At 39.8% G+C, this 62,601-nt stretch overlaps 1 protein-coding gene across 4 annotated transcripts; it reads left to right on the top strand.

The window, feature by feature from the left end:
• The first annotated feature begins 6,196 nt into the window (after positions 1-6,196).
• On the top strand, positions 6,197-28,694 carry LOC141788011 (tetraspanin-18B-like). 4 transcript variants are annotated; one of them, XM_074666791.1, is made up of 9 exons: positions 6,197-6,402; positions 15,096-15,182; positions 22,595-22,690; positions 23,438-23,632; positions 23,988-24,062; positions 24,371-24,469; positions 25,324-25,482; positions 25,646-25,729; positions 26,238-28,694. In XM_074666791.1, exons 2-9 carry the CDS (start codon positions 15,180-15,182, stop codon positions 26,283-26,285), a joined length of 759 nt encoding a protein of 252 aa, XP_074522892.1. In that variant the 5' UTR covers positions 6,197-6,402; positions 15,096-15,179; the 3' UTR covers positions 26,286-28,694. The 4 variants fall into 4 exon arrangements, with proteins under 4 accessions (XP_074522892.1, XP_074522894.1, XP_074522891.1 ...); XM_074666793.1 differs by having other exon boundaries at positions 15,096-15,173; XM_074666790.1 differs by having other exon boundaries at positions 6,197-6,389.
• The last annotated feature ends 33,907 nt before the right edge of the window (positions 28,695-62,601 follow it).

Here is a 62,601-nt window from a genome sequence, read left to right on the forward strand (position 1 = left end):
CTTCATCTTTTGTTCAGAATCAGCTCCTTTCACAGGTAACTGGCTCCACCTCCTTCTCATTCATCCCCACAGCGTCTCAGCGCTTTTAAACAGTCGGACGCTCAGCATCTCCTGACTTCAGCTGGGAAGCGTAGAGTGGTTTGTTCCACTGTGGAAACTGGACGATCATTGGATAAACGCCGGGCTTTGTCCCGCCCTCGGACGCTTGGTGTCTCTGGGGGTCTATGAGGCAGTGGGCTGGCCTGGACACTGGGCTTCTGCATGATGATTGGATGATCTGTCTGAGGCCGAATCCCTTTTTGATTGATAGTGAAATGAGCCAGTCAGCGATCTTGAAGTATAACCCTCCACCGGAGCATCTTCTGAGTTTTACATTTACTTGTTCTGGACTGATCAGGAGGCTTTATCGATCCCCAGCGAGTTTACCTTTCTTAAAAACGACGAGCGTTGTGTTTAAAGATTATCTCTCTTTTCACCAATAAGCAGCTACAGCTACAGCTGCGGAGCTTCTCCCTCTGTCACTCAGACTTATGCCCTGTCGTAGTCTCACTTAGCAGCTCTAGCTGCTAGCAAGCCGGCACGGAGGGTAGAATTTACGTTTAAATAAATAAACAAATTTATGATGTAGGCTGGAAAAAAAATTAGCTTCCCCTCCTTGACTGACCAGCAGCCACCACAGGATTGATGGTATCTGTGTTGTCCCTTCTGAACTCTGTCTCAACCTGTTTTTATTGGAGCAGGAATAAAAAAGAGATATCTATGAAGAAAGACAGAGAGGAGGAGAAGTTTCTAAGACAGGTAGCAAGCTGTGGCTGTGAGACATGATGCTGATGCTGAAATGCAAAAAACTGCAGTTCTTTGAGTGTCCACTAGAGGCTGTCTGCAGAAACAGCAGGAATCAAACACACACCTATTCAAAAAGCCAATCTTTACAGCAGAAACAATCACGTTTACAGCTTGATTCAAGATGTGATTTTACTCTGAATAGATAGTTTCTCTGTTAGAACACACTGAACAGGAGAGGAGTTATTATGACTCAGTAGTTTTTTTGAGAAATTATGATCACAGGCTCGCCCAATCAGAGGCTGAGCTCAGCTGACTGACAGGAAGGTGCCATATAGCTGTCTGGAAAATGTTTACTATGGGAAAAAATCAGCTGAGGAGGAGAAGGAGGAACATTTTCTCACAGATGTACAACCACAGAAATCGTCCCCTGCACCGTACCAATAAAAGGTCGTGGCCACGTTCACAGAGCTGTAGATAAAGTGTAAACTGTTGGATGATTTGTTTATAAGGACATCATGATATATTAAAATCAGGTTCACTGTCCTGCAGCATGAAGCTGTGTGCAAAGGAGGAGGAGGAGGAGGTGGAGGTGGAGGAGGCCTCCTGGGTCTCACACTCTTCATACAGAATACCAAACACACACACCGCCTGCCAGAGCAAGAAACACCTGAAAGGCTCTGAGGCTGTTTACAACTCCAGATGAGCTCCTCCACGCTCTGCTCCTCATCTTTCCTCGTCTTCACGCAGGAGAGACGAGGAGCAGCGAGCGTCCAGCTGAAAGCTCAGAGGAGCAGGAAATAAATCAGTCATAAGCTCATCAGAAAACAGGTCCATCGAACGTGAAAACAAAGAACAGCTGATCAGAGACAGACACACAGCTTCACACTAAAACAGAAAGGGGAGAGAGCCTCTATGTTTGATCTGACAGATTATAATCCTGATGATTGAAAGGACCACACACACACGCACACACACACACACACACACACACACACTGATAAACACATCACTAATGACTTCCTGTCTGAACGTTAACGCTCCTCATTGTGAGCAGAAATTACATTAACTTTAACATGATGACCTCACTGCTCTGGACTGTGTGTGTGTGTGTGTGTGTGTGTGTGTGTGTGTGTGTGTGTGTGTGTGTGTGTGTGTGTGTGTGTGTGTGTGTGTGTGTGTGTGTGTTTAGCCTGTTTCCTGTCAGCTGTTGTTTCTTGTCTCTGATGAAAAACGTTTGATATGATCTTCTCGTCTAACTTCATCTCCTGATCATTTTTAGCTTAGCTTCTGTTAGCGTTGAACTGGTAAACTGTGGCTTAGACATTAACATCTATAAGGATCACAATGGGGGAAATGTAGCTTAAACTTAAGTTTCTCTTAGTGACATATTGGTGAACAATGTGGCTTAAACATTTTCTTATATAAGTATTATTTGTTAAATAAGGTTTCTTAAACATTAGCTTCTGTTAGCATCGCAATGGCAAACCAATGTGCCAAAAACAAAAGTCTCTGTTAGCATCATATTGGTGGCAGTGAATCCTAAATGTTGGTTTTTGTTAGCATCATATTTTCAAACCAGTCTGCTGAAATGTTAGCTTCTGTTGTCATAAAAATGGTCAATAACGTGGCTTAAACATTGGCTTATATTAGTATTATAATAGTAAACAATGTTAGCTTCTGTAGAATCATATTGCTAGACAATTCTGCTAAAACATTAGGTTCTGTAAGCATTATAATGGTAAACCAGTGTGTCCAAAAAATTAGCATCGGTTAATATCATATTTGTAATCAACATTAGCTTAAGTTTGCATCAAATTGATGAACAATGTGGGTTAAACATTTGCTTCTATTAGTATTATATTAGTTAACAATGTTAGCCTCTGTAGCTTTGTATTGGTAAACAATTTTGCAAAAACATAAGCTTCTTTTAGCATTATATTGGTAAACCAGTGTTTCCAAAAGATTAGCATTGGTTAACATCATACTGGTAATCAACATTAGCTTAAGTTTGCATCAAATTGGTAAACAATGTGGCTTAAATTTTAGCTTCTATTAGTATTATATCAGTAAACAATGTTAGCATTTGTAGCAACAAATGGGTTAACAATTTTGCAAAAACATTAGCTTCTGTTAGCATGATATTGGTAAACCAGTGGGTCCAAAACTTAAGCTCTTGATTGCATTGTAATGGTGGCCAAATGTTACTTCTATGTTAGCATGATCTTTTCAAATAATTTGGCTAAAATGTTAGCTCCTGATAGCATTATATTGGTTAATAATGTGGCTTAAACATTAGCTTCTATTAGCATCACAGGGGTAAACGATGTTGGCTCCTGCTGGCATCATGCTGGTTAATAATGTGGCTTTAACTTCTGTTTACTCATCTTTGAATCTGCTTTTTAATCAATCAGGAACAAACAGAAATTTGTCACACAGTGTGAGATGAACCCTGCTGTGTCCTCTAGTTAAATCAGCAAAAACAAAACAGAAAGTTTCCACATTTCTCCTCAAGAGCAGAGTTTCCATCTTTAATCAAAGCCACTCCAAGACTCAAATCTACCTCCTGCTGTAGTGTTTCTGTGTGACTCCTGAAGATGTCACAGTCATCAGACAATCAGACACCTGCAGCACCAACACACAGCTGGCACAGGTGACAGGAAACATGATGAGGTAATTCACAGGGACGGAGCATGCTCAGTCTCAGGTCACAACAACTTAGAGGAGACGTTTCACATGGGGCTCTATGGGGACTGACTCACTGCTGGAGACAGACTCTGGTGGTCACTCAGGGAGCTGCAGCTGTTTGGATTTGCACCTTGTAAAAACATTTTTTACATATGATTAAAAAAATAACCATCACTATTTCTATCAGCAAAGACTGAAAACACCTGGTGATGATTGTTAAAAACTATTTGATCTAAATTCAGAGTTTTCCTCTGCAGCCTTTGTATTCTCAGAGCAACGCCCGATCTTTAAAGCGGAGATAAACCCTAGTGATGTGTTGAGGTTTCCCTGCTGTGCCTGTCTTTCTCTCTCCCTCTGTGAGACCATAAGAGCCTGCTGCAATATTTAAAACCCTTCCTCCCCTCCTCTGATCGCTGCAGCTTTCCTCTCAGAGCAGGAAGTCAAACTGTAAATCTCTGACTGGAGGTGAAAACCTGAGAAATGTGGACCACCCAGGGAGGAGGTGGAGGTGTCCCTGGTGTTCCTGATGGGGCAGAAAAGAGGGAAGGTCTCTGGTGTCCTGGAGGTTTGGAGCCAGATGGTTCTCCTCTGTCAGAGGGAACAGAGGTGTTCTGTTCTCGCAGAGCTGTGTGGGATGATCCTCAACCCCTACACACAGAAACACGGAGCTGCAGGCTTTTATCAACGCCTCTGTTTCATGCACGAAGAGAAGAAAAATCATGATGAATCCTGCATGTACAGATGAGAAATCAGACTGAAGCACTCTGGATGATCTGGGTTTTTTGTAGTTTTTGTGTTGAATGGGTGCAAAAGTGACTCAGGCCCATTTCTGCTATCAAACCACATGAAAAGCAAAGCAATTCACATTGATCTTTTGTTTGAACTTTCTCTCATTTGTGCTGATTTGGTCACTTTTGTTGCTGTCTTTAAACTAAACTGTGTATGTGAGCTTTATAAAAGCTTTTAATGATGGAGCAGGAGGTCACCTTGCCCAGAGGCATCACGGCTGCTGTGCTCACATCATCTGTAACATCAATGAGAGCAAACACAGATTCAGAGGAGCGAGGACAGCGTGTAATGTCTTTTATCCCTGCCTTATTTTATATTCTTCAGCTGTTTCAGCGTCAGAGCGAGTGAATGCTTCAGAGAGCTGCTGCAGAGTTCTCTGAGTGCAGAGCAAACAAAGAGAGGAGACGTTAATATCCTTCAGGGCTCGTAGCGTGGTGTTTGTGCTGCTGGTTTAAAGTCCCTGCAGACCCAGTTGATCTTTTGTTAACTAAGTGTGGTTATCAGATAAACCTCACTAACACTGTGCTCATGTGGAAAATCAACCAAACTTTTTCCTTTTACTATCTATATTTTGAACAAAAGATCCACTCTTCATACTTCTTGGCTTTTGTTATTAGGTTCATTTCTTCAGATTTAATGCATCTGAGGAAAATGATTGCCTACGAGCATATTCTTAAGATCAGGATTGATTACATCCAACTGGATAATCAGTAACTCAAAGAAACAATGAGATTCTTCTTTTTTTTAAATGTTGAAAACCAATTTTTTTCCTAATCTTTGTTTATGTAAACAACAGAGTCTAGTAGCTCCATTCTATTGATGCTCAAACTGAAAAGGGCTTTTACACAGGCTTCACAATACAAGCTTATTATTCAAACAGCTTCTGTCCGATCATTTATATAAACAAACTTATACAGATTTTGACATATGTATATGTGAGCACGTGTTGATAAAGTTAATAAAATGTGTAGATATTGTTGATGAATAACTATTTTTTTATCAATAGAAATGCAAAAGTAAAGTATAACGTGATACGTTAGAGCAGATGCAAAAAGTATATAAAGATAATCATATTAATAATGCTAAAAAAAATTATCTTTAATGTAGACTAACTAATACTAGAATGAAAAATTAGGTTTATTAATTTATGTATTTATTTATGTGTTCATTAGTTAATAAATTATTATTATTATTTTAATATAAGAAAAAAATATAAGAAAATATTTTTATTGCACACCCATGGGGGATTTTTTCTGTTATAGCAGCAGCACAATAAACAAAGTGCAGCATGCAATAACAAAATAGAATAATAGCTTTAACAAAAATAAAAATAAAAAAATAGATTTTTGGAAAATACCACACTTTGTACACTAGAATTAATAGAAATATGTTTATTTATTTATTTATAATTTTAATTTTCTGCTTTTGAACCATACACTGTATGACACAAGGCCAAGGTCTCCGCAACGTCACCTGTCTGTTCCTGATACTGTGAAATGGAGCCAATCCACAGACAGAGCCACATCTTTTTTTTTTTTTTTTTTTTTTTTTTTAATATATATTTTTTTATAAACAGCCACACTGGTCATGAACTTCCTTTTAAACAGTAACAGGGCGCCTCACAGTTATGTGAACCTGAGCTGTGTCTCTGATTGAAAAATCAAACAATCCTAATAACTTCCAAACAGTGTGTGCCAATAGCCAAGTCGGCATTTTAAACCCAAGCCACTTTTTTAACCAGCCTGTAAAAATCCTTTTGATGCCATTAAAGTCTGTTTATTTATTTATTTATTTATTTATTGCTGCATAGGCTTCATTTTTCTGAACCGGATATTGCCGCTTGCACAGGAGTCAAATTTTGATTCTAACTTCGTAACATACTTTTATTCTGAAAATCCTGACCGGAAGCTGCGCCTGTATTAGCCTGTTAGCTTCACGTCTGTGTTTGGAAGAGAGAGACCGAGAGCTCTAACGGCTGACTGAGCTCAGACAGGGGAGAGGGGAGAAGCTGCTGGAAGCTCTCCTGTTCACTGAGAGCGGATTGTTGGATTAATTCATCATCAGGAGACTTTCTGCTCCACTTTAACGCCAAATAAAGACAGATTCAGGAGGAAGGAAATCAACTATCGGTGAGTGACAGAGGTTTGTTTGCAGCTGCTGCACAGACCTCTTTGAAGCAGAGTTAAGGTAAACACGTGACGTTTAAACAATCCAAAAAAACTACTAAAATTAAAATTATGAGTTCATCTTTTTAATTTTCGAACATTTCTGTAGGAGTAAAACGATGACTTTAGGCTGAAATGTTTAAACTAAAATCCTGTTGTAAACAAAAACGTAGATTCTCAAAAACGTCACGACTTGTAAATTTTGTTAAAAAAAAGTCAATAAGATTAAATTTCTAACGGTACAAGATGCATGACAGATGAAATTAATATCAACGATTTTTTTTTTCGTTAAAAGTGCAAAATTGTCTGAATTTAACAATGATTTTCACAGTTTCGTGGATATTTTTGTCTATTTAAAGTTCAGTTAATATAAAGTTGAATTTCTGTAAAATAAAAAAATAAATAATGATAAAAAAAAATAATAATAACTTTTGGACCTGTGCTATCTTTAAAATGGCATTAGCCAACTTTGATGCTTTGTTTGTGCTACATATAAAAAGACCGGAAGTGAGTTTATCTCATCACTATTGTTATCAGGCTCTCATCATAATGCACTAACAATACCAGAACCTGATTTACAGATGAGACATTAGAGCAAGAACAACAAAAGACAGAAGTTGTAAAATTCAAAAAATAAAAAAAATGAGCTTCTACATTATCATTTTTATCCTGTAAGGTCTAATTTCTCTATAATCTTGGCAAAATTCATGCACCGAGTACCAATTTTCCCACTCAGAGCAGTAACTCAAAACGTTCAAGTATTTGTTGTGTATGAAAAAAGACAGTTGTGAAAAGTGCTGTTGAAAGCAGGATGTTTCCTGTTTAAACTTAAATCATTTCTTCACTTTGTTCTTGCTATCTTTTCTCTTCAATATCACAAAATTCTTTCTTTTGCTTTTCAAATTAAGTGTTTGCAGTGTTAGATTTGTCGGTATTGGCGTCAAAACCAGGTTAATACAGGGTCAACACCATACTTTAATACAATACAAAAAGATTCAGAGCTGTTAATCAGATTTTAACATTTATCCTCATATTAGAAAGTCTGACTGCTGAGTCTCAGCTGTATTTCAAGGGAAGGTGTAATCTCACCTGGCTCAGAGTCCAAACAGACATTTGGCTGCTGCTCATTTCTTCTTTCACACCTCATGAGTCTGAGCATTGCTCACATCGTCCCTCACATGAATTATTTCTGCTCCTCAGAGCTGCAGAGCTGCTGTCCAGAGACTGAGGGAGAAGTTTCTTTGTGAACGTTTGTTTTATTTCATCACTTTGACACATTTTCAGCTTCTAAGGTTCAGACTGAACACCTGAAACACTGAGATCAAACCAGCCGAGGCAGAAAGAGCCATCTGTGTCCTGGCTCCTCTCCTTACTTTGATCCTCGTCAGCATGAAAGAATCTGAAATATATCAACTCCTGCGTGTTTGTTGGTTATTGGGTTAAAGTCAGTGCTTCAGGATGTTAGAGAGTTGTCCTAAGTTTATCAGGGCAGAGTAATGAACAGCTTTCTTGCAGTTTCCCACACTGTTGCAGAAGATAAACTCAGTCATGTGGACATGATGGTGTTGAATGAGCTTCAGTGTTTGCTCCTCCTCCTCCTCTTCGTCCTTCCCTGCCTTGATGTAGAGTCTCAGAGGACACATCCACAGGTCCATCTGTCCCCTCTCTTCATGTCTCTTCATGTCCACGTGAGCCTCTTTGGTCTATTTATGGACCTCGGTGTGTCTCTGGGGGACAAAGGGACCAGCAGAGACTTTACGTCTCATCCTGAGAGTCACTGAGGGGGGTGGGGGGGCGTCAAACAGAGACCTGCAGGAGTGAAGCTGCAGACATCTGCTGACAGCTGCAGCCTGTTTCTAACAGCAGAGGGCGCTTTCTGCCTCTGATTCTCTGTATCTCTTCTCTCGTCCTCAATCTGTAGCTAAAGTGCACAGACGATTTTACTGCTGGGGGTTTGAACACAGTTAAACTAGGTTCAACATAAACATGCAGTTATTACATCCTGAGTTTATGTTAAAGGTCAAAAACTCAACTCGATGAAAAATGCCTAAAATTTATTGAAAACTGGCTCTATCATGTCTTAGCCCAGTATAATCCATGAACCTCTGAAACGGATAAGAAACGCAAAGAACAGACTCTTTGAGGTTCAGCAATTTAAAAAAAATAAATGAATTCTGACTCTTTTTAAAGGATTCTAACATTATTGGAATTCTAAGAATCATGCTAAAAACTTTCATTGTGGAATTCAATTTTTTTCTCCGAGTTCTAATATTCTAAGATCCAAGTCAGGGCTCAAGAATTCTTAGATCAGAAATCTGGACCCTTGAATTCTTGGACCGAAGTCTGGACCTAAAAATTCTTGGATCGGACTCTGAACTGTAAAATTCTCATATCTAATTGTAATTTTTTAGATGTCTAAGATCAAAGTGAGAACTCTAGAACTCTGGGAACAAAGTCTTGATTCTGGAATTTTAAGATCAAAGTCAGAACTCAAAAATTCTGAGATCAAAAATCTGGACCCTGGAATTCTTGGACCTAAGTCTAGAATCTAGAATTCTTGGATCGCATTCTGAACTGTAGAATTCTCATAACTACTTATAGTTCTTTAGATGTCTAGGAAGTGAGGACTGTAGAACTCAGAGAACTAAGTCAGGATTCTGGAATTTTAAGATCAAAGTCAGGACTGAAGAATTCTGAGATCAGAAATCTGGACCGTGGAATTCTTGACCAAAGTCTGGACTCTAGAATTCTTGGATCTGACTCTGAACTGTAGAATTCTCATAACTAATTATAGTTCTTTAGATGTTGAGGAAGTGAGAACGCTAGAACTCTGAGAACAAAGTCTGAACTCCAGGATTCTAAGATCAAAAATCTTGACCATGGAATTCTAGAAATGCACAATTAAAGTGTAGACTTGAAGATTTTAAGATAAAATTCTAAGATCAAAGTCAAGACTTCATGAATCCCAGATCACACTCAGAACTCCAGAACTCCAGAATTTTGAGTTCAAAGTCACAACTCTAGAATTCTAAGACCAGAAATCTGGAGCTGTAAATTCTTGGCCCAAATTCAGGACTCTAGAATTTTACAGTGGAGGTCTGGATTTAAAAATTCTTGGATCAGACTCTGAACTCTAGAATTTTCATATATAATTGTAATTGTTTAGATGTTTTAGATCAAATTCAGGACTCTTGAATTCTGGAATCAAAGTCAGCTCTCCAGAATTCTGAGATTATAGTGCATCCTTTTGATATTTTAGACCAAATTCAGAATTCTAGAATTCTAGATTTCTGAGATCAAAGTCAGGACTCTAGAATTCTTGGATCAGACTGAACTGTAGAATTTTCATATCAGTGTTTGGACCCCTGAAATTTAAACTCAGGACTCTAGCGTTCTGCTATTGAGTCAGGACTCTAGAATTAAAGGTAGGGGTCTAGAATTCACTATTAGAGTCAGAGTTTTAGAGTCCTGAGATCAACACCAGGATTCTGACTCTGTGGTCAGATTTTAAAAAGTAAGAGACAGATTAGTGGAAACAGTGGCCTCGATCCTTTACTGTAACAATCTTTTCTTTAAGTCCAAACCGGTATCTTGGGTTTCTTAAAAAGGAGCCACATGAGGTGTCTCCTGGCTGTTGGCCTCGATGTGGACAGAGCTGTGGTTAGTCTAAAGAGAAAGATTTTCAGTGTCCTGTGGCGTAGATGAAAAGAAAACCCAAAGCTGGATGTAGGTGAGGTGATGTTTATTTTCCTGTTGAGTCTTCCTTCACCCGTCCGACAGCTTTAACACTAACGACATATTTGTGTTAATGAGCAAATCAGACAAAGAGGAAGAAGGAAGAGGGCTGTTTCTCTGATTGGTTGATTCAATTATGGTCTTTCACACGACGTCTTCTCCTCAAACACGACCCGGACACATCACGCCAACATCCTGCTGCTCTGTCAGAGGTTCCTGTTAACCAGATTAAATTCAGTCAAAGTGAATCAAAGAGCAGATGGTCTGAGAGAGAGGGACCCCGGACTTGACCCCTGTGACTGAACAGGAGGTGGAGGAGGAGGTGTGGCCTTTTGTCTCCATGTGTTAGTCAGACGTGTTAAACTCTCTGTGAACACTTTGGCTAAAGCTGTGAGAGAAGTCTTTAAGGAGATGAAATCGTTTCAGATCTGATCTTAAATTAGAATCAGAGTGTATAAATAAATGTGAATCCAGAGAACAACTTTAGATCAAGACAAGAGTTTAAATCAGAAGACTACAAACACCAGCATCAGTCTCAGGGTTTGGTTTTATTATCCTGCAGAGGTCTGCAGAACCACACCTGACCGTTAAAGGTTGAGTTGAGATCCAGGCTGGATCTCTGCACCTGCTCCAAATCCAGATCCAGATGTTTCCTGGATTTTCTCAGCTGTGATGATGTTTCTCTAACTCACAGAGAGAGGACTCTGCCTCCTGTGAGGGCCTCGTGTAGACTAGTAGTGGTTCAATCTGTGGGTTGTGTTAGCAGGAGGACAGTTCTTTTGGTTCTGACTGATAAAATAAACTGACTGATTTTTTTTTTGTAGTTTTTTTTTTCTGTGCCTTGTATGTTCTTGTGTTTTGTGTTTTTCTGAGATTTTTTTTTGTTTTTGTGTTTTGTTTTTGTGTATTTTCTGTTGTGTGTTTTTTTTTATTTTTATTTGTTTGTTTATTGTGGTTTTTGATTTTTTGTTTATTTGTTTTTGTATGTAATTGTATTGTGAGTTGTTTTTGTGGGTTTTGTGTTGTTTCTTTTTAGTGTATTTGTGTTTATTGTTTTGTTGTGTGTGTGTATTTTGTTTTCTCTCAGATTGCAGCTGATGATTGGCTGAGTGGGTGAAGGTTGGTGTCTGTGTGGGCCGAGCTGCTGTCCACACATTTTGAAGGTCGACACGTGTTGAGTCACGTCCTTCTGTTTGACGGTTAGACGCCATCAGCAGCAGCCTGTGACTGTGCACAAGGTGACGGCGTGATCAGACTTGCAGAAAACATTATTCTGAGTGTTTACAGTCTCAGGATCTGGCTCTGATGCTCTGCTGTACATTAATGTTTGTTGTCAGATGTTGAAGATTTTCTTTGTAAATATGTTGAAGTGTAGAAGCCTGTCATTTACAGGCCTCTGTCCTCGTCCTGGTTTCATCTTCAGTTTTGCTCGGCTGCCTAAGTTTCCTCGGACATCAATGAAGTCTCTGATTTACTGAAAGCAAATGACATCAGCTGAGGCAGTGAGCTGATCTGAGGATTGTTTAGAGTTTTCAGCTCATTGGACTTCTTTTTCTAGAGTTCTGACTTTTTCTCCATACAATACAGTTTTTCTATCACATTTACTTCACTTTTTTCTCAATATTCCATTTTTTTTAAATTGTATTCCTTGAAGTTCCACAGTTTATTTTAAAACTTTGAGAGCCCCCTCCTGAAAAAAACATCAATTTTTCCAGAATTGTGACTTTTCTCATAACTCTGACCTTTTTTCCTATAAAAAAAAAAGAAAAGAATATTTTTACAGAATTTTGAGTTTTTCCTTAAAATTCAGACTTTTTAAAAAAGGAAATCTAACCTAATTTTCCTCTAAAACTCATACTCTTTTTTTTCTATTTTCAAATTCTTATTCTTAAATTTCTTACTGTTTTTTGTCAAAACCCAAATGTATTTTTTTTTCTTTTCTCTAAATCTCTGACTTTTTTCTGCAAAAGCAGCCTTTTCTGTCTGTTTTTCTTTTTTCTTTCTTTCTTTCTTTCTTTCTTTCTTTCTTTCTTTCTTTCTTTCTTTCTTTCTTTCTTTCTTTCTTTCCATTTTTATTTATTTATTTATTGTTTTTCTTACTTTCTTTCCTTTTTTACTTATTTTTCTTTCCTATTTTATTTATGTATTTATTGTTTTTTCTCACTCACTTTCTTTCTTTCTTTCTTTCTTTCTTTCTTTCTTTCTTTCTTTCTTTCCTTTTTTATTTATGTATCTTTCCTTTTTATTTATTTATTAATTGTTTTTCTTTCTTTCTTATTTTCTTTCTTTCTGCCTTTCTGTCTTTTTGCTTTCTTTTTTGTTTCTTCCTTTCTTTTAATTATTTGTATTTATGTATTTATTATGTAAAGTTGACACTTTCAAAAGAACTCTAGCTGTATTTCAGTTAGGATTGTTTTTTTCTCAGAATTCTCAACATTTTCTTAAATTGTGACCCATTTTTGTCAAATCTCGGGCTTACAAACGTTTGCTGTTCTGAGTTCCTGATTGGCTGTTTTTGTGTGGCACTGTGAACGTCACTTTGTAATTGTCCATGAATATGAACTCTTTTTGAGTTCTGAGGTTATTGAGCAGTTTTTTGTATTATGCTTTTTAATGCAGCGCCTGGGTAACGTAGCATCTACAGTGAAACTGAGACTTGCTGCTGATGAAAGGGTGAAGAGAGGGTGAGACTCAGGGAGATGTAATGAACAAAGAAACTGAGGCGTTGGCATCAGTTCTTGGAAACATACAGCCTCTGTGTGACTTTCTGCACTGTCTGACCTAACAGGTCTCATTTCAGCGTCAACAGAATAAAAATTTTAGTTTCTGCGGTTGGAGTTGTCAAACTGGGAGCAGGTTTGCTCTTCAGCGGCTCTTTGTCTCTTTATTTCTTCATCGCTTGGTCTCTTGGTCTCATATTCTCTTCGCAGTTTAAGTCAGAACATTAAAAACAGCATGAATCATGAAACGGAGCACAGAAACTCACGCAGCGTTATCCTGACAGTACGATGAATCACTCTCATTACACAATCGATCCCTCCTCTCTGTTCTGCTTCCCTCTGTTTCATGTTCTTTAACTCAGCTCTGACAAACACAAATCGTCCATCACGGCTTTAAAGCTGCAGGCTGTAGGCTGCTATGGCAACAAGTGGACATCAGGTGGACATCAGGTGGACCGCAGGGTCAGGTATCTTTGCTTTTAATCAGGAGAGACCAGAGCAGAGAGAGACCTGAGTTATCGCACAACACCAGAGACAGATATCGGTAAAAAAAAATATCTGTGGCTGATGGAGAAGACGGAGGAAAATAAGATCATGAAATTTGGAGTGATGGTCAGGATAGAAATGATAAGACTGGCATCTTTTTGAAAATCCGACTTTTTTTCTCAGAATTAATTACTTTTTTCCCAATAGCCATGACTCTTTTTTGTCAGACCTTCAATGTTTGACTTTCATTTCTTTCTTCAAACTATAACCTCTGTTTCTCAAAATTATTACTTTTCATGATTTTTTTTGTCCTGACATTCTGTTTTTTCCCCCCAAGCCTGTTCTTTTGTCCTCAGAATTTAATCTTTACAGAAAAAAACTTGTCTTTGCATCTGAGGTTTGACCATTTTCCCTGAAATGTCACTCAAAATTAAAACTATTGGTTTTACCTGCACAAAAAGTCAACATAAGAAAGTCAGACTTCCTTATCTTTATGGCCTTTTTTCAAAGCAAATCAAGCTTTACAGGATTAAAGAAAGTGCGCAGAGACACAGTTTAATGAGTTTGTAAACTTAAAGGGTTTAGTTAGAGGTGTGCATGTTTAGCCTTTTACATCATGCCCAGGGGCGTAGCTACAATTAGGCAAACACAGGCAGTTGCCTGGGGCCCCAAGATTCCCAGGGGCCCCCAAAGCATCTCTTAAAAACTGATTTATGAAGTTCTCTTCAATTAAAGGCATTTCTTTTTTCTAAATCTTACTTCACATGCTTCAAAATACATCAAAAATCTTAATCTTTAATGATGGTTTTGGATACTCCCCCTCCCTTCGTATTCAATGGGCTAATCCATGTTACAACACATCTGAAAATATGATTCAGGAAGAAAGTGGTAAAAAACACTTTTGTTGTCCCATTTTTTTCTTATTATCAACCAAGTCGGAAATAAAAACAATGTTGCTCTTAGTTCTGAGATAAACTTATAAGACTTTTAGGATTTTAAGGACTTTATCTAGCCCAGGAAACAGGATAATTTTCTCAAAATCAAACATTTTGAGTTGGTGAGAAACATTATTGTACAAAATCTCTTTTCTGGATACATAACTCACTGGACAGGGGGTCATATAAAATACATTAACTTTAAAATATCAGTACCAAAAATTATGGTAACTGTAAATATCACCTCTTTCAGTAGATTTCTTTTTCCAGTTTTATGTTGTGCTTGATATTTACATATTTTCTCTTCACTAAATTATTTTTTTCAATATTTACTTATTGTAATGTTTTTCACTTTATACTTTCTTGTTTGTTACTGTTACTCTGTAAATTCCCCACTGTGGGACAAATAAGCTGTGAACTGACCATAAAAGATTTCAAATCCAGGACAAAGTGGACTAAATTATGTATTCACTTTTTTCAAAATCAAACTAAAGTACAGAACTTGAGGAAATGCATTTAGTTGCGATAAGTTACCATGTACAAGATTAGCACTGTCTCACGCCTTGATTCTTAGAAAGAGACAGTGGACCCAGGGAAGGCCAGTCTAGCTCTGAGTAAGATGAGTTACAAGGACATCGAGGGCCCCATTGACTGGGTTTGCCTTGGGCCCCCAAACGACTTAATACGCCCCTGATCATGCCTGCAGGAAAGAATGAATCCCTGCTTTAAACCTTCCTCTCAGCTGTCCGTTTGCTGCCCTCTGACTCTGTTTTCTTCTGTTTTCTCCTCCTCAGCCGATGTAAAGCGGAGCCGAGTCGGAGGATACAGACGTCCGTCTCCATCTTCACCTGAACCTCAGAGTTTTCAAACAGGTACTTATGGTACGATGCTTTATGACCGTTTCATATTTAAAGGCTGCTCAACAACAGGGTTCACATGTCAGGTGGTACTTTCTACAGCAGGAACTTTCCCCAGGAACTTTTTGATGGGTTTGACCCATTAAAGTTTATTGTTTTGCTTTGTGCGCCAGCTGTTCAAGTTTGAATCTCAGCCTGTGATTGGTCATTAGATTGTGGATTTATCATCACATAACCTTCGAGGTCACTGAGAAACTTTTGTTAACAATATTTATACTCGTACCTGAACTGAGAGTGTGTTTCTTAATGAAGCAATTAAGCCAAGCCCTGTGCAGCTGATCAGACGGTTGAAGTCTGCTGACTCAGGATGACGATAAAATCCAGATTAATTAAAGATTCATTAACCCTGAATCAGCTCCCAGTTTAAATAAAAAGCAGATGAAGGTGACCTCCTCCTCCTCCTCCTCCTCCTCCTTTCTAAGAGCTCCTAACTAACCGTCTGGAAAACCTGGTGCTCTGACTCAACCATGACGTGTTCCCTGACAATGCGTCCTGTTGGACTTTGTCTTTAATATTTCACTCTCTGAAGTTAAAATCTATTTTTGGGCCATGACTTCGACTCCCAGTGTGCACAGTCAGCACTCGCCATGACGCCACTCCATCCTCCAGTCACCTCTCAGAGAGACACGTCATCTCACCTCACGGCCCGCAGACCTGCGTGACTCAGCCACAAACGTCCTGATACTTTAGAGACGACCAGATATTTAACATGGACTCCTTTTAGGTTTTCATGAGCTGCAGGGAGGATTACTTCCCTCTGTACTTTTAGTTTCTCAACAACTTTCCATCCAGCTCACAGAAAACTTGATGGTTGTTGAGGTAAAGACCTGAGGAGAGGGAGAGTAAACTTTATTTGTAAATCAGCCAGATGGTGGCAGTATGACAAGGACTAATACACATTTCACACAGTCAGGGTGAGCTTAGAGAAAGATTAAACAAAAAAACAACTGAGTCCAGTTTGATTAGTGTCACATAGGCTCACATCGGTGCCAACATTTTTCTGAGAGGAGCTCCTTTCAGCTCTTAAGTCATCCCTAAAGGTTACCCTAAGATCAGATCTAGAGTCTGCTTGAAAGTTGGCCCCAAAATTGGATCTATAGCCGGCTCAAAAGTTGACTCTAGAACCATTTCCAGAGTCAGCTCTAAAACCGGCTCTAGATTCAGCTCTTAAGGCGGGTATGAAGTTGGCTCTAGAGATGGCTGTAGTCTGCACTTAAGTCAGCTCTAAAATAAGCTCTAAAGTTGGCTCTGATATCAGCTCTAAAGACAACCTTGGAGGCTCTGAAGTTGTCTCAAGAGTTGTCTCTAAAGTTGTCTGTAGAGTTGGCTCCAGTGTCTGCTCTAAAATCAGTTCTAAAGTCCGCTTTGATATCAGCTCTAGTCAACTCTGGATTTGGCTCCAGAGTCTGCTCTCAAGTCAGCTTTAAAATCAGCTATAAAGAAAATGATCCCGTCCCTCTAGAGTCAGCTCTAGAGTTGCCTCCAGAGTTGTTTCAAGAGTAGGCTCAGGAGTTGACTCAGAGATTGGCTCTAGAGCTGGCTCCTAAGTCAGATCTAAAATCTAGATCTAAAGGTGGCTCTGAAATGGGCTCTAGAGTCAGCTCTGAAGTTAGCTTTTAAGTCAGCTTTAAAGTTGGCTCTTGTGTCTGCTCTAAAATCGTCTCCAAAGTGGGCAGTAGAGTTGGCTTTGAGATTAACTGAAGCCAGCTAAGATAGGCTCTACAGTTGACTCTAGAGTCAGCCCCTCAGATAGCTGAAGTCGGCTCTAGGGTTGGCTCTAGAGTCAGCTCTAGAGTCTGCCCTTTAGTCATCTTTAGAGTCAGCTTTAGAGTCGGCTCTAGAGTCAGCTCCTCATATGGCTGCAGAGTCAGCTCTGGAGTCTGTGATAGCTCTGGACCCAAAGATCTAGAGTTTGCTCTACAGTCAGATCTAGAGTTGGCTCTTGATGCCCTGTGCTTGTTACTCAATGACACCAACTGCATAAACACACAAAGGCACTGATAACTGGTACCGATGAGTACCGATACCAATTACCAGGTACCAGGCATTGGCACCGTATCGTCTCAACTGTCAAAGGTTCCCATCCCTACCCAGAAGTTAGCTTCAGAGTTGGCCCCTTAGGTCTGCTCTAGAGTCAGCGCTGGACTAAAGAAGCCACTAAATGTGAGATTTTGTGTCAAAATTTGAAGGAAACACTTGTAGATATCTGTTTTGATGTTTTAAATTGTTTATGTTTGATTGTGTTGTGTTGCAAAATGTGGAGAGTTTGTACATTTCGCTAGTTGCCAACAGGGGTTGAGTGCATCTGAACATGATATGTACATGATATCCATTCTTAGTGAATCCCAGCCTGTAATTTATAATCCATGTTTTTGTCACTTTGAGTAAAACCAGTTTGACACATAGTCTGTTTCATTCTCAGCATGGACTCAGAAAATAACTTTTCGCTGCCTTCGTTCCTGGACTTCATGGATTTACATGCCTGCTGCTCCCCCTCTCTCTGTTTCATGTTGGCATCATGCATGAACAGTTTTAGGTCAGATTAAAACCTTCTCTGAAACACGCTGCAGATTTAACTCTGGAAGTTAAGCTCACATGTACCCAGCCTTTCTCTGTCTCATCGATCACACAGACATCAATAGTTTCCCTGGAGAGAGGAATTAAAACAGGTCACTCGGTTCTTGGTGCTGGAATCAGGTCAGAATTTAACAGGCTGGGTATCAAACACACACATGCTCAATCAGTCCCTGGTTTTACGCTACAGCCTCTCTCTAAAGACTAAATAAAGACCTGTTTTTGTTCTTTATCTGTAGTAATCGTATCAGCGTCAACAGATATTCCTCAGCTCAGGCCTGTTAAGGAACTGCTGAGAGAAACGAGCTCAGCTTCAGTTTTCTGCAGCTGTATGTGGGTTTCTGGCTGATTTTGGTTCCTTGAGGTGTTTTTACTCCAGGCAGGAAGTTGTCACACCTAAACCAGCAGGTAACTCTGGATCTCTGCTGCTCCCCTGAAGTTTCTCGGCTTTTGGAAAAACTCAATCCATCCTGGCTGTCTTTAAAAAAAGGAGCAGAAGTTGATTTATGGGCTTGGTTCCTTCTTCAGGTCCTTGTTCCTGAGTGATTGTAATGACTAAATCTGCTCCAACAGCCTCGGCTCTGCAGCCACTGAGCAGAAAGTAAACCAACTCAAACACTTCAGAGAGACTCATCCAGGTGTTGGATTAAGATAATCAAAGTGGAATTACATCTGACCTCAGAGACCTTCATTTCTTCCTTGTCTTCTGATTCACATTCAGAGCAGGACTGTCTATTGTTAAGAGCACACTCCCCCCTGAAAAACACCTTCACTTTCCTGTATCTGCTCCTAAAACACCTGAAAGAGTCCACTCTTGAAACACCTGAATCACCCAAAGCTCCTTAAATTCCTGTAGCTCTTGAAGCTCTTGTCCTTGATCTCAGAATTATGGAAATTGATTAATTTGGATTCATTAATTCAATCTATAATGATCCCATAGTTCTAGCCTAGATCTCACAGTTGTAGACCTCCTGCAGACCTGACCCTCCAACAAACATCTTCTGTAGACCTCAGTCCAACAAACATCTTCTAAGTAGTTTTCTCTTCCTCTTAATAATATTAATAATAATAATAACTTAAATTCATAAAGCGCCTTTGGAACGCAAGGTCGTTTTCCACAGTAGAGGGGACAAACTAATGAGATTTGAACAGGGAAGGCCAGGGAGAACGGGTGAGTTTTGAGAAGTGATTTGAAACAGTCCGGAGTGGGAGAGTTGCGGATTTCTACGGGGGAAGAGCTCCAGAGGGAGGGGGCAGCCACACTAAAGGCTCTGTCGCCAAATGTTTTAAGTTTGGTCTGCGGGATGGAGAGGAGACCGGCGTCAGATGACCGTAGGCGCCTGGATGTGGTCTGTGGGTGGAGGAGATCAGCCAGGTACTGGGGGGCAAGTGCATGAAGGGACTTGTAGGTGAGTAAGAGGAGCTTTTAGTGAATGCGGGACTTGACCGGGAGCCAGTGGAGGTGAATGAGAGTGGGGGTGATGTGGTGCCAGGGTTTAGTGCGAGTAAGAACCCTGGCATCTGAGTTTTGCACATATTGGAGCCTGTCCAGGGTCTTGCTAGGAACCCCGAACAGGACTCCATTGCAATAGTTCAGCCGGGATGTAATGAAAGAATGGATGAGAGTTTTTGAGATGGTGGAAGGCTGATTTAGTGACAGACTTAATATGTGACAGGAATGAAAGGGAGGGGTCAAAAATGATGCTCAGGTTGCGGACCTCAGAGGCTGGGCAGATGGAACAGCCATCGACACTGATGAGGAGATCCCCAACCTTCCAGAGCAGTGGCTTGGGGGCCACAACCATGAGCTCTGTCTTTCTGCTGTTCAGCTTGAGGAGGTTGCTTGTCATCCAGGTTTTAATGTCCTGGAGACAGTTGACCAGGGACTGTGGGGGGAGCTGAGAGGAAGGTGAGGTGCTAAGGTAGAGTTGTGTGTCGTCGGCGTAACAGACGACGTCTTGAGCAAGAAAACTGCAATCTTGTCAAGTTTTTTGTCTTCTTTTCAGTAGAAAATGTTTTTTTTTTTACTTATTATGAGCCACATTCACCTGACTAGTTCAGAAAAATGTCTCATTTTAAGTTAATGAGGTCTGAATTGCTTGTAACAAGTTAAAAAAAAGTGTGCCAATGGAACAAGAAAAAAGTTACTTATATTGAGACAAAAATCTAGTTTCAAGTAAATTTTCTTGAAAATTTCTCTTGTTCCATTGGCAGATTTTTTCCACGTGTTTCAATCAACACAGACCATATTTTTGAACAACTTGAAACAAGACATTTTTCTGGACTGATAAGTTGAATGTGGCTCATATCAAGTGTAATAAGACCAATTTGACTCAAAATAAGACAAAAACACGTGATAAGATTTCAGTTTTGGCAATGAGGACAAACCAGAAAAAGGCTGACTTTTAACATTTGACTCATCTGCATGGCGACTTCCATTTTATTTTTTACTCCTGAAACTTTCAGAAATATTTGATCATGAGCCTTGTTTAATGATCTAAGTTGCAGTTGCATATCCTGCAGGATTTACAACAGTAAGGCTCTGAAGTAGAAGAGTCCAGGTGATACTGCTTGACTTAAAAGCCCAGATTCTGGTCTCTTGAATGGTGGATGTTAATAACGGTAATATTCAAACAGGTTTTATTCCAAAGTTGTGTGGTTGTGACGGTCGTCTCCGCCTCGTCGCCCCCTGCTGTTTTCATCCTGACGCCTGTGATTACGGCTGTAGATGTGACTGTAACCACGTTCAGAGTGACAGCCACACAAAGCCTGATGATGCGCTCGTCGCATTGTCGTGTTTGGTTCTTTGACAGCTCTTTGTCTGCTCCTCATTCATCAGCACGCTGTGAGCTGACAGGGACAGGGCTGACTGATAGAGACATACACTCACACACACACACCCTCACTCTTATTATATTAACCCTGACCTCTCCAATAAAAGCAGCAATTACCCAGAGTGCACTGCTGTCACAAACCTGTGGTTAATTGCAGGGGGAGTGGAGGGCTTGCTGCTTTAGTTCACTAGAGTAAGAGCTCAGTGGAAAGCGCAGGAATCAGACGTAAACACACGTTAACAGAAAGACAGAAAGAGGAAGAGATGGTGAAACGCGGTGTTAAAGGGATATTTTAGGTTTTCCTTCTGTGCGTCGCAGAGATGACAGTTTAAGGAGTTTTATTCAGACTGAATCAGTGAAATGTCTCAGCAGAGCGTCCGCTGATGAAATGTTCATCTCTCGAAGCGTCTCCTCTGGGTGACAGGTGGCTGAATGTTCCTTTAACTGGTAAACACCAGCAGGACCACGAGAGCACAGTTGGTACTCTTCACACCCCTGCTGATACCACACACACACTCACGCACACTCACACACACACTCACACATGCTCGGCATCATGTGGTGGTCAGCTGATCCTCAGAGACAGACTGTCAGAGTCGTGTCCTCTCAGGGACTCAAACAGTCTGTGAGGACGAGTCAGCGAGCAGGTTTCATAGTCTGATGGTCTGAACTGACAGGCTGCTGCTGAATGTTCGACCCCTTCATGATGAAGATAATAAATCTTAGTTGGCCTTGAACTTTTCAAACTGTAATGAAAAAGAAAGAGAGGTAATAGTATTTGGACCACTGTTCACTTTTAAAACTCATCTTCACACAGTTATATTCTTTAGCTTTCAACCCCAGCAAGACTTAAACCCTGTTTCCGCCAAGTGGTTCAGTTTGGCTCATCTCAGTACAGCACCCATTTCCTTTGACTAAATCCCAAATTATCAGCCTGTACTATCCTAACTTGAGGGTACCAACACACCGATCCAACCCCCAGAAAGTAGCGCTAGAAACTCTGCAGTCCATTGATTGGTCGAAAGAATCGTAACTATCCATGCAACAGCGTGTTTTCTTCTTTGTTGGATTTATTAGCTGGGTTCACTGTGTCATGCTATTGCATACCTGATGCAGCTATCAGCATCCAGCTTACATGTTGCCCACCAATAAGGATCAGGCTTTACTCTTTTGACCTGTACCAAACTGTACTGATCCACTCAAAAGCCGCCCAAATAACCAAGACGAGCCGTCCCACGTTTTGGGACCCTTTCGTATGGGTGCCAGACTGAACCAATCCGCTCTCGGAAGGTGGAGCTACAACATTGCAGACCGTTGATTGGTTGGTAGAATTGTCACTTACCCCGACAGTGGCTGCATTTCTCCTGGCGGCACACAGACTTCTCTGAAACAAAGCTTGATTGCACTTTATCAAAGGGCTACATGCCAATCACAGAGAGGACGAAATGCTGCATGTCTTCATCTGTGCTCTTTGTTTACTGTGTCACATTTGTTTTATTTGTTTGATTTTTTAGCGGGGTAACCGTGTCGCGCTGTTGTTTAACAGCTGCGACTTTCTGCATCCAGCTTACACTCCGCCTACCAGGAGAGGGCACAGTTTGCTGTGGAAACGCAAACGGAATCAGGCTTAATTGTATCAAACTGTGCCAAACCGTACTGAACCAAACCAGACCACTCAGTGAAAAAAGGGCTTTAGTTCCTTTGCAAATCTCATTTGCTTTTGATTTGTTTTTATGTGTTTTCTTTTTTGTATGTCCATATTATCTGTTTCTATCTTCTTTTTTTTTTTTACTTTAGCTCACTGTAAAGCTCTTTGTTTTCAGCTGTTGTTGTTTTTAAGGGCTTTATATGATGCTGATTTTTGATGTTTCTGTCAATGAAGAGGCAAAAATGGAGAGTTAGATTAATATCAAAGAAGGTGTTTCATTTTTTTCTGATATGTGTGTGTTCATGTATGTGTGTCCACAGGGCATCAGGGAGGTGTCAGCTGGAGGCTCAGCCATGGAGGGGGACTGCCTCAGCTGTATGAAGTACCTCATGTTCATCTTCAACTTCTTCATCTTTGTGAGTGCAGCTTCCTCTCTCTGACCTCTGCATCGGTTTGAAATCAAAACAGAAAAATATAAAAACGTTTTTTCGCAATTTAAATCATTTTCCTCTGACTTGGGTTTATTTATTATTTATCATATTAAGAATCTAAACCACCTTGCTGATTCTAGGGATGTAACCCATGCTCCTTGAACATAGAGGTTGGTGATTGTTTAAAGAAAGGGTTAGAATTAGTGAGATGAGAAATGAAATGCAGTACTCCTCTTAAACAGCAGAGGGAGCTCTCTACATGTAATTTAATCTAAATGGAACTAAAATAACCATGGTTTATTTTAAACCAACAACAACAAAAACAAAAAATCACAAGCATCATAAATAAAACCCATTATTTCAGTCTCTCCCTCCTTTTTCTGGCTGGGAAACATTTCTAAGATTGAACACATTAAAGATTTTAATGTAAAGAATAAAAACATTTTAAAAACACTTTCATATAAACTTTAGTTGCTGTGTGACTCAAAGTGACTCTGACTTCTATTCCAGAAGAAGAAAAACCAGAGAGTGTGTTAAAATTCATGTCAGGTTGAGTTAAACTCTCAGACAGGATCACGTCTCAAACTGGAGTTCAGAGATTAAACTTTTGGTGCGACAGGATTGAGTTTAATCCAGAGGAAGTGAGGTGTAAAGAGAGATCAGGTCTTTGCATGATAAAAGCATCATTTCTCCATCTGATCTGGGATCTGTGTGTAACCCTCCGTGTGCCAGCTGGGCGGCTCCTTCCTGCTGGGGGTCGGCGTCTGGGTGCTGGTGGACCCGATGGGCTTCAGGGAGATCGTGGCGGCAAACCCGTTGCTCTTTACGGGCGTCTACGTCATCCTGGCCATGGGCGGCATGCTGTTCCTGCTGGGCTTCCTGGGCTGCTGCGGAGCCATCAGGGAGAACAAATGTCTGCTGCTGTTTGTGAGTCTGACCAACAAACGCTCATCCCTCAGCTTTATTCAGACACAGAAAGAGAAGAGAAAGATGTTTTTATTCTTATTTCTGTTTTTTAAATTCCAACACCTCAGAGTCTGTGTTCAAATCACAAACATGTTTCCACCATCACAGAGACAGAGCGTGGCATCATGTTTTCTTCTTTAGTAAACACAGCCTCCCTCAGAGTCCTGATTGTTTATCATTAAAGACAACAATAACAAAATACAAGTCTGCCACCTAGAGGAGAGGATGGTCATGGCAAACCTCTGCAGAAACCCTGAGACTGTAACTGAGCTTGAGTTTCAGCTGTGACTCGATCTCTGTCTTTGTGTCCTCCCAGTTCTTCATGCTTATCCTCTTCATCTTCCTCGCTGAGCTGGCTGCTGCCATCCTCGCCTTCCTCTTCAGGGAACACGTGAGTGTCAGATCTCTGTCAAAGCGTATCAAAGCCAAAACAATATTAAACTCTAAACCTTCCAATCAGTCTTGTACATGTAGTTTATTTTTCTCAAAACTTAACGACTTTATCCCTAAAAATTTAATTTAATTAAGATTTTTGTTCTACTGTGGCCCTAATCCTCCGTCATACGATTTGGGTTCATGTTACTGTCCCAAAAATAAACTTAAAGTTCCTGTGTGGAACTTTAGTATGTGCTGTTTTTGGCGCCCCCTGTGGACAAAGTGGCACTACTGATATATTTTTATATGTGTGTGTGAATACAGCTTACTAGAGAGTATTTCAGCCGGGACCTCAAGCGTCACTACCAGGGCCACAACAACACAGACGTTTTCACCTCCACCTGGAACGCCATCATGACCACGGTGAGTATTACCCTCTGGTGATGATGATGATGATGATGATAAATGATGACAATGGAGATGGTGATCACGATGATGATGATGTGATGATGATGAAGAAAGTGATGTTGACAATTGTGATGATGAAGATGATGATGGAGATGATGATGACGATGATAATGATGATAAGGTAAATGATGGTGTTAATTAACAATGATGATGAAGATGGTGATGGTGATGTTAATGATGATGAGAGTGGTTACAACAATGATGATGATGATGATGATGATGATGATTAATGATGATGTAGATGGTGATGTTGATAAATGTGATGATAAAGATGAGGATAGAGATGATGGCAATGATGATGATGATGATAAAAACGTTGATGAGGATAAGGGTGATGATGGTAACGATGGTGATGATGATGATGATGATGATGATGATGATGATGATGATGATGATGATGATAATCAAAGATGATGATGGAGATGGTTATGTTAAGGATGATGATGGTGGTGATCAGTATTGATAAAGAAGAAATTAGGCGATGTTGATGATGATGATTGTGATGATGAAGATGATGATGAAGATGTTGATGGTGATGATTGCGGTGATGAGGGTGATGATGATGATGATGATGATAAAAATGTTGATGAGATGGTGATGGTAACGATGATGATGATGATGATGATTATGATTATGATGATGATGATGATGGTGATGATGATGATGATAATAATTATGATGATGATGATGATGATGATGATGATGATGATGGTTATGTTAAGGATGATGATAGTGGTGATCAGTGTGATGACAATAATAATGAGGTTGATGACCAGGGTGATGATGATGATGATGTTTCCTGTCTTCAGTTCGACTGCTGCGGCGTCAGCGGCCCTGAGGACTTTGAGGAGAGTCTGTTTCGGCTCCTGAACCCGGCCCAGATGGTCCCTGAGTCCTGCTGCCAGAGGAACAGCTACATCAGCGTGGAGCAGTGTGTGAGCGGCGGCACCACCTTCAGACACAACAAGGTACCCACACATACACACACACACACACACACACACACAAACACACACATCAGCTGTGTCCTTTTCTTTAATAAACCAGTTAAAATAAAACAGTTTCTGTACACTGAGGGTTCTCGTGTGTGTGTGTGTGTGTGTGTGTGTGTGTGTGTGTGTGTGTTTTCAGGGCTGTTACTCTGCAATGGTTGAATACTTTGAGACCTACATTTACACGGCTGGAGCTCTCGCCATCATCGTGCTGACGATTGAGGTAGGTCTGGTGTTTTCGCACTCTTTGTTTTAACTCTCTGAATTATTCATCTTCATCTTCATCCCCCATCCTTCATCCCTCATCCTTCAGCGTGTTATTCTTCTGAGGGACTCAGGGCACTGAGTTCATTGGGGTTAAAATCCACTGAAGTGTCAGGACACAGCCAAGAAAACTGAAAAGAAGCTTTATCCAACATCTGGATAGTTATTTTATAAAGAGTTAGAGTTCAAATAAATGGAAATAAAAGTTTGAATAAAATTCAAAAATAACAAAATAAAATAAACTGAAAATGAGATATAAAATCAGTATCAAATAAGACAATAAAGAGAAGAAAAAATAACTAAAATTTAATTAAAAAATAGAATAAATTATCTTAGAAATACCAAACTTAGATGTTGACAGAAAACCAACTGAAATCAGAAATACAAATATGAGGAGGAGAATCTTTAAAGGAGTGAAACATGAAGCTGTAACATCTCTTCTTGTCTGTGTGTTTTCCCCTCTGCAGCTCTTCGCCATGGTCTTCGCCATGTGTCTGTTCAGAGGGATCCAGTAACTCTGCGTCCACACGGATCTTCACATCGACGGGCCGAGAGCGGCTCGAAGGAACTGTAAAATATGAAGCGTGTTGTACAGTGATCGTTCACCTGTTTCGTTGGTTTTGTGACGTGGTTTTGTACCTCACGGCTGCAGAGGAGCGAAGGAACGCTTCGTCTGTTTCAGGCACAAAGACACAAACGTGCAAAGCGAGAGGCTCTCTGAGTCAAACTCTGAGTCAAACTCTGAGGAAAGGATGATTCTTAAAGAGAAAAAGAAGCACAGCGCAGTGAAAACCCGAGTTTAGACGTGATGTTTGGTCTTCAGGGTGGAGGAGAGTCTGCACAAACTTCAGGTACAATCAGCACCTTTAATCTCACAGTGAGCCTCGGGTCGGTCTGAGCTTCAGGATCAGTTTTCTGAGGAGAATCTTTTAGTTTGAGCTTCACCAACACCACGAGCCTCATGCAAAGAAAAGTTTACCCTCACTTCTTACACCTATGTACTAACAGCTCCCAAACAAACTGGATTTTTATTCATCCCCTTTCAGTCCCCTCCCAGTTCAGCATGGCTGTAACACCAGCATCCAGAATGCATCCAAATACCTGTACCATCAAACAAGGTGTCAGAGGATCTTTGAAAATAGTGGTTTATTCTGCTTAAAGACCCTGGAAACATCTAAAACCCTGAAGTATCTTCAGAGAACTATGAACCTCTGTTCTTTGGCTCTTGGTCGTGCATCAGAAAGAAATAATAAACACTGAATCTTTAACATCCTCTGATCCAGAATGGTCCAGCCCTGCATTTCTAGGTTTCTTAAAAAATATCACTATCTTTAGGACATGCCAGGGTTCAAACACCTTACTTATCAACATAATTGTCCTCTGTGCAGTTATTTTTGAATGGGTGTGTATGTGGTTTCTGGTGTTTCTGCAGCCAGCCTCCAGTGGACACTCAAAGAACTGCAGTTTGTAATACATTAGCGTCAGTATGCGTTCACATATTGAAGGAGGTGAACATAAAGATACATGCATAAGCTTCTTTTTTTGAAAGGAGCTCTAATGCACAATTAAAAATAGAGTTTAAAGGTGCAGAAATTAGAATTTTAGTTAAATCAAGTGTCAGGTTTGAGGATGAGCCCATCTGTTGCTAAAACATCACATCAATAACCGATGGAGGCCTTTACAGATTAAAGGGGATCCTGAAGATGGCATCATTTATTCTGATCATCATGTTGATGGGTGTTGATGCTGCAGGGCGTTTCTCGTAGCTGGAGGAACGACAGGCAGAAAGCTCCATGACAGCCGCATAACCCTCTGATAGCTCATGTTCTGTTTGACAGAGCTGGCCTTCAATAATGAGGCACAAATCCAGCTCTGGCTGTCAGAGAGAAAAGAAAACTCTCAAACATAGAAAGGCTTACGTTTGTTCGACCATACCATTAACAATGAAAAAAGCAGAACGAATAAACATCGCTAGAGAAACGTGATCCAACGGTACGTTGCAGCTTTACCTGAAAATAATCAACTTCAGAGTCGTCCTTCAGACCAAACTTTTTCATGATGACTCCCAGTTTGGAAACTCTACACCAGTGTTTACTCTTCTTTTAGCCGTTGTCTGTTCCGGTTTCTCTTCATTTCTTCCTGATCTTTTGTGATGCATGTTTTTCATTCCTCATCATAAAATATTCTCGTTGCAAATTTTTTTCATGCCAAACAACAAAAATATTCACTCTCTTCTTCTTCACTAAATAACAACTACTTCTGTCGTCTTCTTCTACTGTAAAACAACAACCACCCCCTCTCTTCTTCTCTGCTTGACTTCCAGGCAGATTTCAGGGTTAGCTAATAGGCTCATACTGAAAAACTCATTTTGCTCTTTCTGTCCCCCAAAATCAGCCACAGACAAACAGGACCCACAGTTATGTATATAAAAAACTTTTTTCAAACTTAATGAAAAGAAAACAAAAGTTTTAGGGGAATTACTGCACCCTGGTATAGAGACTAAAACTGTAGAAAACAGGCCACCAAGGTTCAGATTCACCCTTAGCCTTTTGCTCCATGTGTTTCCCACTCTTTATATTTGAAAAGACATAAAAACATCCTAAAATTGTTCCTTTGAACGCTCTGATTAACCTCACAGAGCACAGGGGTGTAGGCGTTTCTTTGCTTCTGGCTCGTCACAGAGTTTCTTCACGGTCAGGGTTTAGATCTCAGTTTGTAACAGGACTCAGTGTGCAGTATTCAGATGAATAAAGTGTTTACCTGTGAAGAACACCTGAGCATGTGTGAATATGTAAATAAGGTTCAGTAGAACTGTGCTGTGTACAGTGTGTGTTTCCTCTTTGTGCACGGTGTCAGTACGATCGTCTTTGACTTGTTCTGTATCTTCTGAAAACTTTTGGCACTGACTGATATTAAACTGATTCCTGGGATCTGTTGTGTGGCTTTTATTTTGAAAGGTTTGTTGCTGGCAGTTCAGGTTTGTGTCCACAGAATATGGAGGATCAGTCTCCTCCTGAAGTATTTCTGGATCATGTGACGGCGTCACCAGGTTACTGCAGACCCTCAGCTTGTAAACTGAGCTGAGATAGAAAGAGAAAGTGATGTGAGGCGACCGTCACTTCTGAATCCTGTGCTCCTGGTGTCAGCGTGAAACCTCCTCTGAGTCTCTGAGATTAAACCTGTCACCAGATGTGGAGACCAGCTGAGGGACACTTCAGGACAGCTGCTCTTTGTTTAGGACTCCTTCTGTCTCACCTGGTTGGAAAAGGTACGTTTGATTTCTTTATTTACACAGATTGATGATGTTTCTAATGGAAAGAGTTTTCGAAACCACTGACATAAGAAAGTTCCTTGACCACCGAGAAGTTTCGCCTCAAACTGTGTTTCTACAATGGACAAAATGAAACATGACAGCTCCCTAAAGCTGAAGCCAAAATGTTTAGAGCTCCCCCTGCTGACCAGCCACAATACAGATCAAACCCCGCCTCCTCCATGTTAACAGATGGGACATGAGTCAAACTCTAGAATATAATTTTAGGTCAAAACAATGTTTGTCAAACACAGCTCCTCTTGTTTTAATTGGTTTATTAGGTTTACTTCTGATTTTATTTATTTATTTATTTATTTTAGGAAAAAGATGAGAATAAAATAGAAATGGGTGAAGGACCAAACAATTTTTTTCTTTATCACTGTTTGGAATTTTTTGCTCTTGTAATTCTGACATCAAAGACAGAATGCACACTTCTAATAACAATAATAATAATAATAATAATAATAATAATAATAACATTTTTTTTTTCAAGGCTCCTTTCAAGACACCCAAGGACGCTGTACAAAACATAGTTTAAAAGCATTTCAACAAAAGTTAAAACAAGAAAATATACAAAGTTTCCACAGGAATTTAAGGGAATAAACAGGTAGTTTACAACAAGTGACTTAAACATAGCTTAAGTGCATATGTTGTTGCATAACTTCGGCTGAAACAACAAGATTTAATGCAAAATCACTCAAATATCTCTGCTGTTCCTTGACCACATAGCAGCATTTTGCTGACTGCAGGGAGGCCATGCTCCCTTCATGCACTCTGCATGATGCCCAGAGCACAAGATGTTTATTTAGTAATCTATTTTAGTATTTAATAAATTTAGTATTTCATGAAGTTATTCAAAATATTTTAAAATTTCCCAAGCTTAATTCCCCTTGGAGAGTTTTTGGAAACTTTTTGGAAATTTACTAGAAACTTTCGGCCCCTTCGCAACCCTGATCTTAAATTTCTGACTTTGATCTCAGGACTCTAAGATAAATCTCTGAGAGATCGAAGACAGAATTTTGAGACAAAAATCTGATCATTGATTTCAAAATTCCACCTTTGATCTCTGATTTCTGCCTGTGATCTCAAAATTATGTCTTTGATCTCAGAATTCTGACATCAGTGTCCGAGATCAAAGACAGAACACTGCAAAAAAACTAAAATCTTATCAAGTGTTTTTGTCTTATTTTCAGTTAAAAAAATGTCTTTTCAGACTTAATACAATCCACATTCACCCGACTATTTCAGAAAAATGTCTTTTTTCAAGTTATTTAAAAACAAAAATTAGGTCTAAATTGCCTGTAACAAGTAAAAATAATCTGCAAATGGAACAAGAGAAAAGTTACTTGAATTAGGACATTAATCTAGTTTCAAGCTAATTTTTCTTGTTACATTGGCGATTTTTCTATGGGAGACATTTTTCTGGACTGATGAGTTGAATGTGGGTCATATTGAGGATAATAAAACCATTTTTATCTAAAACAAGACAAAAACACTTGATAAGATTTCAGTTTTTTGCAGTGAAGTCTTATATGAAAGGAAAACTATTGATCCCTGATTTCTCCCTTTGATCTTAAAAGCAGAACTCAGACAAGAAAAAGGGATGCCTAAAAAACCATCAGTGACAGAATAACATAATTTTCAACAGTCTAATTTGGGCTTAATCTGTATAGAAATATCTGCTTGCTTCTGGAAACAAAGCTTCCAAAGAGGCTAACATGGATCTTAGAGCTTCAAAGTCATAGATATATCTACAGAAGCTTCTTTATGCATAGCATTAAGCTCCTGTGAGAATGTGTAGGCCGGTGGTATGGGAGTAGGTGTCAGTGATTAGAGATCAAGGAGAGATTTTTTATCAACATGTACAGGTTAACATCAGTTAGGACCCTTTTGTCCACAGGGGGCGCCAAATTCCACACCATCTGAATGTTTCTCACTGGAGCTTTAAGACTAAACTGAGCTTTAACTGTTGTAAACTCTGTGTTCCTGCAGGTGGCGCCGTGCAGGTGTTCAGTCAGCCGGGTCAGCGTGTCACCCTGCCGTGTCCCTACCACTATGAGGACCTCACCCACCTGTCCCAGCTGTCCGTGCAGTGGAGGAGTCCGTCCAACGTGCTGCTGTGTCACTTCATCAAACACAAATCCTTCACCAACTGCAGCGCTGGCTATGCCATCAGCTACCAACCCGCCAACATCACGCTGCACATCCTCCACACCGACACACACGACTACGGGACGCACGTCTGCTCCGTCAGCAAGCGGCACGAGTTCTCCGACTACAGGGTGGAGCTGAGCCGCACCACAGGTGAGCTGAACAGGTGAGGGGGCAGGGCTTAGGGTCTCTTAAAGGTACAGTGAGCTGACAGGAAGTGTTTGGTTTTCTCAGAGTCGGTGTCTTCAGCTCCAAATGGAGGATACAAACACTCAGGTAAGTTTACTAAAATCTAGATCTTTTTTTAAAGGCACATTCCACTGATTTCACTCTTGATACAGACCTTCATCTACCTCCGTACACTATAGACTTACAGTTATAGACTAAACTTACAAACAAAGCTTCTCCAGCCCGATGCATCTTCCTCCAGCTCCTTCAGTTTTACTAAAAAAAAACATTTAGAGTCAAGCTCCTCAGACCCAAATCCTCCTGCAGCAGAGTCCAGACTGCAGGAGCAGAAAGCACCCTTTGTTTTCTCCGGTCTAGACACACTCTAGGGACAGAGAGCAAAAACACATCTTCTGTCTGGGTCACAGAGTCGAGACTGAAGCTTCCAGCGTTTGTGAAAACTTTACAGTTACATAAATAAGAAAGTAACCACCTAAAAATGGTCTCATAAATAAGGTCAGGAAGGGACTGAGTCTATCGAGTCTGCTGAACCTGTTGCCTTACACCACTTTAGATTGTACACATAGAACCTTAATTTTATGCAGTATTCATATGAAGTGTATATTTGTAGCTTTTATTCCAAAAAATTCACAAAAATTTGTTATGCCGGCATTTGTAACCATGAGAGGAGGGAACACAGTAGATATTAGACACTGGTCTACATTGGTATGTTGTGCAGGGGGCATAGACTGTCTGTGCTCCACTTGAATACAGTCCCAGTAGTGATAATCTGAAGTTAAGTAAACAAAGGAAGAAAGCTTTTTATGATTCATGTTAAAATTGGCCAATGTAGCATAGCTTATCAATACATCTCATTTATTGACATAAAAAATAAAAGGGGCTGTCAGAAGTTTAAAGGCAATTTAAAAAAAAAAAAGAAAGCCTCCCATCCACACTTGAAATTGAGATTATAAGCGCAAATAAAGGTTATTTTGAACCAATACTCTGTAGCTTCTTTGTAGCTTCCCAATCGGGTTGAGCAAGACTGGATTGATTTATGGCACGTCTAAGTCTCTATACCATGCCAGCTGTCACAAATTTGAAGAAAGAAGAGAGATCTGTGTTTTTCTCTGCTTGAAAAAAATCTGTGATTAATTTTGTAGTGGTGGTGGACACTGAAGCCTAACTGTCAGACAGAAAAGGACAGAAGAGCAGAAGAAAGATAAACAGGAGAGTGATAAAAGCACAAGCTAAAGGCTAACACAAGGGATAAACGGTTTGTGCTAATGTTGATTCCAACCCACAGTCAGCAGCTATTCTGCAGTGGTCTGTTCAAACTTGAGAGTCTATCAATAAAATGAAGAGTGAGGTTACTTTAGCTCTGCTTGGTTGATGACTGGCAGGACATAGGTAACTTTACCCATTACCTACACATCTGTCAGGATCAGGTTGTCAGTGTTACGCATTGACAGCTACTGAACTATTGTACTAACTGACAGTTTGCTCGTTGACATGTCGGCCTACCAATATATCATAGCGCCGGGCTGCTATCAGCGCTACTTTTAGCAAGCTACTGACTTCAAACTTCTGTGCTAAGTAAGTGTAATGTTAAATACCTGGCCTTGTGGCATTGTACTTGGTATATAGTTATCTAAAACAAAGAAAATTTGTTCCAAGACGAACACATGCCTGGTTCAAAGTCACATTTTCACAACAGTGAAAGAAGGTGGCGAGGCAGCCCAATTAAAACAGATCCTCCTCATAGCATCTTTAAACAAACTGTAAAGTCATTGAATACATGCACAATGCCATGTGGAGCACAGACAGCCTGTTAATTTTCACCTGTGTCTCGTATCCTCTGTGTTCCCTCCTCGCTCGCGGTTACAAACGCCATCAAAGCAGATTATGAGTAAAGGCTATTAATATGCACTTCATGTGACTGCTGCATAAAATTGAGGTTCTTTGTTTAAAACACTTCACCTCTTTATTGTCAGTTTGTGCAAAAACTAAAGTTGTATAAGGCAACAGGTTTCCCCGCAATTTTCTTGTAAAGGCAAGTAATTCAGGTTAAAGCATGTTTTTTCGCGCAAATATTTTTCACATTATTTATTTTTTTCAAACCCACTTTCAGTGCAAGCTTTCACAACAGCAACATTCTTTCATTGAGCAAAATTGCAGCTTTTATTTTTTTGGACCAAGGTGGATTTTTCCAAAGTTTTGCTTGCGATGAGTACACATTCGACCAATCAAACGCTCGTTGTTGACAAGTCACATACCAAAACATTTAACATTGATTGTGTTCATGTCCCAGCACCCAGTTCTTTATGACAAAAGACATAAAATCTGCAAAGACATCGTTTAGAGGAGAATAGCTGTGGAGATTGAATATAACGCCTCCAAATATTTTGCAATTTCTTGCCGTTTATTCATGTTGCCTTTGGTGAGCAAAGGCTTTAAGAGTGGAGCTTGTGGTGCCAGGTTGGAATAACCCCTCCCTTCTTACACACCTCAACATACTGAGTTAGCTCTGCTTAACATGTTCATTACAGTACATCTTTAAGCTGAAAAGTACAAATGACTAATTTTATTTTGTATTTACAGCTTCTTTTTTACAAAACATCAGATAATAGCTAATGATTGGTAAAAAGTTTAACTCAGAAATAAATCTGGGTTTACTGTGTTGATGAAATAAGACCTGTGTGATGTGTGTTTGTGTGTTTTCAGCTCCCTGTCCGACCCTCCTCCTCCTCCTCCTCCTCCTCCTCTCTCTGACTTTATTTGCTCGCCTGCAGAAATGAGGAGTTTCAGTTTTGTCCTGAGCTGCAGACCGTCTGATGTAAGCTTCAAATGTAACCCTGCAGATCGATGTTCAGAGCTCTAAATAAACCCTGACACTGTTTGAGAAATATGTGTGAGTTCGTGTGTGTGTGTGTGTGTGTGTGTGTGTGTGTGTGTGTGTGTGTGTGTGTGTGTGTGTGTGTGTGTGTGTGGAGCATTGTGCTCAGGATATTTCCAGAAAGTCTCACTCAGTCTGTCGGCCTCTCACGTGGTGAGCAGCTTTGTTTGGGCTGTGTGGAAACATCGGGGGAATCCAGAGCTTCACTTTCTATTGTGTTCAGGTTCACATGGTGTGTCCATGGTTTTTGAACTGCAGTGATCTTTTATTTTATAGACATAGAAACAAAAATGACAGTTGTTTTTTCCATTTGGAAAACCGAAATATATCTTTACTCAAAACTCAAACTGAATATTTAATTTACCCCTCGAAGTGACAGGGTTTGACGCTTTACAATATCAAGATTTAAGGTTTAAATTCACCTTATTTGGACAAGTCAACCTTCTTTTTACAATAAATAACAATCAACACACAACAAACAAAAGTGACAAAGTAAGGAGCCCTTGTGACAAAAAAAAAAAAAAGCAATCAATATTAACAAGCTGGAAATTAAAAATACATGATGGGACAGAAATAAGATCAGCAGTTGGTTGATTTAAAAATAATGAAATAGATTAAAAGATAAAAACATGATTTAAAAAAAAAAGAAAGAAAAAACCTCACTCTGTAGTATTTTCAGCATAAAAATGATAAAAATTGCTTAAAAACTGAAATAGAATCTCTTTTTATGACCCCATACCCCCCTTTAAACTCCAGAAACTACTTTTTAGAAAACAATAATATTTTTCAGTATTACATCATATTATTTTATTATTTTCTATTATTATTTTCTAACCCATGTTTATTACTTTTAAACAGCACAAGTGCAGTCACAGTCTTAACGCTTTAAATTCAGCTGTTACATGATCAGGCTCAACAGGCTGTAATACCGGAGGCTTCCACTTGGTGGCGGTATAACACAACGAACAGGAAGCTCCTGAGAGACGGTCAAACTTTAGATGACAGGTAAATGAAAAGGTGCATATCTTAAATTTCTGGGGATGGATTGTATGAGTTTTAAATAACTCAGGAAAAGTGTGTTTTATTTTGGCTTTTTCAAAACTCTACAGCCTGAAAGACCAAGCTGTGTTAGAGAAAACTGGTATTTATCTTCATATTTATTCACTGACAGTAAATCAGACTGAGAGATCAAAACGGAGGGACTGTGAGGAGTTTCTATGTAATCCTGAAAAAGTCTTTCTTCTACATGCCTGATTGTTATCCACACTTTAAAATGAGATTATCAGCACCAATTAATGCTGTTTCTAAATGCTACACTTCTTAGCTTCCTGGTCGTGTTAAGCAGGACAGGATTACGTTGATGTCTATGACAACACTCCTACAGCTGATAGAGATAAGTAGAGAGAAGAGGAATCTGTGTTTTTTCTCGACTAAAAATGATTTCTGAGAATTAATTTTGTGGTGATGTGGACACTGGAGCCTATCTGTCAGACAGAAAAGCTAAAAGGGCTAAAACATTTGTGCTAATGTTGATTCCAACCCACTGTCAGCAGTTATTCTGCAGTGGTCTGTTCAAACTTGAGAGTCTATCAATAAAATGAAGAGTGAGGTTACATTAGTTTTGATCGGTAAATGACTGGCAGGACATAACCAGGATTCACTAATGTTACTCATTAAAGACCAGGGGCGTATTTAGTCTTTGGGGGCCCAAGGCAAACCCAGTCAATGGGGCCCTCCATGTCCTTGTAACTCATCTTCCTCAGAGCTAGACTGGCCTTCCCTGGGTCCACTGTCTCTTTCTGAGAATCAAGGCATGAAACAGTGCTAATCTTGTACATGGTAACTTAACGCAACTAAATGCATTTCCTCAAGTTCTGTATTTTAGTTTGATTTTTAAAAAAGTGAAAACATAATTTAGTCCACTTTGTCCTGGATTTGAAATCTTTTATGGTCAATTGACAGCTTATTGGTCCCACAGTGGGGAATTTACAGAGTAACAGTAACAAACAAGAAAGTATGAAGTGGAAAAACATTACAAGAAGTAAATATTGAAAAAAAAAAATAGTAAAGAGAAAATATGTAAATATCAAGTACAACATAAAACTGGAAAAAAATCTACTGAAAGAGGCGATATTTACAGTTACCAAACTTTTTTCAAAGTTAATGTATTTTTATTTGACCCCCTGTCCAGTGAGTTATGTATCCAAAAAAGAGATTTTGTACAGTAATGTTTATCACCAACTCAAAAAGTTTGATTTTGAGAAAATTAGCCTGTTTCCTGGGCTAGATAAAGTCCTTAAAATCCTAAAAGTCTGATATGTTTATCTCAGATCTCAGAGCAACTTTGTTTTTATTTCCGACTTGTTTGAAAAGAAGAAAAAAAAATGGGGGAAAAAAGTGTTTTTTTACCACTTTCTTCCTGAATCAAATTTTCAGATGTGTTGTAACATGGAATAGCCCATTGAATAAGAAGGGAGGGGGGTACCCAAAACCACCATTAAAGATTAAGCCTTTTGATGTATTTTGAAGCATGTGAAGTAAGATTTAGAAAAAAAATGCTTTCAATTGAAGAGAACTTCATAAATCAGTTTTTAAGATGTGCTTTTGGGGCCCCTGGGAATCTTGGGGCCCCAGGCAACTGCCTGTGTTTTCCTAATTGTAGCTACGCCCCTGTTAAAGACTTGTCTTAGAGCTGCGAGTAGTGCTAAAATAGCCTGCTACTTAACTATGGTACAAACTGACAACATTTTCTTAATGACACTTTGCTCTACCTAACTGTTGATAAATACCTTACCTTGTTTCGTTGTATCTGGTAAAAAGTTGTCTTGATGAGAGAAAAGTAGAGTTAAGGAGAAGATCTGATCTCCATTAATTTCCAAAACAAACAGACCTGTCTTTATCTGTCTCTCATCTGCAGTGTGATTAAGAAACAAACATTATCAGTTGCTTAAAGCAGCCTCTCTCTGCAGTTATTAATCAGATTAAATGCTGTGTTTGTTGAGGGACTATTTGCAGCAGTTGATGAACCATAGTGTCAGTTTAGTGAGTGTAAATCAACTCTAGTTACAGAACAAGAAACAGCATTAAGCTGATTTTACTGATTTCTTCCTGGCAGATCTCTCCACCGCTTTGAACCCTCTGTGTGTATTAACTACAGAGAGCCCTTTGAGTACCAGATAATCAGCACTTTGATCACATTTTTATGCCCTTCATATTGAGTTTTACAGTTTGATTTAGTGGTTTTATCTGAAGTTAAACACCAAAATGTCATCAAAACATCAAACAGGGTTTTCCACCCATCACCCTGCAGGACTCTGGCCAAATCTGTTTTGGGGCTTTGTTTCCGACAGCTGCAGAGAATTTGTGGTTTATGTGAAAAAAAACAAAAAGACAAAACTGATCCAAACAATCTGATGTCTTAACAGAAACAAGAAAAAGTGAACAGAAAAAAATTGAGGGCATTTAAGGAAATTGGAATGAATTAATACTTCACATACAGATTTAGGTTGCCCCCTGCTGGAGGTTAGAAAAAGAACAGATGAGGTTATTCTGCATTAGTTTCTAGGGTGTGATACAGTTCTGACCTACATTTCCCAGGATGCACCCTGATATAATTACCTCCTGGTTTATTTCTGTTTGTATGAGCTTTCAGAGTCCTTTAATGTTTGACAGAGATCAGAGTAAAAATACTCTGCAGGACGGAGCTCAGTGATCCTTTAACAACCTGTTTTCTTTTTTTATCGTCTAAATCACAGACAAACAGACACAGCAAGGTTCAGGTCAAAGTAATAGATGTGCAGAACAAACACCAGGCTGTGTGTGAGGATCACTTTAATACCTCATCACTCTTACATGTGTGTGATCTGATATCTGAGCTCTTATTCAGGAGCCCCAAACAGACAACAAAGAACATCATGTCTCTGCTGTAAGAGCTCTCAGCTCAGCATACAGCTGTCCTTAAACTGGGGCAGGATGTGAGGTTTCCTGAGGACACGCTGGCTGCACGCCACCGCCCTGACTGGTGCTGTATGTATGTTAAACATACAGTCAGCCCCTCCCCCTCCTCAGACGCCTGTTTAATCTCAGACCTATGGAGCTGCACGTTTTAGGTCAGATCAGGCCAGTCGGGGAGTTTCTGTCTCTCTTGTTTTTTTGCAGCTGTTGGATTGAGCTGCTGATTCACAGACAGAGAAAGCCTCATGTGACCTCACACGTTGCCTCACGTATAGCTTCACCCGAGCCTCCATCTCTCCATCTGTACATTCTGTACCCTGCCTCTCTCTCTCTGAACACAGCGTACTCTCTCTCTCTCTCTGAGCAACCAGTGCTAACAGTACACGCTGTACTCTCTGCTCTCCACACACCGCAGAGCTACACCATTAGCTTCTATTACCTCAGGATTCACAAATAAAGCTTCTATTTTTACACAAAAACTTTAAAAAGAAGTTTCTGTTTTACAGATTAAGTAAAAATATCTCACTTATTTAGATTTAAATGATCAAATTAAGATAAGAGGGCAGCATGTTCTCTGTCTTATCTGGACATGGAGCTCGGGTACCACTGCAGCATCAGTTTAACCTACATTTCTCTGCAGTCAAGTTAAAAATGCTGAAGATAAAACATCCTGACAGACTTTCAGTATAAAGCTGTGAAGTAAGCAGACATCCTGTTAGGTTTAAAAAAAACAAAAACACATGTTTGAGCATCATATTGGATCCAAACTGACCTCTTAAGTGTCACCCACACAAAAGTAGAAGAATTAATATCTGATGAAGTGATTTCCTCTTGTTTTTAGTAAAATTTTCAAACCTGAAATTAGCCAGTCCAGAAAAATGTCTTATTACGAGTTATTTAAAGAAAAAAATGAGGTCCAAGTTGCTTGTAACAAGTAAAAGAAATCTGCTAGTGGGGTAAGAAAAATGTGCTTGCAAAAATTAAATTAGTGTCTTAAAACCAGCACATTTCTCTTCCCTCATTAACTGGAATTAAGTCATTTTTCTGGACTGGTCAGGTGAATGTGGCTCATTTCAAGTCCAAAAAGACATTTTTACTGAAAATGAGACAAAAACACTTGATAAGATTTCAGTTATTTGCTGTGTGAGGAGGTAGAATCTGTATTCCTTAGGTAACCAGAGGAGTCTCAGGTCTAACTCTAACTGGGTCATTCAGTTTGCATGAGTTTTGTTACACAAATGCTCAGCTTTAATCCCAAAAACAACATTTGTTTAATACAAATAAGAATTTGTTTAAGAGGAATTAACATTAGTAAGGTTTGATAAAGAAAAAGACAGACCGACCTCGAAGCTTCAAGCTGTGTTTGTGTTATAACACAAAGAAAGAAGGTGCGTTGGATTCAGACCAACCACCAGAGTCAAACAATAAAACAAACAAACTTACATTTAAAGGAGAGTTACAGCACAGCTGTGTTTGTGCTGTGAGGTTAAATTAGTGTTTTTGTGAATGGGGTTTGGTTCAGAGCATGTTCTAAAAGGAGAAACAAGGAGTTGCTGGTTTGTTTCTGCTCTGATGAAGGTTTTGTGAGACTTTACTGTAACGTGGATCTGAAATTATGATCCCAGAAAAATGACTGCTTCTCCTAACTTATCCAAGTTTTTGTCTGTTTCTGTGTTTGTGATTGAGCCAAGCTTTCTAAATGTCAACTGTAATTACAAAACAACACAAATAAACATCTTTCTAAAGGAAGGGAGGGAGTAGCAGATACATTTGCGCACACTGTTGTGAAGACATGACGGTCAACACGTGTGTTTGTTTTTGGGAAATGAATGGAGATCAGATCTTTTTAACTCTTTTTTTTTATCAAGACAACTTTTTACCAGATACAACTATAGACTATATATATAGTGGACAGCGTGGCTCCACCATTTATCATTGTACGGTTTTGAAGCCAAAATCTCCCTGTCACAGGCGCAGCCATTGTAGCAGTTTGCAGCCAGAGTCTGCGCAGTAAAGACTGTGAGGGATTCTGGGAGAATCTGTGTGGAGCTGGGTGACAAAAATAATTATTTTTTCTTTCCAGTGTCTAATCTCTTTTTGACTCTACCTCTCGACATGTTTTACAATCCCTGAAAAAAATACACAAGAACAGCAGCTGTCAATCATCATTAAACATTAAACGTAAAGCCTTGTTTTTAACCTTGTATAACTAATGAAAATGAAACTTTTCAGAAAAAAAAGAGGACTTGGATTCAAGGCAGCCAAATGATATCTTCAAATCACCACAACAATCAGATGTAAGAAACATTTCTAAGAGGAGTATTAATTTTTTAAAGTTTGACCACAGCCCATCTGGAATGGCTGGAAAGCTGGATTTTTTAACCTATACTGCAGCCAGTCACCAGGGGGAGCAGTTTTTGTGGTGAGCTCAGTTCAAGCTGAGCAAGATGACGTCCATTTTGTTTACAGTCTATGGATACAACGCAACAAGGTAAGGTATTTACCAACAGTTATGTGGAGCCACGGTTTGAATGTGACATCAGGCAAACTTAGTCTGTTTGTAGTTTAGTAGCTGTTTTCTATTTAGCGCAGCTGGCAGCCCAGTGCTCTAAGACGTGTCTGTAACGTTTAACGTTAGTGAATACTTGTTAGCTATGTCCTGCCAGTCATCTACCAAACAGAGCTAAAGTGACCTCACTCCTCATTTTATTGATAGACTCTTAAGTTTGAATACTGTTTGCGCGGAAGTCACAATTTGGGTAGATACCTGGATTTGCGGCCATATTGGAGGTACACAAACGTAAAATAATGGACGGAGATAGAACTGTACGGTAAACACAATTCTAAGATGTCTTATCCGCCAACAAATGTGGGAAAAAGGACTTAGCACATTAAAACCTATAGTGAAGGACCCATCCAACAAAAAAAAAGAGATATTTTGAAAAATTACGTCTAAAAAGCATGAGAGACCCAGACCAGGAGTTAGCATCTTTAGCATCATCAACTACCCAAAGGTATGAAAACATAGATGTTACTACGATGATTTTCATGGGAGAGGTGGTTCACTTCATGGAATAAATTATGTTTTTTTGGGGAGAGGCTCACCTTACAGCACTTAAAAAAAACAACAACTGAAAGACACTGAGTTACTAATTGCTGCGAATGACCTCTTAATCAAAGTTATACTCTATCATAATGTACTTACTTTTACTAACGTCAGATTTTAAGATGCTATGGACAGAGAACATGACCTACCTGAGAGGAAATGCGCTGAACAGATTAAAATGTTGAGATTAATGACAGATTATCGTCTTGGAATTCCTGATGTAGCTTAGCTAGCCACAGTCTTCTCTGTTCTTCGGAAAATTGTTTGCGCCCCTCACTCCGATCTGCTTTAATTTTTGGTTGTCAAAAGCTTATTCATGTTTTTTGACCAATAAGTCCAGCACAAAACATGGCAGTAATTTACCATTTTGTGCAACAGTAATCTGATATGTGAGCTCAATTCCGATCTGTTGTGAGTGTGCCTCCAATATGGTCAAGCTTGATTTGATTATGTCATGTGAAAATGCTCTATAACTGCTGCATGTGGGTTTGAATGAACATTATCACAAACAGTTTTGTGTTTTAGCCTTTAGCTTGTGTTTTAGCCTTTGGCTTGTATATGAGTCTTTAGCTCCTGGTTTAGCCTTTAGCCTGTTTTTTAACCTATTGCTTATGTTTAAGACGATTTGTGTTTTAGCCTTTAACTGTTGTTTCAGGGGCTGTTTACTCAACAATGGTTTTGAGGTGAAACACAAAAGTTCTGTTGCGTTTTAGCCTCGTGTTTACATGGAAACAGCATTTCAGCCGGCCTAAAACGCAAACTTTTGAAAACGGCCTCCAGAGTGGGATTTTTCTGAAGCGCTTCCGATACCGTTGCCGTGTAAACAGTAAGCTTCATGCATACAAAAGTCCAGCAGTACCGTTGTTACAATCGTTGCAAACTTCTGTGCCGTGCTTGTGCTGCTCAATCTGCTGAATCTGGTGATTGTCTTTGAACAAAATGTGCATCTGTTGCTCCACTTTTGAACTTAGTACTCCCCAATTCACGAGGTGACCAGCTCAACTCTACTTCGGTGGAAATCTCCCAAAAGCGGCTTTTTATCAGATAAGTAGCCCTCCATACCACCCATTCCCTGCGAGGTAGCCCTCGGTCTTAAAAAGGTTGGTGACCCCTGCTTTAGCTTGTGTTTTCGCCTTTAGCTCGTGCTCTGTCACTCTCCTTTTTCCTGTCTGACAGTGAGGCTCCAGTGTCCACCATCAATACAAAATTAATCATAGAAATCGTTTCCAGTGGAGAAAAACACAGATCTCTCTACTCACTGATAAACTTTATCAGCAGATGTGAAGTTGTCATGGAGACTTCAACGTACCATAAACCAATACTTACCTGTCCACAATCAGGAAGCTGAGAAAAAGCATTTAGAAATATCTCATATTGGGGCTGATAATCTATTTTTAATTGTGGATTATGATCTCGCATATATCTAGAAGTGAGACTTTTGGATCACTTAGGAAGTCCTCACAATTGAATGTTTTGGAATCAGGGTCTGATGTCTGTATTTGTGAGACTTTTGTGTCACAAAAGTGTTCAACAATGGTCCCAACCAAATATTTGTGTCAGCCAAATAACATATGTAAGGCTTTTGAAAAAACTTGTCTCCTAACTCGTCTATTCTTTTGTCTGCTTTGTCTGAAGGAAGAGGAAGAAAAAAAGCTTAAATTCTGTGAATGGGGTTTGGTGGGGTGATGTGTATCAGCTGATCTGGTTTAAAGAAAGGAGTCTCTGGTCTGAAACCGTCTGGATCAACATGTTTGCATTACACAAATGTGTGACTTTGATTCCAACACATTTGTTTAACACTTGTTTGTGTTTTTTTAAAGAAAGCTTACCTCCAGACATTTGCTTTGTGTTTTTGTGTGCCTGGAAGTTGCTGCTCAGCTCCTGCCCACGATGTTGGTTTCAGCTTTTTAACTTTTGTGTACCTAAAGTTCATCACTTCAAACACCAATCTTACTTACATCAACAAGATTTTAATAGAGATCTGCATTAAACTTTCTCAGATCATTTTGATAAATCGAATTGTCTCACAATTGGTTAAATTAGTGTTTTTGCAGATGGGGTTTGGTGGGAAGTGATATATGAGCCTTTTATTTGTGGAAAAGGAAAGGAACACAGTGTTCTTTTGTTTAACACCGTCACGTTTGACCAATTTGCATCTGATTTGTGTGACGTTTGTGTTTCGCAGTGCTCTCTTTTGTAACATTTGTGTGAAACAAAACGACACCGGGTATTTTTCATTATTGCAAAATTGTCAAAGTTTGGTTGCATTGACTTTCTATGTTTAGTTGAGTCAGCATTTCCAACCTGTGACCTTTATTTAAACTTATATAAAAGTGGGATAATTAGTTTAACGTAAGTACCTAGGATTGTTGTGAACAGGTGATCTATCAGAGAGGCTCATAAAGCTGCTTTAAGAACCCCTGTTTGTTGTGAAACAGTGAACAGGATTAAATCAGCTGTTTGCAGCACGCAGTGGATTCTTTGACTTCCCACAGGACGTCGTGACGCTCCGACAGGCTGAGACGATCTGTGGGTTTGGACAGGTTTCATACGACCTGAAGCTCGTCCTCATGTGACCATTCCTGGTGCCAGATTTCACCCCGTAGGAGTCAGACAAAAGGCTCCTGAAGTTAATCCCCTGACCTCTTTATGAAGAGCACAGTCAGCCAATCAGCTGCGAGCTACAGGGACGTAACTGCAGAGTAATAAACCGTACATGAATGTTTGACACTCCTTTCTGCAGACGGAGGACTCAGACGCTCAGTTTGGAGGGTTTTCAGTCCACTAATCTTCCGCAGACTCAGGCAGGGCTGCTGAGGACATTGGGTTCATGTCCTCAAAGTGTGTGTGAGAGAGGAGGGAGGAGGGAGGGAGTGTGTGTGTAGGATGTGGAGGAGTGTGAACACTATACATCCTACAGTCCAAATGCTGCTTTAGGTTACCACACCCTATGAGAGAATAGTCAAAATAGCTCAGTATGTGTGTGCGTGTGTGTGTGTGTGTGTGTGTGTGTGTGTGTGTGTGTGTGTGTGTGTGTGTGTGTGTGTGTGTGTGTGTGTGTGTATCCTCTTTGTTACACAGCTCTATATCATCCCTGTGGTTTTGATCCTATCAGGGTGAATATAGAAGCTGAATGTTTGAACAGCTGACGGTAAAATATGCTGGGTTAAGCTTTCCGTCACGTTACCTTAAATTAACTTTGGTCACGATGAGGAAACCTTCCAGAGAAATAAAAACAATTATCAACATCAATGTGGCTAAACTGGTTTAATGAACTTGGATAACTTTGGTTAAACATGCTCCTCATTAAGGCACATTTATCCTCCCTTTGCATAGGAAAATCTATACAGTTGTCCCTCACTATAATGCAGTTTACTGTTCGTGGCCTCGCTGTTTCACAGATTTTTTCGAGCAATTTTGTATGCTTCTTTTTTTTTACAGCATAGTGTTCTGCGTCCTGATTGGCTAAGGGACTGTAGACCATTGCCAATCAACCTCTTCCTTGCCATGTCTCCTGTACGGTAGAATGCGTTTGGCTCGCCAAATCTACATAAATGTTTTAGCAGTGACTCTGAAGTACACAGTGTATCTCAGTTATAAGTCCAACGAAGAAGAAAAAGATCCAGCAGTTTGTCTTCTTTGTGATTGGCATGTGGCTCTTTGATACAAAGCACAATCAAGTTTCTTTTCAGGGAAGACTGTGTGCCGTGAAATGAAACACAAGTGAGGATTCTTTCCACCAATCAAAGGTCTGCAGTGTTGTAGCTCCACCTTCCAGGATCAGATCGGTTTAGTCTGGCACCCCTATGGAAGGGTTTACGTCTACATCTTGAGCGCAGAAGCAGCATTTAGCTTCATTCATTCAGATGATTTAGCGTTTTTTAAACACTAAATTCAACCTGTTAGAAGCATAAAAATGTACAGTTGTCCTATGGTCAGTTTTTAGAAACGATACCATTCAACAAAGGCAACGTCTATCAAGTTTTGACCGTCACTGAGCAACCAGTGTTTTGGAGTTAATAGCAACCATGCTAACTGGTGACTCTCAGTTGAGAGTATCAGTGATTAACAAAGCAGCAACCTCCAGTCTAAGAGTATGAGACAATGGAGAAGTGCTACAATCTGCTGTTTCTTGAGTGTTTGTTTGAGGCTGGCTCCGGAAGTCATGTACACACCAAGCCAAAAAAAGCAATTTTCAAAGCAGAAATTAACCTATTTACAGCCTGGTTCTGAGCTAATTTTACTAACGGCACCCACTGTATGGGGATGAATTTTTTTCTAACTCGGCTGTTCAGCGGATATTAAGATCACAAGCTCACCCAATCAGGCACAGCTCAGGGTCATGTGACAAACAGGCGCCCTTCAGCTGTAAGTGAAGCCCTTGCTACTACCAATATGGCCACTATAGCTGATGTGCTTTATTTTCCGTTTCAGGAACATACAGGTAATGTCAGGGAGACTATGTCCATGTTTTTTTATACAGTCTATGTGATTAACGGCTGAGAGTCACTGGATCACACTTTACTCTGAAACACCAGCAACGTCTGCAGGTGAATAACTAACTCTGGATGTAGTTTTCTGTTTTTTTTTTTTATCATGGACCAGGTCTCAGACTCAGGAGTCTGAGTGCTCTTTTTGGTCTGGGAGTGTTTCTGATTTATTGACACACGTTTACATCCTGGTCTGTCATAGTCTGGTAAGTGTCCACGGATAATGCAGTCATGAACATCAAGTGACTTTTGTGTTTAAATTGCTCTCTGGGTACACACCAGATTTCTCCGCTGAAAACGTCTGTCCACCTAATATCTGTCCACTTGCTGATTTCTTCTGTCCACTTACTGCTATTTCACAAACTTGGGAGCCATTTAACATCCCTAAAAGTGATGATATGTAGTTTAAAATCTGTTTTTTGGTGGTTAGCTCCTCCACATCAGTTGACAAACTATTATACTTCGCAGTGCTTCTGCGCCCAAGCTGCATGCACATCCAGTGTTGTTGATAAACAAACAATTCCTCTATAGATTAGATACTTCTTTATTATCCACCAAAGTAAAATATTTGTGGATCTGTCCCAGGATTAGTCAGTGGTAACGCCGTAAAATATGTGCCGTGCCAAGACGAACCAAACTGAACTACTTGGTGGAAACAAGGCTCCAAAGTCCTGACAGCCTCAGCTGACCACACATTCCCTCTCAATGTCGTCATCCTGCCCACTCTTCCTGCTTTACAACCCCCCTCCAGTCCAGCTCCTCCATCATGCTGTGTCTGGTTTTATCAGGGTCATATGGATCCTCACTGATGCTCACTCTGTTCTGGACCCTGGAACTCTTTGCTGATGCTCTCCCTGCTACAGGCTTTGGCATTCCACAAAGGCATTTAGAAGGGCAGGGAGCTCCAAGACCAGAGACATCCCACCATGTTTTAGCGATTGCAAGCAAATATTTAAGTCTTTTGACGACAGGAGCCTGGAAATTAAGATCTTAAATCTGAGTTCTTCTTCTTCTTCTTCATCGTTCTGACCTTATTTCGTGCTCTTCTTCCTTCCTTTACATGAATCTAGCCAACGATTTGTGTGTGTCTCTCTCTGGCCTTGAGGATTGAGGCTGATGCTAAAAGCTAAAGTTAGCGTTTCCAATACACTTACTTTTAAGTCTTAAGTCTGAGAGTTTCTAGTTTGCATCCCCAAACCTCCAGACATGGTTTGGTTGGTGGATGCTGTAGCCACCTTTGAGCCTGACCTCACCTTATCTTAACACCAACACAGAGCCTGGCACCAACTTGGGCTTGGGTCCATTGGGATTGCTGGGCAACATAACCCAAGCTTTGACTGTTACCCTTCATCTGATAGAAAAAAAAAGATTTTTTACAGTGTTAGTTTTTATCTGGAAAGGATTCTGTGACAGTTTTAAGGCCCAAACACATAAAAGAGTTACACCAGGTTAAAAAAAGCTGCTCTGTAACAACAACTCCTTCTGTCCTGCCGTCGACTAAACAAGAATCTGTGACTCTGATTAAATCCATGCACAAGAATTCATCAACAATCTGAGAGAGTAAATAATAACAAGTATCTTCAGTCAGCGCGTATCGTTTTGCAGCAGCGAGGATCTCCTGCACTCAGAGAACGACACATGATGTGTTTCTATGAACAGATACAAAGAAAAAAACTGATTCACCCGTTCATGGCCAAACAACATGTGCAGCTGCAACAACACAGCTCTGTGCTATCTTATCATTAAACCTTGTATCTCCAGTGTCAGCATCATATGAACACCCCGAACATTTCTGCAGGAAGACTTCACCTCCCCTCGCGTGTTTCTGTGGTTATACCAGAGAAAGAGTAACACCAGAGGGAGGGAGAAAGAGAGCTCAAGGCCGGCTGTATTTAGTCTGAGCCGGCCGAACATCCAGCACAACAAACCAGAAAAACCTTCTGCAGAGAGAGTGTGGGAATGTCAGGAGAATGTCAGACTCCTGTTTGGTCTGACTCCTGGGACGAACTATCAGGGCCAATTTAAAGAGTAAGAAATTCAGACTGCAGGAAGGGGGCGCTGGCGTGGCCTAGTGGTTAGGTCACACATTCCATTAAGTTAGCAGAGTTGGAATATAACCTCCTGATGCACCTAGATGTCACCCTGTTTCCCATTCTATCCGATGTTCTGTCTTCTTGAAACTTCAGAGGACAATATTGAAATGAGAATAAGAGATTTAAGTCCTTATGTTCCAAGAACAAAGTCGTACCCATAGTTTGTATGAAACAGGGTTGTAGTCTCTGGGATGTAACCCATTTGTTTCTCGGGGTTTCTCTTTCTGATGCGAAGTATAGAAGCATGTTGTTGTTGGTTGCAGTTGCACAAAAGCTGAACTCAACTTTGATTCAGGATGAGCTGACAGGGTTGGTCTTTGGCCTCCTTGGTTAGTGTGTATTGACAGAGTGGAATAGACTGATCTTAAGCAGGTAAATACTTATGTAAACCAAAAGGTTTTTGAATTTATGTAATTGCACATGTGATATCTCGGGTTTTTATTTCTGATAAAATTAGCAAAAATATAAAAAAAATAAAATAAAAATTATTATTTTTTTAAATAAAAAAATGCTAAAATAGTAAAAAAAAGGAATTTCAAAAATGTTCAAAACATTTTAAATTAATCAATTTGCAACAATTAAAAAAATAAATTAAAAAAAGCTAAAAGTAAAAAAATCAGAGAAATCAAAGAAAAATTTGTGACTTAAAAATGTGAAAAAATGTTGAAATTTAAAAAATCCAAAAATGCAAAAAAAAATTAAATTTTATAAAATTGCAAAAATTTCAAAGAATTGTGAGGTTTTAAAAATTTCAAGAATTCAACATTTTATTAGTTTGCAAAAATGTAAAAAAAAAAAAAAATTAAGAATATTTGAATTTGATAACATATATTGATAGTACTGTTTAACTTGTTTTTTGTTAGCTAATGTCTTCCCACATATCAAGCATGTATATAAGGCTGACATTTTGGCAGTTAAATTAATCCATCCATACAGAATTAAAATCTGTATTATCTTCCAGATTTGTCTTTTTATAGATTTTTTTTTTAATTTATTTATTTATTCATTTTTATTTTTTGTAGATTTAGTTTTCTTACCAGGGCTGCAAAACTTGAGGTTAACCACATGTGCATTGAAAGTTGGTGGGCTGTTGATGTTGTAGGAGGTGAAAAAGAGGATTAATAGACTGATGTGATACATATTTAGTTCAACAAAGTGCTAACACATGATTTTATTTAGTGTCAATGTATTTGATATTAATACCCTCTGTACGAAAAACAAAAATTCTTAATTTTAAAAGCTACAAGGAGTCAAGAGCCACAAGTTACAGACCCTTGATCTATTCGGACTGAAAACATGTTTTGAACTTAGATGTAAACATGTTTATTTCTACTGTAACAATTGGCTTTTTGAGCAGGTGTGTAATTGGTTTCTGCTGTTTCTGCAGACAGCCTCTGGTGGACATTCAAGGGACTGCAGGTTGCTGAATGAGCTTTGTTTCTGGGCAGGAGGTTTCAGCTTGGTTAAAACTTAAAAATACTAACAGACTATTACCTGTGGTCAGAATCAGTCATTTTCTCCGAGATGAAGACTCACGAGCATCATCACCCAAGACCTGACACATGCCGAGATGTGAAATTGGATCTCTTTTGGAACATTACTTTTCTTTGTTCAAGACAACTTTTTGCAGGATTCAAAAAAACAACCAGGTGGAGAATCATGGCCAGCTTTACCTTCACTGATAAATCGTCTGATCTCAGGGACGTGTGCTCTGTTTGCTCTGCGTACATATGGCAACACCACGGAGACAAACCAAAGGAGGTACTTTGGGGCCTGATTTTTAGAAAGAAAATTCAGCAGCAGACTTTAGAGATAAGTCAGAGAGAAACAAGAAAATTTGGGAAAAGTTGAAAAAAATAGTACTCAAGTTCAGGATTTGTATCAAAAAGATGCACACAAGGTTTAATTCAACCCTGAGACTCTTGAGCTGATTGGAGTTTCTCTCGAATTTGCTGTTTCAAAGGGAACAAAAAGCCTCTCAGAGATTTCAAACCTAAAAAAAACAAAAACAAAACGGAGTCGTTGAAACCAACTGCTTTCCATACCACGACCTCGCACATGCAATTATCCCTGGGACATTCTATCCCCAGCAGCCGATCCTTATCTGACACTATATTTAGCTGCGTTTACGGACAATGAGGTGAAGAAAAAGTGAACTGAAACAGCGTTACGTCAGCAGAGAGTCTCTTCTTCTCTTATCTCTGTCCACACACTTCCTGTTCAGGCTCCACCACAGGGTTGTCTCTGGAGCAGCACGAGGGGCTTTATGAGCTCGCGGCTTAATAAGTGAATATTTGAAGCTATAACAGGAGAGGAGTTTGTGGTTATTAGAGCTGCAGGAGTTTCAGGAACAGGGCTGTGTGTGACTCGCCGTCTGCAGAGTTTCATCAGACTGCTCATAAAGAGACAGAGCACAGTCCAGTGACTTCTGGAATTTGTCCTAAAGAAACTCAAATTTACGGCTTCTAGAGAAGTCAAGTAAGTTGACACAGATACACATGACTTAGATTTTGTTCCCTGAGTGGAGCCATTTACCCTGGAAAGAAGTTTCCTGGTTCAGTCAGGACCAACACCATCCAAGAATAAGTTTTCTGCATGTTACAAGCTACATTTGGTGGTATATCTCTGTTCTTGGAGCATCCTGCCCTTCCAGGTGTGTACGTGGAATGCCAAAGCCAGAGGAGGGGAAAGTACACCTTCCCCCTTTTGTAAATGAAAAGCTTGCTGCAGTGAGAGCATCAGCAAAGAGTTCCAGGACCCAGAACAGAGCGAGCATCAGTGAGGATCCATATGATCCTGATAAAAGAGTGGGATGAAGATGTTTAGAGGGAAAATTTGGGGCTGGTGGTGAATCAGCTGATGTTCTGTCAGCCTGGTTGACTTTGTGGCCTGATCTAAGGCTACACTCAAGTTTTGGTCACATGGTGGATATTGTTTTAGGATGCACAAAGAAAAACCTGGTTCCTTTTATCTCTAAATTCTTGATACATTCTTGTATCCTAGTTTTCTGGTTGTGGCATCTTACTGATGCAACATTTGCTTTTTAGAACAAAATCCATCGCAATTTAGGAATCTAAGAAAAAGGGACCACAGCAGCTTATACCAAGGCCTTTTTATGACCCAATCCCTGCTTTAAGGTGCGTTTACGCCCTCTGGCTACATTTCATTGAGTTCCAGAAACGTTTTAGTCTTATGTGACACCAGAGCAACGATGCATCAGTTTTGCACAGAAGAGCTCAAGCAGGACAGGAAGTTGGCAAAGAAACCACTCTGGATTGGTACTTCTAACATTTGAAAAGATACGGTACCGATGCCTGGTACCTGGTAATCAGTATCGGTACTCAACGGTATCAATTTTCAGTACTTTTTTGTGTTTATGTGGTAACAAATATCAATTTGTTCCACATTAAAATATGTATTTTTTTTCAACTCAACATATTCATTCGGCAATATGTAATCTTGCAATGCTGCGTTCATGTCCAGCATGGAAAATCGCCTACTCTTCCTCTCCTTCACAGTCACAAAGATGCATTTAGGTCCCTAAACATGGTACCTTTTGATTTTACATGAATCGGTACTTTTGACAGAATTCCGGTCGGTACCTATAAAAGTACCTAATTCGGTACCCATTCCTAGAAACCACCAAAAAACAACTTTCAAAATAAAACAAAGTGTATCTAAACCAGATGGTATTCATCTTAACTACAACAACAAACTGATATAATGAGCAAAGCCAGACCAGGAGTCAACAGGTTTAAGGTTTTACAGCCAAACATGAACCAGCAGAGAACCATCATTGGGGTGGAAATCCAGGGAACTCTTCGGTTTTTGAGTGGGGGTCACAACAGACCTGGATCTTCTTCACGTCTTTCCTTGTTTAGGAGGTCACCAGGGAAGACTTTCATTTCTGATTTCTGTTCCTCGTGTTGATTTGGCAGAGTATGACGTCAGATGCCTTTCCTGACACAATCCTCCCCATTCATCCAGGTTTGGGACCAGCTCTTGTCGAAACACTGGTTTTTGACCCCCTTGTGGCTGGGTAGGAACACTGCTGGAGCAATTTGGGATTAGTGTCTTGTTTGAGAACATAGTATGCAGCTTGAGGAGCTGGGATCAAACCCCAAACCCTAAACCTATTGATCTAATATCACAACTTAACCCACTTTTGGGCCTCTTTGTTCTGGACGGTCACTGTGTTTCTCCATCTGTCATCCCTTTGCTGCCAGGGTTATTAACGTCTCAGCCATGAGGGAAACACATCACAAATAACATTGATCACGGTTGTGTTGCTTACTCTCCAAGTTAACAACCAGATAAAAAAAAGATGATCCAGCTACTTGCTGTAAAATCCAGTTTTGATATCCTGAGATAAATACTACAATATAGTTAGAAAACAGATGTAAAAATGCATGTCCCTGTTGGGCTTCCTTAGTTTGAATAATGCTTCACCTGAAGCAGCCACACCTGTCCAGGAATAAGGAAGAGGATCGTCTCAGGGTACAAATGAGTCAGAGCGCTTCCTCCCTCAGTTGTTTGTCAGTGAGTCATTCACCTGAAGCAATCAGTCAATTCCCTTCATTCCTCACCTCTTCAGTCACTCCTCAGACTGTTTGTCAATCAGAGCTCTGATTGAATCTGAAATCATCTCACCACATTTATAATATAATATACAGCTTGTGCTGCTGACTGCCTTTCAACAAAATAAGCATCTGTTGCACCACTTCTGCAACCAATATATACACCAGATGATCAGCCCCCCTCCACCTGCCTGGAACAAGACAGTCATATCGCCAACTACAGGCCTGGCATGCTTAGCATTTTTAGTCCCTTAGCAATTCTGTGTAGACACAGATTGTTTCTGCCACATTTTTTTTGCATTTTTGGGTGAAACTTTGTTGTGTAAGCAGGGCCTCGGTTTCTACCTTACTGATAAACACTCAAAGCTATCCACTCAACAATGCAGAAACAGTAAAAACACCTGCATAAGCACGCCAGAGCAGTAATGTGCGCTTTGTCTATCACACCATACCATTGAAGAACATTTTGCACACACATGCTAAGCTACTCTTTGAGCAAGTGTAATCTAAACAATGTTTTTCAAACTGTGTATGAAGCAGTAAATGAATAATTAGTGAGCAACATATTTGTATCTAAGTCTGTTGTGCAAAGAAATGTGGAAAACAGGTTAAAAACTGAAAATATATGTAACTTGACTTCCTATCAGTGTTTCACAACCTTCCACTTTGGTAACCACTGAGCTCAAGTTTTGTTTACGTGGATAAAAGGAAGAAAAAAGTACTGACTGTTTTCAAAAACATCATCATACATGTTGATGGGGGCCAAAAAAGAATATGCGATACCAGGAAACCAAAGCAAGAAGCTAAACGGTGCTAAAACGCCACAAAAAAGACAAAACAAAAGAACCACAACAAGAGGATATCAGCAAATATTTGTAATGAGAGGAGAAACAGGGCTTGGTGGTTATAAGTGGGGCTTGGATGATGATAAATAAGGATTCAGAGCAGCTTTAAGGCCATGTTTCTGTAAGAGCAGTGCAGACGTCTCAGGTCAGAACAACATAAACCTGAGTCACAGAGAAACAGCTGATAAAAGTCTGATTATCAGACTAACAGCTCAGCACTCTGAGAACAGCTCACCATAAAGCAGCACTTCACTGTTTTTACTGTTTTTACTGTTTGGACTGAAGCAGCTTCTGAGTGTTTCTGAGTGGAAACAGACTTTCTCTTTTTGATTTTCTGCCTGTTCGCTGGCACAAGGAGGGATTTCTGTCTTTAGACTGTTTTTATTCAATTTGACACTGAACCCTAAATCAGGGGAGTACAGCCTGAAAGGATCCCATGAGGAGAAAAATGTCATCCTAGTGAACAGAAAAACATGACTTCAACATAACATCTGTTCACCAGGATCTATAGCACCAGTGCTGGATGTTCAGACTGAGCATGTGCAGATTGTCAAACCACTACATATCTGTGTGTTATAGAAAGCCCTGAATCTGTCTGTAAACTGACCAGAATAACAAGATTAGCTTAATATCTTCACCAGATTTACTGAAATGATGAAGTCATCACACGAGGATCTCAGGTGGGCCTCAAGCACCAAGGACTAGGGTTTCTTAGAGAGAAAGGACAAAATGTATCAGACAGAAGCTGGAACAAGGGAGAGTAAAAAAAGTTAATTATATTGAGGTTTGAATCATGTAAAGATACTACAGGGGCCTCAGAGGGACAGAATTAGGAAGGTTTGCTTTGAGAAGTGGACGTCAGCATGGATCAGATAATTCAGGCAAATGATGCACAGCTCTTGTTGCTTTTAGAAACTAAAGTCTCTTATCTATGAAAGCCTTTTAGAGTTTAAAAAAAACAAACAAACAGAAAATGTTTGACACTGTCATTGTAATGTTAAAACATGCCAGAAACAGTCATAATATCTCTTTTATAGGTTCATGAAATCAGAAGCTATTTTATTATTTTATTTTCTAAACCATAGTGTGAAAGTGTGACTTCCTTTTTGGAGCTTTTACTTTAATAACAGCAGGAAGTGATGTCACTGCAGCAGCAGCAGTAATATTATGTCACGTCTGCAGCTGGTCACATGTGGAGCCCTTTGTCCTGCCGTCCACACACTCCTTCACATGGCTTACAGTTACTGCGTGTGTGTGTGTGTGTGTGTGTGTGTGTGTGTGTGTGTGTGTGTGTGTGTGTGTGTGTGTGTGTGTGTGTGTGTGTGTGTGCTCTACAGACTTTACACTGAACATGTGACTCCAGATAGATTTCAGTAGTTACATAACTCTTATCCCTCTCTCTGTCTGACTGTTTCGGTCTGTCTGTTTCTCTCTGTCTGTCTGTCCGTCTGTGTGTCTGTCTGTTTCTGTCTGTTTCTGTCTGCCTGTCTGGCTCTCTCTAAGCAGTAATTATTCTCACTCAGTTTGTGATGTTCATGTTGAGCCACATCATTTAGGGTGGGCCTGGAAGACGTTCACTCCTTTGAGACTCTCTGTGCTCTTGTCTATGTGTGTGTGTGTGTGTGTGTGTGTGTGTGTGTGTGTGTGTGTGTGTGTGTGTGTGTGTGTGTGTGTGTGTGTGTGTGTGTGTGTGTGTGTGTGTGTTTGGTTAAACTCTCTCCCTCTATAACCACTGTAATGATTATAAAATCACTCTGACTAGTCAAGATTAGTGTAACGAATCACTCTTAAAGGGGCTGTGACAAGTTTCTAATTGATCTTGAAAAAGTCTCCCTTCTAGGTATATGCCTGATCGTAATCCACACGTTAAAATTAAATTATCAGCACCAATATAGGTTATTTCAAAATATTGCTTCGAAGCTTCTTGATTGGGTCAAGCATGGGGGTTGATTTATGGCACGTCTAGGTCTCTATGACAACGCCATGCCAGCTGACGAAGTTTTGTAGTGAGAAGAAAGATTTGTGGTTTTCTCTGCTTGAAAAAGATGTCTCTGATTAATTTTGTTGCAATGGTGGACACAGGAGCCTAACTGTCACAGAGAAAAAGGACAGAAGAGCAGAAGAAAGATAAATGGGAGAGTGATAGAGCAGGAGCTAAAGGCTAACACACAGGCTAAACTGTTTGTGATAATGTTCATTCCAACCCACAGTCAGCAGTTATTCTGCAGTGGTCTGTTCAGACTTGAGAGTCTATCAATAAAATGAAGAGTGAGGTTACGTTAGCTCTGATTGGTCGATGACTGACAGGACATAGCTAACCAGGATTCACTAACGTTAGTAAGTTGCAGCAGTGGGCTGCTAGCAAAGACTGTATAAAACAAGGACGAAGCTTCCACGACATCACCCATCTGTTCCTGAAACCGTGAAATAAAGCCAATCCGCGGGCGGGGCCACATTCACTATGACGCCAGCTGTGAGTTTTTCTTCGAGCAGCTACAGGGCCCCGGGCGGTCACGTGACCTGAGCTGTGCCTCTGATTGGAGAATCAAACAATCCTAATAACTTCTAAACCGCAGAGATGGAAAAAAATCCACTCACTGTACAGTGTGTGCCAATAGTGAAATCGGTGTTTTAGACCCAAACTGTTTTTTGAACCAGGCTGTAAAGATGTTTTTTTAAAGCTGTAAAAGTCTGTTTTTATGGCTGGGTGTGTATGAGACTTCCAGTCTTTCTGCAGCCAGCCTCAAGCAGATTAAATACCTTACCTTGTTGTGTTGTATCCAGTAAAAAGTTGTCTTGATCAAAGAGAATTTGTTCCAAAACGAACACACACCTAGTTTTTGGTCACACCTTACAACAGTGTGTGTGAGATTCTGGGCCAGAAGGTGGCGAAGCAGTCCAATTAAAACAGATCCTTCTTATAGCATCTTTGACATTCCAGGAATTATACTTATATATATATATATTGTTACAGATTGTCACTCAAAAATACTTACTTAATGTTTTTGTTAATGTATCAATGATTTAAACAAAATAATCCTCAAATTGATTAAATTCCTCAGCCAAGCAACAAGTTAGATTGCTTGATGGTTGCCAGGTATGCAGTTTTTTCTGCGGGATTTGACGTCTTTTTAGGCGCTGCCACGAGTAGTTTTTTATATTTTTGTCTGATGAGCTTGTTTTCTCAAATGTCGTCATACATACCTGGCAATCATGGCTTGAAAGATGGCAGTACATGTTCACATTCAGCGGCTGGAAATCTCTGGAAATCTGCCCATCTCTTTAGTTTTGTTGAGAGGAAAGATGTCAGCAACATCATTGTTGAATGTAAACTGTGTGCTTGTACTCTGTCTCTTTCAACTGCAAACTGTACAACCCCAAACTTCCTGAAGCACATACAACAGCTCAACAGCTCAAGGAAATGAAGCCCACTGATTGAAGACTACATTTCCCACGGGAGCCATCACCCTCAGCTGATCTTTTTTTTCATTCTGACTTCTATCAGGATGCAGTGTGAGGAGGTGATTATTTGTTGCTGTGTCAAATTAGTAACAGCAAAACAACAATGACTAAAAGTTAAAGACGTATCTGTTCAGCTTGAGTCTGGTTCTGTTTGAGGTTTCTGCCTGTTGAAGGAAGTCTCATTGAGGACCCATGTTTGGACCCTGTGAGTAATAAAACAAAGACTGGACCCTCTCTGGATGGAGACTGTCCTCAGATAACTCCACTCATGGTTGGACGCTGTGTAAATAAATATTTAGAGCTGATTGGTTGGCAGCAGAATCAAACCCTGGACTCCAGCACAAAGCTCTGTGTTTGTTGGGAACATCTGTTGCTCCCGATTGTCAGCCTGAACACATGTTTACACTTTACTTATACGTCAGAGGAATATAATACCACATCCTGACAATTAGCTTCCAGAGAGGACGTACGAGGGATCATACAGAGGCGTGTTTAAAGACTTTACTCTGTACCGTTTGTAGGTGAGTGGGTTTCAGGGACAGCACGTCTGGATCTTTGAGGACAAACTGATACTCCAGCTGCTAATATAAGTCTACAGATGCTCATTAGAGAAACATGCAGAGGACATGATAAAAGGTCCAAGTCTGAATTAGTCTGTTTCCTAACCAAACCCTTGCAGCTCTCTGTGTGTTCCTACCTGTCACATCCTCTGATGGTTTCACACATCCTGATGCTCTAACAGCTCTGGTCTTACTGACGCTGCAGACAGGTTAAACCTGAGGACAAAGAATCTTCCAGATCTGACCTTTCACTGCTGAACTAATCATTCAGTGGCTCAAACTTTGTTTTTTTTATTTGTTTATCGAAAAATGGAAATGAAAATATATTTCTCCCTTTCTCTGTCCAAGCACAGACATGATGTAACATGACGTAGAGTAACCTAACATACTTTACCGTGATGTACCACAATGAAACTTAACGTAAAGTGACATGATTACATAATGTAATTTTCATGAAGTTACCTTACCGCGATGTAACATTACCAGAATGTACTGTGATTTAACGTTATGTAATGCATACATTACACCGGGATGTCCTGATACAGATTTTTTGACTTGCGATTCTATCTGATTTTTTTCATGATATGTTTTGCAGATACCGATTATCTCTGATAAATCCTGTACACAGTTGAGTGATTTTGTTGTAAATGATGAATCATATTTGTTGTGTTAAAGTGAGCCCTGTTGGTACCTCCTTAAGGAACACTCACTTTACAAATGTTGCAAGATGCTCTTTTACTCTCATTGCTTTCCAAAGAGAAGTAGTCCTAAGCAGTGGACATGTTTTCAACGTGGTTTGATTTACAGCAGCCGTGAAGCGTGACAGTGATGAAAACTCCTGAAAACTGGATCGGTCCTGATCACATAACAAAATCCGATGCTATCCGATGCTCCAAATAAAGTCATACTGGGCACCAATACCGATCGGTGTATGGGATCAGGACATCCCGAGTATATGTAGATGTAACTTATGTAATGTACCGTGACATGATGTTACCTTGCATAATTTACTAAACGTTATGTAACCTTTCTGAATTGTACTGTACTGTAATGTGATGTAACCGTAATGTTCTGTTACATGATGTTACATTACCATAATGTGATGTAATGTTACATAATGAACTGTAACTTACAGTAAGGTTACTTTAACATGATGTAACCTTACTGTAATGTATTGTTACGTGATGTTACGGAATGTTCTGTGCGTGGTGTAACCATAGACTGTATATAGAGTAGACAGCGAGGCTCCGTCTTTTATCATTGTACGGTTTTGAAGCCAAAATTCCCCCGTCACAGGCGCAGCCATTGGCAGCAGTTGTACAGCCAGAGTCTGCGCAGTAGAGACGATGAGGCATTCGGGGAGAATCTGGGTAGAGCCAGGTAACAAAAATGATAGTTATTTTTTTTCTTTCAAGAGTCTAATCACTTGTTGACTCTACCTCCCGACATATTTTACAGCCCCTGAAAAAAATACATGCTGTCAATCATAATTAAATGTAATGTAAAGCCTAGTTTTTAACCTCTTATAACTAATGAAAACGAAAGTCTTCAGAAAAAAGAGGACTTGTATACAAGGCAGCCAAATGATATCTTCAAATCACCACAGCAATTGGACGTGAGAAACATTTTTAAGTGGTGTATCAATTTTTTAAAGTTTGACCAAAGCCCATCTGGAATGACTGGAGAGTCTGATTTTTTGACCTGTACTACAGCCAGTCACCAGGGGGAGCAGTTGTCTTGGCGAGCTCACTTCGAGCTGAGCAAGATGACGTCCATTTTTTTACAGTCTATGGGTGTAACCTTTCTCGGTAATCTACTGTTATGTTATGTTTAGTTATTGGTATGTACTATAATGTGATATTACATTATGTACTAGAATATTTCTACAACTCTAGTTTCATTTAGCAGACAAATTTGTCCAAACTGACAAACACCACAACGATACCAATGACATAATTTCCATGGTATAATAGAATGTAACAAAATGATTTAAAGCAGTGTAACTCAGTATAGTTTGTTGATGTACCATAACACCAATGTAAGGTAATGTATCGTAAGTAATGTAAGATAATCTCACTGAAGTTCATATAATTCTTTGTTATCAGTTTTATGTGATCATGTTGTCTGTATCTCAAAAAGTCTCTGTACTGTATTATGATGTATTGTATTGTATTGTATTGTATCGTGTTGTAATGTTACACATCACTCTGTACTGAGTCCAAGTATCATATTGTGACCTATTTATCTTCATGTATTACATCTTTTATATCACATTGAATTGTATTCTGCTGCTTTTCATCATATCATGTTATATCACAGTTTCCAACTCAAAGATGTTATTAAAATGCATGTTTCACTCTGATGAATCTACACCTCATACCTCCATGTACATTGACTCTTCTCATAAATCAATGCAGAACAGGAAATTATCACCTTCATTTTAAAAGAGTATTGATACAGAGCTCTCCCTCTCCTGCAGCTCCCTCAGATTATCTGGGCTTTGACACAGTTGGCAGCAAAGCCACAAACAGGAAATGGGTCACGCCTCTGCGATTCATTCTGCAGTCAGGTTAAAAATTGTTCATTGGGCTGATGAGTGAACACTGCGCTGGTGTAGAATTAAACAAAGGATGTCTGGGCAGAGACGTAACACTACACACTCAGCAGTTTTACCCTCTGGAAACGCCTCTGAAGTTACAAAACAAGGACAGCACCACAGTATATGTTAGGCTTCTAATGAGGCCTCATTCACACAGGCCCACACGATTCAGCAGTGAGATTAGCAGAATGTATCTATCCACAGATTAGACGGTGACATGCACAGTGCTGGAGGTAGAGACGAGATGATATCTGATATTTAATGAAGTCTTCATACATCAGAAAGCTCAGTATATTGGTTTAACTCTAATCTCAGCATGAGTCAGCCTTTCAGTGAGTGTGTGAGAGTGTGTGTGTGTGTGTGTGTGTAAGAAGTGAGAAGCTGAAACCATATAATCCCATTCATCCGTAATTAAAAGGGGTTTGAGCTGCAGCCTCCTGCGGCTGCTGGGAGATGAAAAGTGGCCAATCGATGCTCTGTCAGGTCTAATGACGCGCACTAATTGAAGCTCTGAGGAGATTAACCCTGAGGTGAGATCACACCAAACATCCCTGCATCATGACTGGGTTTGGTTTAGTCTCAGCAGTGATGGAAATGATCAGAAGTCTTCTTTCTACGGTGGCCAACGAGGGCAAACAATCTGCAACAAGCTCCAACAGTAAACACTCAAACAATGCAACACATGCAGAGGTTGAAAACAAACATAACAGTGGAAACGCACTGTGAATGAAAGACACATGCTGCAAAAAAAAGTAAACAACAACTCAGCAAACATCCTGAGAGGATGAAAAGTCAAAACACACAAAGGCAGAAAACAACTGCAGAACATAAACACATCAAATCCAGACTTTGACAGCAGTGCTTCAGGTCTGCAGGGACAGGAAGTGAAAGTGGGAATTTAGTGGTTATGTTCTATTATGTTTCGAAGAAATTTAAGGATGTGCTACTCATATGAGGCCAAGTCTTCTTCCATTTTCAACACAATTCATACAGCAGCTGTTTTGACCAACAATGTATGACCAAGATAAAGTCTAAAATTAAAGTTTAAACACCTCCTTGATGTTCTGCTTTTAGAGTATTGTGCATGTTTTAATAACTCAGTAGATTTGAAAATGTTAAAATTATGAGTTTTGCATAATTGACCTATGGCTCAGTCCCATCTGCGAATGCAATGAGCCAATCACAGTGTGTAAAGACATTCCCACGCATTCTCTGCTGGGACATCTACTGAAATGCATTACAGAAAATCAATTTTCTGGAGTTTTCTTAAGTTTTTCTGAGATTTTATGTTTAAAAATAGTCCAACCGTGCTCATTAGGTACATGCAACTCTGACCCAAAGTATCCTGAGAGGCTGGACTACTAGGTGAATTATTTTCCCTTTTCCTAAGACAGATCTCCACTGAGAAAAGTGTCTTCTCTGGATAAAGTTGGACAGTAGACCACAACATCAACTCAGCATGAATAAAATTACCATGGATTTGTGTATCTGTTCCAAGGTAAGCTGACATTGTATTTGAGTTGTCACTTTGCTGTAAAGAAATATTGGGTTTTCTCAAATGTTAGCTAAAGTTAGCCTAATGTTAGCTCCTTGCTGCGTTGTTCATCATGCCGCTTTGTTTGTTGGGAGTTCATTGGCCTGTTTGTTCTTTGGTAATTGTACACCATTGTTAGCTGTTGTCCAAAGGGCTCTAATCAAGCTAATGTTAGCTTCTGGAGCTTAGCTTCATTAGCTTATCTGTAGCTGAGGTAACACGTTGGCAAATGTGCTAAATGATTTAATGTAAATAATGTAGCTCCAAACTAACAGAGACACGCTCTTGGTAAAGATGATAAAAAGGACGTATATTTTTCCATGTTCAGTGCTAATCCTCTATCTTGTTGTCTGAGATGGTGACTGTAAACAAGATACAGTTTGTCATACTTGCAGTAGGATCTGTAAATTTTATCCTGTTATTCAAGCTTTTTGTCTACCGTCTCATCCCTCCAATGTGTAGAACAGACCCTTTTGTTGACTTCTGGGTGACATGTGATCTGTCTCCAGAAATCATCAATAGCTAAAATGTGAAATGTCTTCTACAGTGTTACCTGCTCTAGGACAGGGGTGATGTCACAGAAACTACATTCATGTTTTAAACAGATGGTGACTGCTGACCGTACTGTTCTGTTTAAGACCTGTATCAAAATAAAGGAAAAGAAAAGGTCAGTCTGATTTGTAATACAGTAAAAACTGAACTTAAAGATTATGTTGAGTTTTCTTCTTCAGGTAAGAAACCAGCTGAAGAAAAACAGAGTTATTATCTCAGTTCCTGAGTTCACTGAGTTTTGTGTTAAATCCTGGGCTCTCTGCGGCCTCCTGAGCCTATCAGTTGTCCAGTAAATAGCCAGATCCCCCTGTCCAGGAATGACTTGCACCTCTTGAGATTAAGAGCACAGAAACCTTGACTGTTGGAGCGTGTCACATCCTGTCAGCGATAACTTTATCCTGGATCAGACGGGAAGAAAGGAAATCTGGGTGCATATTTTACAACAATAGCCTGTTACACACAGCATCTTAGTGATGAGTCATTCAGTTTGAAGGAGGATGCTGTATTTCATTACTGTTTGATGGTTTTATCCTC

The sequence above is a fragment of the Halichoeres trimaculatus genome, unplaced genomic scaffold (genome assembly GCF_033239565.1).
Source record: "Halichoeres trimaculatus isolate MK-OKI-2021-1 unplaced genomic scaffold, fHalTri1.1 fHalTri1_scaffold_3, whole genome shotgun sequence".
Lineage (NCBI taxonomy): Eukaryota > Metazoa > Chordata > Actinopteri > Labriformes > Labridae > Halichoeres > Halichoeres trimaculatus.

Coding starts and splice junctions, on each gene's coding strand:
- LOC141788011 (XM_074666791.1), top strand. Junction 25,483..25,645: donor CCACCTTCAGACACAACAAG/GTACCCACACAT, acceptor GTGTGTTTTCAG/GGCTGTTACTCTGCAATGGT. Junction 25,730..26,237: donor TCATCGTGCTGACGATTGAG/GTAGGTCTGGTG, acceptor TCCCCTCTGCAG/CTCTTCGCCATGGTCTTCGC.